General features: G+C 31.1%; 8 protein-coding genes across 13 annotated transcripts; 6 read left to right on the top strand and 2 right to left on the bottom strand.

The window, feature by feature from the left end:
- The first annotated feature begins 8,861 nt into the window (after window positions 1–8,861).
- LOC114412018 (protein JINGUBANG-like) lies at window positions 8,862–10,081 on the top strand. Its single transcript, XM_028375781.1, has one exon. The coding sequence runs from the start codon at window positions 8,862–8,864 to the stop codon at window positions 9,885–9,887; it is 1,026 nt and encodes a 341-aa protein (XP_028231582.1). The 3' UTR covers window positions 9,888–10,081.
- An 8,014-nt stretch (window positions 10,082–18,095) lies between these two features.
- Window positions 18,096–20,655, top strand: LOC114412017 (protein MHF2 homolog). Its single transcript, XM_028375780.1, has 6 exons — window positions 18,096–18,347; window positions 18,450–18,498; window positions 18,585–18,625; window positions 19,944–19,983; window positions 20,132–20,185; window positions 20,290–20,655. The coding sequence occupies exons 1-6, from the start codon at window positions 18,324–18,326 to the stop codon at window positions 20,391–20,393; spliced, it is 312 nt and encodes a 103-aa protein (XP_028231581.1). The 5' UTR covers window positions 18,096–18,323; the 3' UTR covers window positions 20,394–20,655.
- A 694-nt stretch (window positions 20,656–21,349) lies between these two features.
- Window positions 21,350–23,916, top strand: LOC114412016 (protein-L-isoaspartate O-methyltransferase 1-like). The gene is made up of 4 exons (XM_028375779.1): window positions 21,350–21,579; window positions 22,056–22,332; window positions 22,813–22,977; window positions 23,441–23,916. Exons 1-4 carry the CDS (start codon window positions 21,574–21,576, stop codon window positions 23,686–23,688), a joined length of 696 nt encoding a protein of 231 aa, XP_028231580.1. The 5' UTR covers window positions 21,350–21,573; the 3' UTR covers window positions 23,689–23,916.
- Window positions 23,917–25,998: 2,082 nt separating this feature from the next.
- On the bottom strand, window positions 25,999–28,646 carry LOC114412015 (28 kDa ribonucleoprotein, chloroplastic-like). The gene is made up of 4 exons (XM_028375777.1): window positions 28,074–28,646; window positions 27,890–27,991; window positions 26,430–26,720; window positions 25,999–26,322 (listed from the first exon to the last, which is right to left on the bottom strand). The coding sequence occupies exons 1-4, from the start codon at window positions 28,512–28,514 to the stop codon at window positions 26,257–26,259; spliced, it is 900 nt and encodes a 299-aa protein (XP_028231578.1). The 5' UTR covers window positions 28,515–28,646; the 3' UTR covers window positions 25,999–26,256.
- Window positions 28,647–33,427: 4,781 nt separating this feature from the next.
- Window positions 33,428–37,131, top strand: LOC114412014 (proline transporter 1-like). Of its 2 annotated transcripts, XM_028375776.1 has the most exons (9): window positions 33,563–33,698; window positions 33,781–33,826; window positions 33,898–34,122; window positions 34,198–34,292; window positions 34,535–34,721; window positions 34,839–34,963; window positions 36,001–36,216; window positions 36,367–36,597; window positions 36,726–37,131. In XM_028375776.1, the coding sequence occupies exons 3-9, from the start codon at window positions 33,921–33,923 to the stop codon at window positions 36,873–36,875; spliced, it is 1,206 nt and encodes a 401-aa protein (XP_028231577.1). In that variant the 5' UTR covers window positions 33,563–33,698; window positions 33,781–33,826; window positions 33,898–33,920; the 3' UTR covers window positions 36,876–37,131. The 2 variants fall into 2 exon arrangements, with proteins under 2 accessions (XP_028231576.1, XP_028231577.1); XM_028375775.1 differs by lacking the exon at window positions 33,781–33,826 and having other exon boundaries at window positions 33,428–33,698.
- A 3,628-nt stretch (window positions 37,132–40,759) lies between these two features.
- Window positions 40,760–44,184, top strand: LOC114412012 (proline transporter 2-like). The gene is made up of 8 exons (XM_028375774.1): window positions 40,760–40,911; window positions 41,188–41,412; window positions 41,523–41,617; window positions 42,041–42,227; window positions 42,332–42,459; window positions 43,200–43,415; window positions 43,584–43,814; window positions 43,943–44,184. The coding sequence occupies exons 1-8, from the start codon at window positions 40,791–40,793 to the stop codon at window positions 44,090–44,092; spliced, it is 1,353 nt and encodes a 450-aa protein (XP_028231575.1). The 5' UTR covers window positions 40,760–40,790; the 3' UTR covers window positions 44,093–44,184.
- Window positions 44,185–47,227: 3,043 nt separating this feature from the next.
- Window positions 47,228–51,104, bottom strand: LOC114412011 (cytochrome P450 71A9). Its single transcript, XM_028375773.1, has 2 exons — window positions 50,019–51,104; window positions 47,228–48,025 (listed from the first exon to the last, which is right to left on the bottom strand). The coding sequence occupies exons 1-2, from the start codon at window positions 50,904–50,906 to the stop codon at window positions 47,414–47,416; spliced, it is 1,500 nt and encodes a 499-aa protein (XP_028231574.1). The 5' UTR covers window positions 50,907–51,104; the 3' UTR covers window positions 47,228–47,413.
- A 7,048-nt stretch (window positions 51,105–58,152) lies between these two features.
- On the top strand, window positions 58,153–63,835 carry LOC114412010 (serine/threonine-protein kinase AFC2-like). Of its 5 annotated transcripts, XR_003666571.1 has the most exons (12): window positions 58,153–58,333; window positions 59,052–59,244; window positions 59,602–59,782; window positions 59,882–59,930; window positions 60,020–60,134; window positions 60,312–60,403; window positions 60,668–60,818; window positions 60,950–61,014; window positions 61,108–61,205; window positions 61,296–61,398; window positions 61,498–61,916; window positions 62,838–63,835. XR_003666571.1 is itself a non-coding variant. In XM_028375769.1 (11 exons), exons 1-11 carry the CDS (start codon window positions 58,235–58,237, stop codon window positions 61,642–61,644), a joined length of 1,293 nt encoding a protein of 430 aa, XP_028231570.1. In that variant the 5' UTR covers window positions 58,153–58,234; the 3' UTR covers window positions 61,645–62,034. The 5 variants fall into 5 exon arrangements, 4 of the variants coding, with proteins under 4 accessions (XP_028231570.1, XP_028231571.1, XP_028231572.1 ...); XM_028375769.1 differs by lacking the exon at window positions 62,838–63,835 and having other exon boundaries at window positions 61,498–62,034; XM_028375770.1 differs by lacking the exons at window positions 59,052–59,244; window positions 62,838–63,835 and having other exon boundaries at window positions 58,162–58,333; window positions 61,498–62,034.
- The last annotated feature ends 7,487 nt before the right edge of the window (window positions 63,836–71,322 follow it).

Below are 71,322 nucleotides of genomic sequence, written 5' to 3'. Positions count from 1 at the left end.
ATCACAAAAAGAATGTCATATGCGTGTAACGTTGTATTTGTTTTTGTTAGTATAATCTTTATTTAATTAATAAAAACAAATTATTATTATAAGTTTTAATTCATTAAAAATATGATGCATCATATTAACATTCAATAGATTAAGGCAAAAATACATATCATGGTGTAATATATTTTTAGTATAATACATTATATTTTCATCACACTATTAATGAATTATACTAAAAATATAAAATTGTAAGAGATTTTTAAAAGAATTTAATAAAAAATTCCCAAGGAATCGAGACAACTATGATCTCTGGTGTGGATTTCCTTAAATAGTTAACAAAATAAAGCTATCAATAATTGGATTCAAAATGCATTTGTGTCCATCGTTGATTGTTTTCGCTAAGATTCAACCGGCAATTCTGCTTTGGAAGCTAGCGACAAATAATGGAGACAAAACAATACAAATTAAAAATCTATTGAAGTTTCCTACCAAGGAAAAATTAAATAAAATCAATTCAAGTTAAAGTTTTCGTACATGCATGTAACTTTCCATATGCAGAATTCTGACGTTTTTGCAGAGATTTCAATAACCATTTTCCATTATTAAGGTCATGTGATAAGTAAATACTCAAGAAACTGAAAATAATGAGATACTAGTATCTCAGTTGTATTGATTGCAACGATAAATAATAGTGCTACCAGTATTAATTTTTTTAAAACATCGCTAAAGTAAATTAATGCACTTAAATACACATTCATTAAAAAAAAAAACAGAGACATTGCGATAAATGAAAGTAAAAGTCTAAAAGAAAAGAAATATAGTAAAATAAAATCAGTAATTTTTTCAAGCAATTAAAATCATTGATGATATACTACCAATTAACATACTTGTATTAAAATAACCAATATCGTTAGGATATTGATTAAAAAATTCAAATGAAAATGACTTTTATTGGGATATACAAAATTATATTTTTTTTTAAGTTTTCTTATAATTTTTATAAAAAAATTTAATTCTTTAATCAATGTCTTAAAAAGTATTGGTTAACAAAATCCTTAGTATAATTATGTTATAAAAGGCTAACATTTATTACACATTTGTTCATGAGCTTGATTTTGGAATTTAAGAATATGGAAAAGAAAAATTCACAAATACACACATGTATTTAGAAGAGCTCTCTAAATTAAAAATAAAATTCAATACACTATAATGTAAATCAAAATTATTAATTGTGAATTTGTGGTAGGTGATATTAAAAAAAAAATAGAATTCTTAAAAATTATAAATAATCTATCGACTTTGTTGATGATTAATGTCTGATACAAAATTTGGTTGACCAATTTTGGAGGGGTTTAATCTTTTTCCTATATTTTTTTCATCCAAAAATTTATTTAAAGGGACAGAGTTTATATTCACTTGAATCAGCTACTTGTTGGCAAAGAAAAAAATGTAATATGATAATACTGGATTAGATTTTTATAACTTCTCTTTTCTAATTTCTCTCCGAACAAAAGAAATACTTATAATATCTCTACTAAATCTTTTCCTCCCAAAATTTTCTTTCATAAATCTCTCTCCCAAATCATTTGAACAAATTAACTCAGTGCTAGTGTCTCTCAGGGCTAGACGAGGCCTGTCTCTGAGGTCTTTTCTATTAAGTTGTGTCTCGGGTGGGACAAATGACATGTTTTCAATTATTTGAAGGTCTAGATAGTTGTCCATTCAGGTGGGACAAATGATTGTTAAAACTGTTAAGGTGGATTTGGAGCTGGAATATGCTGGAATTTCCTATTAGATTTTTTTGTTATTGCTCTGGTTTATATGTATCTATTCTTTTGCATTCCTAAGTGAAGAAAGTGTAGCTATTTATTCTTTAATAAATACATTTTGCTTACATATAAAATAAAATAAATCTCAGGTCTTTTAAGTCCGTTAGAGTAATTTTAGTGTCAGATCTGATATAAATTTTTTAATAAAGGGGATCAAAGATTTTCAAGGTGGCGGAGAATAAATTATTCTACAAGAATCCTGAAATCTCTGGCATACCTGAAAAAAAAAATAAAAAAATTTGAAAATAAAAATAAAAAATTAATAGGAAGGAGAGAAGGTAGTTGAAGGAAAAAAAAAACCAGAGAAGAGAAAGAAAAAAAATGAACTTACTTGAAGGTGGCCGTGAACTGTCGTGGCGGAGGACCGCGAAGGGGGAAGGGGGAGGAAGAGGCCGTGAACGCGTGAGAGGAAGGAGAAGAAAGAAGATGGAAGGCAGTGGGAGTGGCAGGAAAGAAAAAGAAAATAAAAGGAAAGAAGATGAAAGGGAGAAGAAAGGTCACGAAGGATAAGAAAAGGAAGGAAGCATCAAGTTGGGGAAAAGAAAAAAAGAACTACAAGAAAGTGTTGGGAGAAACGTGAACCTTGGAGAAAAAAAAGAGAAATTTTTTTTAAATATTAAGATGTGAGATTCATGTATGACTTATTAAAATTTATCTAAAATATATATACCACTAAAGAAACAAATAATAAAATTATATGATATTATAAGATCCACCAAACATTGATTTAAAATCTCCCATTAAAATCTTTATGCGATTATGATGAGGACTTGATCCAAAGTTGATTCTGGTGTCCGTGGGCGGTGGATCCTCTTTTACATGGGTGCTCACTGTTCAGTGCTAATGACCTCTTTCTCACATTTTCAGTTCAGCGACTTACTTCTTCACTTGCCAGGATTTTTTCTAAGATTTTTTGGTTTATCTTGGCTCTAACCTTTCGAGCCATCTAGTATTGAAGTTAGGTTTATTTATTTAGTTGAAAAATTCTAGAGAGCTGCTACATTTTAGTATAAACATCACCTAAAAGTAACATTAAAGTTAACAAATTTATCAAAAACATTAATTTTAGTTTTAAAGATTTTATTGAAAGTAACTTTAAAGATAACGCTGCAAAAAAAAACTTTAAAGATAAGAATGGGGAGAATTTTAAGACCCGTTTGTTTCTTATTTTTAAAAATTATTTTCTATTTAAAAAAATTAAAAACTTATTTGACATGAGTGGATATGGAAATATTTTAAATAATAATATCATGTTGAATTTCTAAAATAAGAAATATGAGCATCTTTAAATTATTTTGATTTTTCCTTTTAGTTTTCTAAGGCTACAAGAGGAAAATTGTTAAGGAAAATTTTAAGTTTAAGGGAGACAAAAAGAACGTTGAAGAAAATTGTTAAGAAAATTTTTAAACTAAATAATAGTTCTCAAATTTTAATTTTTAACCTTATTATTAAATAATATTGTGTAATATATATAGTTGACCTTACTAGGTGAGATAAGACTTTATTATTGTTTTTCTTTCACTTTTCTATTACTTATATTTTCCTTTACATTCTCATGTCTTATTTCTTTACACTTAATATTTAAAAACTAAAAATAAAATGAAACACAGCATAACTACAATTGGACAAGGGATGAGGAATTTGAACCCGATTGGCTCCCTACCTTTTAATGAAAAGTCAGGTTAACTCTTGAGCTATTTCTTTCTCTAGTCGTCATTTTGCTTTTTCATTTGTTGAAGGCCATGCCTATGCGCGTGGGGCAGGCTAGCTGACACAGACGGTCACATATAAACATTAATTTTAAAATGATTTGGTTTATACTTTAATGTTTTATTATAAAATAAATGAAAATAAAATTTACTACAAAATTTTATATCTATTCAAAGTTACTCAAACTTGTTTTAATTAAAATTAATTCTAAATTTTTCTTATACATAACATTAAATAATATAAAAATAAATTTAAAATTAATCTTAAATTCAGAATTAATCCTCAATTGCCAAATCAAGCACACACGGATAAGGATTACCGAAAACGATCTACCGAACAAACAACATATAATCAGAGAAGTAATTTATCGTGAAAGCTGAGAGGGAGAAAAAAAAATTGGATCGTGTTTATATAATTAAGATCAACACGTAAAGTTATGGAACTTTTTGTATAATTATGTAATATTTAAATGAATTTTAATCATAAACTATTTACATAATATTTAAAATTTAATAATACTAACGTAAATAAATTCTGGCCCCTCTCTCTCCATGTATATGCCTAATTTCTCAAGTGTGCAAATTTAAGATTTAATTAAACAAATACCTGAAACATAAGCTACTTGAGATAACTTAAAGAAAAATAAGTTTATATGTTTATTTTAGTAATCAAATGAACTTAAGCTCTTATATAATTTATCATTATTATATACATATGACATCAAACTCATTATTTGTCATTGTCATAGTGTTCCTCGACTTTAAAAATTATTTGAATCATATCAATGTTAGAATGTTTTGCAGAATCTTTTTTTTAATTATATGACTTAATTTAAGCTAAATTTAAATATATATGATTAGTTTTAAATAAAAAAATTAATTTGTATAATATTTCATAGTTATGCAAGTGATAGACGTATATATTTAAATTATTCTTGTAAAAATAGAAAAATAAATTTTTAAAAAAGTTATAAAGAAAAATACTTTTTACTTTAAAATAATATCATTAATAAAGTATTTAATTGTGAAAAAAAGGATTTTAAAGAATACATTTCTGATAAATTTTATTTCATTTTATTTTATTTTTTGAAATAAAATTAAAATTTTGAGTTTAAATAATAAATCATCAAATTTTTACCATTTTCTTATAATACATAATTTAAAAATTATTATGGTACTTTCAAAGAATATAAGTTAATTATTAGAAATAAATTCAAATGTAAAAATTATTAAATATATTCTTTTACATTATTTAATCTTATTAAACACTTTCAATTAAATAAGTTAATTTTTAATTTTTTAACTCCTAACTTAATAACTTGTAATTTATAAAATTTTAGCTAACTTATAAAATTTTAACTAATTTATCAACTAATTTTAGTACACATAACCTAATTATACCCTAAAACCATCCGTTTGCCTACTATATTCAAACTAGCTAGAAGTCTTGATGAGTTGCTTCACTCTTCCCAAAATATATATATAATCTCTTCATGGTTTTTCTTAACCGTCCTTCATTGGATGACTCCTTCAATTCTCTTTCCTATTGTCTTTCTTCATATGATTGTTGTTTCTCTTTGTGCCAATTAAGTTCCCACACGATGGTTGCGCTCCATGGTGAAATTATAGAGGTGAGTGAAAGCTAGCATGGATCTCCAATCTCTCACTTTCACTTTTTAATTAAGGGGAGGAAGAAACATGCAGAGAAATTAAAAAATTTATAAATTGGCACATGCATGAGAAGGAACAATTAATTATATATTTGTCAATTTCTAATTGAGCGGGTAGCTTGATAATGGAGACACAAAAAGCTGCACTCAAGCTATGCCTGTTCCACCAAGTATGAAATATCATACATATATAAAACATCAATTGTTTCAATTATACACCAACTCATAACATTCGACAAAACGAAAAACTTGACAGCTTTTTTCTTCCCAACCATAAGATGAAAAGAAGAGAGCTTTCAAAACTCTCAAACACGTACAATATTGCCTAAGAACTCTGCTTACTGAACAGTACTGGTTCCCTACAGATGTGGTCAGCACTTAAGTCAGCGCACTAGTTTATATCTCAATGGCCTTTTTGTTCACTCAGCAAAAAAAAAGGCACCGAAGGATCGTATCGATCCCCCCTATTGTCCCTCCATTGGAATCAACGATATACATGCGTTTTGCCCTATATTTCGAATTATTAAAATCAACCTAAGTGGTGTTACATATGCACATAATCATTAATTAAGAAAGTGTCAGTTTGATTTTGATCCCAATATAAAATATGCATAAGCTTGTGCTACATTCCATGAACCCAAAAGAATATAATTTTCAATGCAGCCCCATTGGAGTGAAGTTTTGTCCAAGAAAAGGAGTAGTGCGACAGATGACACGTCTCATAGCTATGCTAGACCGGACCTTATAGCAATGATACGATTCTATGCAGGCACTTAAGCACAAACAAATGCAGCCCTATAGTATACACTGATGATCCCCATTGTTTAATGTTTTCATGACATTTCCATTTACATGTTCTGTTATATTCTAGGGCCACATAATATTATATTCCTCTTTGGTGGGATTCTACTCTATATTGCATCAAACTCATGTTTCTTGCTTAGGTATCTCAATAATGTCTCCCAACAAAAGAAGTATAATTTATTGAAAACGAACAAAGTTTTATATAAAATATAAAACAAAAAATTTAATCTATATGTTATAAATATTATTATAAAATTTAATTATAATATAATTTATATTTCCAAAAAAAATTAACTAGGTTTTTATTAGTCTCTAAATTATTTAAAATTTAATTTTTACTCTCTAAAATTTCATTAAACAAATAAAAATAATAAAATTTAAATTTTTATTTAAGGACTAAAAATCAATTTTTTAAAAAAGTTTAGAAATCTTAATCGATCAAACTTTTGTTCAAGATTAAAAATTTTAATGAACAAAAAATTTGAACCCTTAATCAGTTTTTTTTTTGTCCAGGAACTAGTACAATTCAAATTTTGAAATTTTAGGAATTAAAACTTACTTAACCCAAAATAAATAATCAAAATTTATGTAAGAAACAAAAGAAAAGGAGTCAATTGTAATATTTTATAGTATAAATGTTACCAAATGATACTATTTTATTAATATCCGCAACATTTTCTGAACATGTTAAATAAAATGTTATCAAATGATATTTTTAGTTGCAAATTCACTAAAGGTTTGTCAATTCTTGCTTCTTTCAATGTTGGAAATTGTTCCCAACTTAACTTTCACAATTATATGTTACCTTTTCTTCACCTTTGACATGCTGGTTGGTAATTGCTTCCTTCTTTTACCGTTAGGGGTAGTTCTTGACTTACCTTTCACACATACTTCTTTCTCTTCACCTCGAAAATGCATGTTCATGTCTCTTCCCCTTTAATCAATTAGGGGTTTAATCAAGTGTTTCTTTTTTATATATATAAAAAAAAAAACTAATGATGGAAGGACTAAAAGCAAAAAAGAAAAATAACATTTGACTCTCACAGAAAAAACGCATTCTGAAAGGACTAACAGCTGAAGTTGTGTTCACTCTTACGGTGCACAAACTAACTAACATCTTGTGATACTAAATTAAAATATAAAAAAACCCAAAATGTGAAGAAAGATATTCTTCATGGGAAAAAATGAGAAAGATAACAAGAATTTATGGTAGATGACGTGAAAATCCTTACACCAAAAATATGTCAAACTTAAACTGTTTAAAAAAAGGGAAGAAATTAAAAAAAGTAAGTGTGATGTCTTTTTTTTATAAAAAAAATTAAAATAATACAAGAATATATATCGTGAGACTTTTATCTAATTTGTATTGATGCAGTGAAAAGGACTCAAAATTCTTAAACATACAACTTTTAACTTAATTAGAAGATTTACGCATGTAAGAAAATGCTATAGAAAGGATATTTGACTTTGGTATATGATCATACTGAAGAATACAAAATAAGGAAAACCTCAAAAAAAAAAAAAATCCTCATAAGAAACAAATAGAATATAGCTGAGTATCATGTGTAGAGTCCACTATTTGGAATAATGTGATTTCAGCGAAAACGAACGTTGCATAAAAGAAATATCACAATAAAAAAGGCTTCACAAGCGAGGAGACAATGAGCATAAGTACGTGAGAAAGAGAAAGATTTGGAAATAGTAAACAATGAAAAAGGTTAAATTAAAGTGGATCAATAATAAAGTTACAATTGCTTCAATTTTTTAAAAACGTAAAATAGTATACAAAGAGAACTAATTATCACACTTTAAAAAAGAAAAGAATTTAACTCACTATCATGTGTGTGTCTCCATTGTTTGAAGTAATAGACGGCCTAGCCAGCTAGATCGAATAAGCATCCATAGAGCTATCCTAATGTATGTATTAGCATTTCTACTCCTTTTTCACGCCCACATATACAACATTTTTCGAATTTTATTACTGAATTATATGCATAATTTTCACACACACAAAAAAGGAATTATATGCATAAATTTAATCTATAATCAATCAACTACCAATAACACATCGAAGCTATAATTATAGCTACCAGCTAATTAGTTTAATATATATATTAATAATATGTTATAAGTAACAATATTTTTTTGAACCTAGTCATCCTTACACTGAGAATAAAAAATTAATCTCTCAAAATATAGATTCATTTAAAAAATTATTTTTTAATAAAATTATTTATCAATTATATCATATCATGTTGATAATAAAAATATTTTCATATATTATTGTTGAATCAATTATGTATTCTATTTTGTTATAATAGTAATGATTTTTTTAGTTCATTATCATGCTTATTGAGTAACATAATATATAATTAAATAATAATTTAATTTATGATTCTACCATACCGTCAACACAAGAGAGTGAATCCAAAGTATCTCCCATCCAAAACACATATTTAAATTTATTTAAGAGGATAAAAAAACATTTTTTGTATAATTTTCTTCAACTGTAAGCAAATTAATGAAATTTTTGAACCTCAAAATCTTACTTAAAAAAAAGAAATTTTTATGTGTTTTTGTTGTTTTTCTTTAATTAAAATTAAAGTTTTAAAGGTAACTGCATAAAATATTTATCCATCTCTTTATGAATATTATTATTAGTATTATTATTATGCAGAAGCAACACGTTGACCAATCTGATTCTTTGGGTCCAACAAATCTCGGGTGGACCCCACCAAGCTACTCCTTTGAGCATTCTCCATCTGCCAAGTGTTAACCCTTTTACGTATGCCACGTGGCTCTCCAACAGAAAATCCCAACAACTACTTATGTTCCCGCTTCAGCAACTCCCTTTTGCCACAATGAACGATTCCACAAACTACTGCGTGGCTTCCCTCAAAACCGTAACAGCCCACATCACCTGCCTGGCTGTCCACCGTAACCTCCTCTACGCCGCATCCCTCAACCTCATCAACGTCTTCGACCTGATTTCCCATTACTCCCACATCGACGCCTTCAACCAAAGTTCCACCTCAGGCTTCGTAAAGTCCATCACCTTCACCAATTCAAAAGTCTTCACCGCCCACCAAGACCGCAAGATTCGCGTCTGGCTCATCACTCCCTCAAAACGACACCGTCTCCTCTCCTCCCTCCCCACCGTAACCGACCGTCTGCGCCGCTGCATAGTACCCCGAAACTACGTTACCGTTCGCCGCCACAAGACGAGGCTTTGGATTCAGCATTGCGACACCGTTTCGGGTTTGGCGGTTAACCAGAGGTTTATGTATTCGGTTTCGTGGGATAGAAGCTTTAAGGTGTGGGACTTGTTGAGTTACCGGTGTTTGGAGTCCGTTAAGGCGCATGAGGACGCTATTAATGCCGTTGCCGTTAACGGCGACGGCACCGTTTACACGGCGTCCGCGGACGGGAGCATTAAGATTTGGAGGAGGGAAGGCGAGGCGAAACGGCACAAGTTGGTGAGCACCACAGGGAGGCGGAAGTCAACGGTCAACGCGCTTGCGTTGGACGGCGGTGGTGGCGCGGGGTTGTTTTCCGGCGGTTGCGACGGCGAGATCTGCCGGTGGGAGTGTGGGAAGAACGGCGTGGTGAAGATGGAGACGCTGAGGGGTCATGGTGGGGCCATACTGTGTCTAATCCACGTGGCGGGTTTGTTGGCGAGTGCGTCAGCAGATCTAACGGTTAGGATCTGGCGACGGGAGAGAGAGAGTAGTGGTGATGGTGGGTATTGTTGCAGGGCTGTGTTGGAAGGGCACGAGAAACCGGTGAAGTCGTTGGTGGCATTTTCGGACGGTGAGGGAGACTCAAACGGCGTCGTTACGCTCTTCAGTGGAAGCCTTGACGGGGAGATTAGGGTGTGGAGGGTGTAATTGTATTGGTTTCAATCTGCGTTCTGCATGCCAAGTTCACTGTTTAAAATTTTAAAACGTACGCTGGCTAGGTTAATTAAAACTGACACTAATATATAGGGTGAAATGCAGATCATAACATATAGTACATATATGCTTTTCTGGTTTGTGTAAGAGCATATAATTGGATCTCCAAACCAGATTCCTAAAGTTCATTCTGTGTTAATTAAGGTTTGTCACTGATAATTTTCCTTTCAAAACTAAAAGCCTTGTGAACTTCACAGGAACTGTACTGGTAAATTAATCACACAAGAATAAATGATTAATTAATGCGAAATAATTTTCTTTATGTTTTGTTATTACGCAAGACCTTGTTGTATGCATGTACACTCTAACAGTGTAAATTAATAAGTGGATTCAAAGGAAATTGAGTTTAAGCTAGACTTGTTAAAAAAACTTACCTATTCTCAACCTTAGCATGACTGGTAGTGCAGGTATATTAAGATCATTGAGAATCAGCCTAAGAGCAAGTTTAACGTACGTCCGCGGTTGCTTTTTACTTTTTGCCATTAAGCAGCCATTGCAAAACTTGGTTGCAGGACAATAATACTGTTATAAGAAGAAAAAAGTGAGTTTGAGTACAGGAAATTCATCTAAAAAAAATGAAGTCCAGAATTTGAAGAATAGGCAGCATAAACAATTACAATTAATTAATGCAACCAATAAGCAATCAGGATATATTACCCCAAAAAATCGTGTATATATATATATATATATATATTGAACAAATATATATAAAAACAACCATCTTCAGCCACCATATGAGCCTTCGTGATCCACCATCTAAACGAAAGCCAACATGAAATCACCACAACCCTGTCACCCACCATAACGTTTAAAGGTTACAGTCTGAAAATTAAGCTACACAATCTGAAGGACTAAAATATTTTATTCTGTAAAAGATAGTCGTCATAATTAACCTCAGAATATTTTTCGTACTATTTAATAATTCTCTTACTGTTAAATATGAGTGCGTGTGTCTTTACCACTTTTTCAAATAAGTTATGCATCACAAATCATGCGTACATTAAAATTATAATATATCTAAAGTGATTAAAAAAAGAAAAGAAAAGGAGCTTTGTTCAAACTTGGTGCAGTGCGCAACAAATTAGCATGTCCGCAGTGATCCCTTGAGGGAACAACTTGCAACTCACGCATCAGACCTGATCCATTTTTAATATATATATATATATATACACACACACACACTTCCAAACCTCCTTGGGAATCAAAAGCTTTTGCTTTAATTTGTTTTCAGCTTAACGATACCAGATGTTGCGCGCCACTGGCTCTGAATTGAGAAGCTCTTACTCCATGTAGATTTTGTAAATTTTCTTGAAAAAATAATTAGTGTCTGTCATGAATTTGAATTGAGACAAAATTTAATTACATACAATTTTATGATTAAGTGTTGTTTATACTGTTCTCCTATTGAAATAGGAGTTTCACTTTAATAATTTAAAGTAAATTTTCATACAAACCTTTTATTTTGTAGATTACTAAGATGAAACTTTAATTTTAATTGACTAGCACCTATAATATAAAATTGTATATAAGATTTATCCATTGAATTGAGAAAGCTAATTTATACATATGCTTTTTCTTTAATTTAAAATAGTTTGAAAATATTTTTATTTATAATTTTTAAACTTTATATCCAAATTCAGTATGTATTTAGAATAAATTATTCTGAAAACAATTTCATCTATTGATTTTACATATAATCAATTGTTTATAGAAATTGATTATATGAAATCAGTTCTGTATTTAAGTATGTTATATTAAAAATAATTTTTTATCTAAAAAAGGTGATTTTAAAACAGTCTACTTACTTTGGATATTAATTGTTTAAAACAACCGTTTTGTTCATGGTAAGATTAAAAAAATGAATTTATTTATAATATTTAAATTTAAATTTATATTAATCAATTATTAAAGATAAAACAATAAAAAAATAATTTATTAAATTTTAAGAGTTTAATTTTTCTACACGATTTAATGTGAGAATTTTTTTACTATTAGTTAATCAGAAATAATTATAAAAACTATTTTAAAAGTAATTATATAAAAATTAAAAAACAATTATATATAATATTTTGTGATTAGATAATAAAATAAAACACTATTACTGTCAATATGTTCTAAGTATATTTTATCTTATAATCATGAGTTCATAACTTCTAATATTTGATTCATAAAACAATATTTGTGTTTATTAAGATTATATCCTTAAATTATAACCTAAGGTCACATTGGGATGATTTTTAATTTTGAGTTTCAAAAATTTTAAAATAACAACCAATTTTTAGTTTTAATTTTGAAAAATTTTTAAAACCAATTCTTTAATTTTGAAAATTTTTAAAACCAATTCTTAAAATATGGTTAATTTTAGTCTTTTCACCAATTTTTAGTTTTTAGATAAACTCATTTTAAAAGTTTTATAATGTATTAAAATTAGTTTAAAAGTGTCATAAAAAATTAGTTTAAAAATGCTTTTATTTGGTGATGACAGTGACAATAACATGGCGATGGTAATGCAAGTGTAGATGATTGTGGTGATGGTAGTGGTGTCAATAATGATGGTAGTAGTGGTGATAATCAATAAAAGTGGCGACAATAATAATGATGATGGTGACAATGGTATAGATGTCGATAGTGACAACAATAATAATAATGATGGTGACCTGTAACAATAACAATTGTGGTGATGATAATGGAGTTGTTGGTGATAATGGGATGATAGAGGTGGTATTGGTGGTGCTAGTTTGTTAAGGGTGATAATGATGGTAATAGAGAAAAGTGTCTTAACTAAAACCAAATTCACAAAACTTATTCTTTTTTCTATTTTGTAAATGAATGTAAAAGTGTTTTAAAAATGAATTAAAAATCATTTAAACTTTATTTTTGTCATACACATTTTATTTTGAAAATTACATTTTAAAATTAAAAACAAAAAACTCACAATCATCTCAAATAAATTCTAAATCATCTCAAATAAATTCTAAATTATCAAATAGATAGTGCCAACTTTTTTGTATAAAATCATATATGAATTCTTTTTAAATGAACAAATTAATTGGTTCGAAAATGTATTACAATTACATGAAACTATTTGAGGTTTGGGCTTATGCATTAATCCTTTAAGTAGAACTTTCCTTATGCCATTAACAGTACTCAATAGTATTTGGTGTGTCCATTCCGTCATAGAAAATAAAGTAACTCATTACATTTGTTAATAAGAAATTTGATAAGTAGTATTATATATCATATAACATACATAATAAAGCAAATAATAAATTATAGATATATTAAAATGTTCATTAATAATTTTTACCAAAAATTAAAATGATTTATTTTATCAATGACCTTACAAGAACAAAAACCTAAAAACAGAGCCCAATCCAAACATGCTAAAGTAACCGTACACTTTGTTGGGAAGAAAATACTAGCACATTGAGTATTAGAGATAGATGAGAGACAAAAAAACAAAATGAATATTATTTATCACACACTATCTCAATTACACTAATACAGCAAGTTGCTTTTTATATGCAACACACAGACACAACAACCCATATGCACATAGGTAACTAACTACCTCACAAGAGAACAAACTAACTCTAATAACATAAAATAACTGTCATTTGAATTATCTCACAATATTCCTCTTTAATTCAAATGATCTAATGAAACAACTCCTAACATTTCCCTTAGTTCTTTGAATCGTTCTATCTTCGAGGGTTTTGTAAAAACATCTGCAACTTTTAACTCTATGTTATAGTACACCAACTTCAATTTTCCTTTGCTTACTTGGTCCCTCAGGAAGTGAAACTTAGTCTCTATGTGCTAGCATCTTCCATGTGCAATTGGATTCTTTGCCAAGCTTATAGAAAACTTGTTATCAACATACAACTGCACCAGTTTCTTATACTCAACCTTCAACTCTTCAAGCAATGATTCCAACCATAAAATCTGACAGGTTGCTTGTGAAGAAGTTATATATTCTGTCTCACATAAAGAAAAAACAACTACATCTTGCTTCTTTGAACGCCAAGAGATTGGTGCATTCAAAAATTGAAATAGGTAACCTTGTGTACTCTTTCTTTCCCCTTTATCTCCACACCAATCTGAATCTGAGAAAGCTTTAATCATTGCTGCACATTACCCATTCCATTTTTGGAAATAGCAGACCAAAACTCTATCTTCCCTTTAAATACCTTTGAATACGCTTGGCAGCAACCATGTGTGAAACTCTTGGATCACTCATGAATCTGCTAACCAAACATACTCCAAAACTAATGTCAGGTCTGTTATTGCACAAAAATCTAAGCGATCCTACTATCTGCTTGAACAAAGTTCCATCTACTGCTTTCTCATCTTCTCTTTTTATCAGTTTCAGTTTTGCTTCCACTAGTGTCACTGCTTCATTGCAATTCTCCACTTGAAATCTTCTGAACACTTCTTGGGTATACCTTTTCTGGTGAAGGAAAATATCTATCTTGGTATAAACACACTCTAGACCAAGGAAATAATTGAGAACTTCTAAGTCAGTCATCTCAAATTCAAACTTCATTCTCCCCTTGAATTCCTCAATTTCCAAGTGATCACTACCTGTAACGAGGAGATTATCCACATATAGACAGACCAAAGTTAAATCTACATTATTCTTTGCTTTCACATATACTTCAAATTCCACTGAACACTTTGAAAATCCCTACTGATATAGGAAAACATTTATTCTTTAATTCCAAGCCCAATGTGCTTGTTTCAAGCCATACAAAGCTTTTCTCAGCTTATACACTTTGTGTTCTCTTCATATCACCTCAAAACCTGGGGATTGCAACACATAAACCTCTTCCTCCAATGGGCCAGTGAGGAAAGCAAATTTCGCATCTAATTGGAACAAGGGCCAACCTTTAGAACTAGCAATAGCAATTACCAGTCGGATGGTTTCCATTCTTGCAACTGGTGCATATACTTCAGTGTAGTCCTCTCCAGCCCTTTGAAGAAAGCCTCTAGCCACCATCCTTGCCTTGTACTTTTCAATTGAGACATCTGGTTTCAGTTTCAACTTAAACACCCATTTTACATCAATTGGCTGCTTTGAGGTTGGAGGATCTACAAGTTCCCATGTTTGATTCCTTTCTATGGCATTAATTTCTTCATTCATAGCCTCTCTCCAATGCTTTTGCTCAATGGCTTGTTCCCAATTCAATGGTTTAGAATCTACCAGGAAATAAAAATGAACTAGCTCACCTCAACATAAATAACATCATCAGAAAACACTTCGTGACTGATGGAAGTCTCTCCCTTTGAGATCTTTTGACTTGCTGTTGTATTGTGTTATTTGTGCAATCTGGTTTAGCTTGCTCAGTTCCTTCAAATAGGAAAAGAACACCAGAATCTGATTTCTCTCCAAACTCCACGATGTTGTCTCATCCACAATTACATCCCTACTAATGAAAACCCTTTTTCTGACTTGGATTATACAGCTTGTATGCTCCAGTTGGATGATATCCAACTAACATTAATGCTTCACTCTTATCATCTAACTTTTTTCTTTTCTCATCAGGAATGTGCCTATAACACAGGGAACCAAAAATACTTAGATGATTGACACTTGGTTTGCATTTAGTCCAAGCTTCCTCAGGAGTCACAATCTTCATTCTTCTTGTAAGACATCTGTTTAGCGCATATACATTAGTGGATATTGCCTCTCCCTAGTAGCAATGAGGCAATCCTATTCCTTTCAACATACATCTTGCCATATCAAGCAAAGTTTTGTTTCTCCTCTCTACTAACCCATTGTGTTGAGGAGTATATGGGGTTGTCACTTCATGTTCAATGTCTTTTATCTTACAAAACTCATGAAAACTCCTTAGAATTATATTCTCCCCCTCCATCAGTCCTTAGAATCTTTAATTCATGACCACTTTGTCTTTCAACCAGTGCACAAAAATTCACAAATACTGAAAACACTTCACTCTTTTCATTAAGCAAGTACAACCACACCTTTCTAGTTAATTCATCAACAAAGGTTGTGAAATACCTGTTTCCCCCCAATGATGGAGTCTTAATTGGACCACACACCTATGAATGAACCACTCCCAACGGTTGTTTTGCTCTCTGAGGTGCATACGACTTAAAAGCTTTCCTTGGTTGCTTGCTCACAAGGCACCCTTCACAAAGGTTGTGAAATACCTGTTTCCCCCCAATGATGGAGTCTTAATTGGACCACACACCTATGAATGAACCACTCCCAACGGTTGTTTTGCTCTCTGAGGTGCATACGACTTAAAAGCTTTCCTTGGTTGCTTGCTCACAAGGCACCCTTCACAAACCTTCTTTGGTGGTTTAGACTTTTGAAATTCAAATGGCCAAATAGCAGTGCCACAACCACTTTTCTTCTTCAGCATTTGTGGTTGAGAAGCATTGAACCTCAACTGCACTTAAATTCACTCTGAAGGTTCTGTTCTTGGACAAGGGAGCCTTCAACAACAATTTATGTTTATAATCAAATATCTCAATGTGATTTTGCTTCATCTCCTTTGAGAATCCCTTTTCAAGCAATTGTCCAAGACTTGGTAAATTTGTCTTCATCGTAGGCACATACAGTATGAAAACTTGATCATAACTTGATCAAGGGAGCCTTCATAAATGCAGACTTTCCATCCTTTCTTCTGATCATAACCTTTCCAATTCCTTTTGCTAAAATGATTCTATTATCAACAAATCTCACCTTATTCTTGACATTTGCATCAAAATCAATTAACCAGTCCCTACGTCCAATCATATGATTTGAACAACCAGTGTTAAGATACCAAGATGAAGAGTTATCATTTTCAGAGTTTCGGGTTACCATTAACAACACTTGATCTGAATCTGACCCTTCATATTGAGCAAGGTTCGCTTCATCATTTTGTTTTCCCTTTCCTCCTTTCTCACTCCAGTATTCATTTGCAAAGTGCCCCCACTTATTGTAGTTATAACGTTGAACCTTTCTCTTATCAAACTTTTTCTTTCCTCCTTTATTTTGAGCTTGCCCCGCACTTCTTCTATTTGAAGATTCACCTTGATCAAGATCAGTGTGATACTGATCTTGACCATTTGATGATATGCCAACTCCTCCACTTCTTCCCCATTTCCATTTACCTTTTCCTTTCTTCTTCCAGCCACCTGCAGCTATATTCTTGTGACTAGTTTGAGCCTGCAAAGCTTATTCTTAAGCCTTTTCACCTTTTCGCCTCTCATTGACTCGTTGTTCATGTGCTTCAAGGGAATTCTGCAACTCCTCCACCTTCATTGAATCGAGATCCTTGGATTCCTTGATTGCCACAACAATGTGATCAAAATGTAGAGTCAAGGTTCTCAGCACCTTGTCAATAATTTGTTGATTTGTTAACTCTCCTTTGCAGGCCTTCATTGCATTGACAAGCGTTTGGATTCTGTTGAAATAATCAGCAATGTATTCTTGGTTAGTCATAGACAGTAATTCATATTGCCTTCGAAGAGCTTGGAGCTTTACCTTCTTTGTCTTGTCAGCACCTCTGTAAACTTTGTTCAAGATATCCCAGGCTTATTTTGATGATTTGGCTTTGGAAATTTTTCGGCAGAATCAACACATTGATGAAGCAAGAAGATTGCTTTACAATCCATCTTCTTGAATTCTTTGTATTCTTCCTTTTGATCCTCTGTTGCACTTCTTCCTAGTTCTTGAAATCCATTCTTGACGACGTCTTCCACATCTTGGAAGTTGAAGATCACGTTCATCTTCACACACTAGTCATCAAAATTCTTACCATCAAACACAGGTTGATATCCTGGAACATAATCACTTGAAGCCACCATGGTTCGCAGTCACCAAAGCTTCAGAGTATCGCACAGAAAATTGGTCTTCACCTATTCTCACACAAGTCCCTAGTCAATAACTCTAGATATCACTTTGTTGGAAAGAAGACACTCACACATTGAGTATTAGAAATAAATGAGACAAAAAATAGAATGAATATTATTGATCACACACTATCTCAATTACACTAATACAACAAATTAATTTTTATATGCAACACACACAACAACCCATATGCACATTGGTAATTAACTACCTCACAACAAATTGAAAGAATATAAACCAACTTCCCTACACTTTCTCTGCTATTTTTCTGACTTTCTCTCTGTTTCTCTTTTATTTTTTATTTTTTGTTGTTTCAGGAAAAATTCTCCAACTTCCCTACTATTATATATTTTATTTTGTAACATAACAGTTGGAGTAGCATTTTATTTCGCACCCAACTTCTCCTTTTATTATATTTCCCTCCAAACGAGTGTGACCGAACTGTGTGGTGGCGAAGGTTGTGGCGGTGATCGGCGACGAAGCACATAAAGTATTGCTGTATCATGGAAGAAGTCACCTTCGAGTGTGTACAGTCCTAAAACCCTTTCCTCCCTCTTTTCTCTTTACACCACAATTTTTATTTTCTAAATACCTACCTGACTACTTCTTCGTTCAAATTGGGTTCACAGGATCTGATTCATTCCATTTTGAAGCGCTTTTGGACACTGCAAGCCCTTGGTCTCACACTTTCCCTCTCTTGCCCTCCTAATTCTTCCTTCGCCTACCACTAACCTTTTTTTTTTTTTTTCCGTTCCCATTTTCAGAGCGCGAAAATGTTGAAGCTAACGACCCTCCGGACTCCGAGGTTCTTTGCAAATTCCTCTCATTTCATTTCTAACCCTTTTCTATTTTTCGTTGATTGAACTTTTATGTCTTTTGTCTGTGTTTGTTTCTTGACAATGATATAATTTCTGAATTCCAGTTGTTAAATTGTGGGAGTGTGGAACATTTGAATTGTTTTTGCGCTGTTATTTCCAACAATTACTTCACTTCACTTGTCACTGGTGCTTGTCAATCTTTGCAATTGGAACAGGATAAGGCAGAAAACAAAAAAGATATAGATCTGCTCATGAATTAGGATTCTTTTCTGCTTACAGCATTGGATTTAAATTTAATACCACGTTTCTCAAGCTTTTTTGGAAGTAGAAACCTTGCCATTTACATTTCTATCTATGTTTTTGTCCTTGTTCTTATTGGCACAAGTGTGAAGTGACATAAGGTCATTTTGTAGTTTGGTTAATCCCATGCTTATTGCCCTTATTAACATATGGTTCTGGCCTAGCATCAAATTGCTCCCCTGCTTGCATTTTTATAAATTTGTTTTTTCTTCATGAGTGATCCAATTATTAGCAATGCAAAATTGTGAACATTTCCTTCCTTCTATCTTATCGTATGCTGTGTTCATTTGTTGTTTTGTAAGTCTTGCTTGGGAGGTCTTTCAATTTCAATCACATTATGAGCTTCGAGGTCCTTACATATCATCTTTCAGTCTCACTCTATTCATTTGGTGCATAGGAATATGCATTTCACATAATCTTATTCAATTGTTACTTTTGGGTTTTGACCAAATCCTTGAAGAACCTTCAACTTGAAACTCTGAACATATAAATCTGAATGACCTCAAAAATTCCATGTAGACCATGTGCTATGTTATTAAGAAATTTTTGTGGTCTCAAAGCATTTAGAGTTAATTGTAGTACTTTTTTATTAATGCAAGGGAGCTTTGTGTTGGTTTTTGTAATAGATGAGAGATCTGTGTAGCAAACATGAAATACATGGAGTGCATAATTTTTTACAATATATGATATTCGTATATAATCCTTTGTTCTCCAAATGTTTGGTAAGGGAATTGGCCCTGATTGTTTCCCTTTCAATTTCTTATATTCAATATTTAAGTTTTGCTACATTTGTCAGTTTAAGATGGCTATCAATCTCTTTCAAGCAAATAACTTGTTTTTCGAAGTAAATTTTGTAATATATAACTGGGTGCCATCAATGGCAAAAGCATCTTAAGTACGACCTGCATCCTCTAATTTTTATCTATTCTCTTCAAATGCATAATATCTCATGCTTAATTGTTGCATTGTGTGCCAATAACCTGCGAGTGGGTTTTACTGCCACAGGTAGGAGTTGGAACATCCAAGAAGAATCGGTCAACTTCTGGTATTTATGCCATGTTTCCATTATTTCATTCTATTGATAAATTTCTTTTTTGATGGAGGTTAGGTGATCAAGTCATGCTATAGTTGTGTTGGAATTGCAAATTGAACATTTGCATGTTTTACTCATTTCTCCATCTTTTCTGATCCAGCTAATGCCAATGCTCTGAAGCTTACTTCTGAACTTCTCCGGATTTTTATCACAGGTTCATACATCTTAAAAGAGAAACACATTTGGGATTCTTTGGTCATGACTATAACTTTGCATATAATCTTTATAATCTCGACAACAACTTTTCTGTTGATGCAGAGGCTGTTCAACGTGCTGCTACTATTGCAGAAGCAGAGGGTGCTAGTCAAATAGAACCTACTCATTTGGAGATTATTCTCCCTCAGTTACTTTTAGATTTTTAAAGCATTTGAAATACTTAAATGTAGCTTCTACTTCTCCCTATCATCAATGTAGTAGAAAGGTCATTAAGATTTGTTGGTCCGAAGCTATACCATCGAAAGAGAAAAGGGCTGGGATGAAAACTGTGGAGTACCTTTACTCGTTTCTTTCTATTGCTTTCTAACTTGTACGGCTCGATTAATGAAGCTACAGCAGTTAAGAATTTAAGATTTTCTCATGCTCATCTATGACGATGATAATACTCAAATGATTTTTAGGATCAAATACCTGGTCACAGTGCAAGTTAGCGGTTCTATATTCAATTAGACATAAATAACTACAGTGTTCTTTATTTTTTTGGTTGTGGAGCAGGGAATTGACCATTATGTGATGAAGGAAACAATTATATATTCGTTCATTTACATTTTGAACCAACACCCATCATCAAGTCATCCACGATATTCTTGAGCACACTAAACCACAGTGTCTAGAAGAGAAGGACTTCTAGATTGCAAATATGGATTCAGCGTATATTAACAGTCACCGAGTCAGCCAGTAACAAAACAAGAACCCATAGTTTCTTACAGTTGATATATTACTGACTCAATTCATATATTAACTCAATTCTAGATTGCTGTAAATTACTAACTCCACCTCCTCCCCTCTATTCTGTGATGTAGAGATTACTAACTTATTATTTCCTGCATCCATTTAATCCCAATTAGCCCCATCTTATCTAAGGGTTAATATTTCTTATTTTAATAAAAAAAAAGACCAAAAAGCCATAGTATGAACTAAAAATTAATGTAAATAATTAAAGAAATAGTCCTATACTCGACGGACGAATAAAAAAAGAAATGAGAAATTATGACCAACAGAAATGTATTACAACAAAATGCACCTAAACACAAGAAGAGAAAGGTTGAGTGAGAAAGCCCAAAATCTCAATAAGCCCAGGGACCCGATTCAACGGGAAGCATACGTGCACGAGTGTAGAGCGAGCGTGTGAAGGAAGTGCGAAAAAGAAAGATGCCATGGTGCCAATTACACGATAGTGCAGCACTCACAACACCCAAAATTGCCTACGTTTAACACACAACAGCATCTTTACCTCTTCCATTTTATACACCAGTATCGCTCTGTATTTGTCTCATCCTCCTAACTGAACCCTAATTTCTTCTGGGAAACTCTATTTTCTCTAATATGGAGGTAACCCCTTTCTCTTTCTTCATTCTTTATCACTGCCACCGATCGCGATCTATAGTTGTTCACCGACGGAAACACCTCCCTTATCTCTTGCTCCCTCATTATTAAAATTTAGTAACTAAATAGATAGGGAAATTATGAACTTGTTTTCATCATTCAATTACATTACTTGAGGAGATGCACTTTTAGTGGTGTGTATACTTATTCTATTCTATTTGAGCCTTCTCATAAATGGTAGTAATTCTCTTCTAGGAATTTGAACATCGTCTTCTGTACTTGTAACTCACAGTGGGTATCGCACTCTCTTTATGCGTTGATCATAAAATTAGTCTTTGTTTCTCTATGCTTGCTTACCATAGTGGATGAAGTTTCGATAAAAGGAAGAATGGAACGTTACTTGCTTGTGTTTTCTTATATTGTCCTCTTGTTATCTCTAACAAGTCTAACTAAATACTATATTTTTTGCAAAAAAAATACAGCAATACTGGTCTGGGAGTGCCATCAATGAAAACAAAGGAATGGTAGATAATTTGCATCGTTATGGAGTAATCACATCTAGAAAGGTAGCTGAAGTAATGGAAACCATTGATAGAGCTTTGTTTGTACCCAGCGGCGGCGGACTCCAACCTTATGTGGACAGTCCTATGCCGATTGGCTACAATGCCACCATCTCTGCGCCGCATATGCATGCCACCTGCCTTCAGTTGCTTGAGAAGAATTTGCAACCTGGAATGCGTGTTCTTGACGTTGGCTCCGGTATAGTTCATGAACTATTTTCTATAATTATTGCCAGAGCCAATGAGCTATCTATAATTACTTTTTCTTTTCTAATTTATTCTAATGTATTAAAGAGAAACCCAAAAAGTTTATTAATTAGGAATGAATTTCATTCCACTACTATTGTGTTTGTTTACTTTGTTATTTACGAGTCATAGATATACTAAATAAAATGTTGATAGCAGCTGCAGTAATTAGGGTGTGCAGAAAAGAATGGATGGTTCATTTCCTTCCTCAATGGAGTTATAGAAGAATGACGTGAAGATTTATAATGTAAAACCTTGTCTGTGACAATTAGGTTTCTCCTGTAGATTTGCATAATCCCAATTCAACCCAGAAATGTTTTACGTTCCATGATGTGCTACTATATAGATTTAACTGGAGTGGAATTTCAATGCATTTTTTCTCTGAATTCTCTGCATTTGATGCACAATGTTCATACTTTGGACCCCTTTGCAGGAACGGGATACCTGACAGCATGCTTTGCCTTGATGGTTGGACCCCAAGGCCGTGCTATTGGCGTGGAACATATTCCTGAGTTGGTTTCTTTTTCAATCGAGAATATTCAAAAAAGTGCTGCAGCTCAACCATTGAAAGATGGTTCCCTTTCTGTGCATGCTGGTGGTATGTTTCTATGTTGATCTGAAACTTTTAAACTCTTTAAATTTTTTGCACAACAAAAATACAATTCCATTTGATATAATTGACTGTGACTGTTTAATCTATAGTCCATTTGTCGGATGAGTGTCAAAGGCTTAATGGGAGGTGAGGGATTGGATAATTTTAATTTTTACAGTCCTTCTGTTAAACAGAAAACCATAACTCAGATGGTCAGGATTTGAGATTTGTTTGAAGTGATTGAGTCAACTTAATCTGAAACTAGAGTTGATCCATAAGCATTTTATATGATGGCCATCCATGATTTTGTGGATTGTGAGTGTCCATATTCACTTTCTTGAACTCTTCCCTCTGCTCTGCTGTGATAACTGCATAGCTATATTAATGTTTCTTGAGAAGTAAAATAATTTGCTATGTCAAGTTGGTGGATCAAATATTTCAAATGTTTGAGTAATTGTTGTGTTGACAGATGGAAGGCAAGGTTGGCCTGAGTTTGCTCCTTATGATGCCATTCACGTTGGAGCAGCGGCACCCGAAATCCCCCAACCACTTATTGACCAGTTGAAGCCGGGTGGTAGGATGGTTATTCCTGTTGGAAACATATTTCAAGATTTAAAGGTCGTGGATAAGAACTCCGATGGTTCTATCAGTATCCGGACTGAGACTTCTGTTCGATATGTTCCTCTCACTAGCAAAGAAGCTCAACTGCGAGGTTAGTGAAGTGGATGACTGGGAAGGCTGTGGTTGTCTATACCACGTGCTGTAAGAATTTGTATAGTTCAAGTTGCTGTGCTTTTCTTACCCTAAAACAAATGATTCATGAATCATATTGATCATACAGATAAATACTAATAATTACACCATAAACATTGTCGTCCGCTGTATGAAATCTGAATCTATCATTTTATGTTGATGGATAATTTGAAATTTTTACTTCGATGATAATTTAGACAACTTTAAAAGGTTGGTTTGTGATTATTTTAAATAAACAATAGAGTTAAATAAGAAAATTAAAATTATGATTATTGGTTTAAATCTTTCATGAAAAAATATTTTTTACGGACTTTCTTAGGATAAAAGATAAAACAACGACAAGTTATAACTTTGAGTTAAGGGTGATCATTTAGGAAGATTGTTATTGGATTGAGATTATTATAAAAAATAATAGAGAAAATAGATTATGCATGAATGTAAAACAGTTTTAATGTCATATTAATCTAAAACAGTTTTACATTATTATCTAATTACAAATCATCATATGTAACTAGAGTGTTGATTTTCGTAATAATTATTTTTAATCTTATATTACAATGATTTTTTATTGGTCAGCTACATAAACAAATTTATTCTAAGGTACATTAATTGTTGAACTTTATTTTATATTTCGTAAAACCTAACATTGTCTAAAGTTCTCCTAATATTTTGTAACAATTTTCAATCCTTTTTAGAGAAACGGTACTTTTCACAAAAAAATATACCCAAAAAAACGGTACTTAGACATTACAATAGATTATCCGTGCATATATTACGTGAGTACGTGAGCTTGATTTACGATAAATTGATTTAAGCGCTTATTTAATCACTTGCTAAGATGGTTATTGTTATGAGATACACATTAAAGCAATAATTTCTAGGTCAACCATACACAAGAGTCTATAGAAAATCTGATCTTCTCCAACCAATTTTTTGTGCAATCAATATCCAGCAAAATTTATCACAAATACCCAGAAAAAATTCATGTTAATAAGAAAAAAATTTATAAATATATTACAAGAATAAGAGATAAAAAAACAACAGAAAAAAAGAAAAAGATAATTATGATTTACTTATTCGTGAAAACATTTTATCCACCAGATATAATAAAGAATTGAGAATTCTAATTTGTTTAAATCCAAATAATATAAATAGTATGCATAGAAACACAATATTTTATAATCAAAATAAAGTCAAAAATGATTTTCCACTTTTGACTAAAAAAAGAAAATATTTTGAGAAAGATAAAAAAAATTAATGAATTTCAAAATCAGTTGTTGCATGGTAATTAAATTGAGAGAGAATATAATGAACGGTCCAGATTTTAACGCCAGAAAACAATATGCTGCAGAGGCAAAAGAGAATCCTGATCCCTTAAGCAAAGGGAGATATGTATTGACAAAATCTACACTCATCTCAGATAAGTAGCCGATTTCTTTTCTTTTACAGTAAAAGTGCAAGCTTACAAATAAGAAAGCTAATAGATGACATGACAAAAGATCAAGTCAGTCTAAAAAAATACCCGGGTCAATTTTATTTGTGTATTTATTTGAGATTTTTTAGTAAGGAGCTAATCAGTAAAATATTCTTTCACCTTTATTTTTTAAATTTAAATAGAAGCCAAAAAACAATATAAATTAATAAATTATGTATGAAACTCACTGAGAAAATAAATTATTAAGGTAAAGATGAACCAAAACTTAAAAAACTCGTGTCATTAATTGAAAGAGTGGCATATGAAATTCTCATGTAGAGGTTTATGTGGATTTTGAAGATTTTGCAGAAAGTATAATTTTAGAACGAACACGTATCATTGGCTTGCCCTTCTATAGTAGGAGATAATGGAATGAGATCATGTGATACAGTTCAATAGGTAATATCATCCCAAATTACTTGTCGACTCCAATACTACTATACCAGGTGACGTTAATAATAATAGTTTTTATAAGAAAAATATGTTTTTAATCCCCACACTTTCAGTTAAACGTTACGTGATCAAAGTCCATCTACTTTCATATTGATGAATTTAGTCTTGAAACTACAAAAAAAAAAAAAAACATGAGGATTTAATATCTCCTAACTTCAAAAAATGAGTACTTATAGAGAAGAGACTTAATCGACAGATTTTTAAACCGAATTCATCAATATGAAAATATAAGGACCTAGACCATATTTGACTGAAGTTATAAAGACTAAAAACACATTTTTCCCCCTATTTTCATTTGAACTTACGTGGCATTTAAGTAGCCAGATAATGTACCAGAAGATTTAAGCTAAGAGACAATATCTACATTTTCGTACAACAATAGCAAACAAAATGGTTAAAAAAATCAATAGAGTTTCTTTAAAATCCCTATAAAAGGAATTGTAACTTTAATCATTTTCATCTGGACACAAAATTAATAACATTACAACATGCAAATCTAATCTGGAACCAGCTGCCAAAGAAGATAAAAAAAAAACGCCACTGTATACTTAGCCATTAAAAGGAAACTCAATCAGCCGGACATGGAAGATCACTCAAGTTACCACTCAAAAAGAGCTGCGGCTAGGCCTATCCTGTGCAACATTCACTCTGATAGCCCTCCCGTCCAAACTCTGCAATATCAGAACCACCATATCAGAATTTCATCCCAAAGAATTAACCACACAAGTAGTCCTTGTAATGTTACCGAGGATCAAGTAATAAAGAACTTCTGTGTTACCTGACCATCAAGGGCAGCAATTGCATCATTCATATCAGTCTCACTAGACATTGTGACAAAGCCAAAACCACGTGATCGACCAGTCTCTCTGTCATAGACCACCCGAGCATCCTCAACCTTACCATGTTCACTGAAAATTTGCTCCAGCCGAGCATCGTCAACTTCCCATGGCAAGTTGCCAACATAGACTCTTAAACCAGAACTAAAGGAACGTGGTGGGCGTGGTGGGCGTTCAGGCTGTGCTCCTTTTGGAGCAGCCTTATTAACAGTCAACACTCTTCCATTTAGTTCCTGTCACAGAAAAGATGGATAAGATCGAAACCACAATAAAAGCAATTAGAGAAGAAAATTAATATGAATGGTTATTCCAGTAACGGACATGTCACACATAAGAAACATTTCAACTGGGAAAAACAGGTAAGTCAAAACATCTTTGTATGTGCAGAAAAGTTCCTATACTCATACAAAAGTCTGATGAAAGCAAAATTAAATTTTAAATATTTAGTTTTATTTTTTTCAGAAAAATAAAAGTCTATAATTACAAACAATAATATTCCAAATATAATCGCATGGAGGTTCCAATTTTAAGATGTATGTAGACACATAAGTATGAAGATATTCAGATGTCATAAGGTAAAAACTATCAATTACAAGTTTCAGTCTAAACATTTTTACTAATTCCTTGCCACCATTTAAATCTCAAAGAAATTTATTATCAAAGAGAGCAAAGCATCATTAGAACAATGAACAAGAAAGGCATAGCATTTACACCAGCCAGCATGTTTAGTGAGCCTCATAGTCTTAGTCATAGACCTTGAAGATAATCAAAGAGAAGCAAATATAATAATAATACTTTCCCCTTGTCTACAAAGTCTATCATCATAGTTTGTCCCTAAGTTTTCTTTCAGTTGGAGGAGAAAATGGAGGGGAAGAAGGGGAGTTAGAAATGCACATCAATTTAGGATCGATAATTTGACAACCCTGGACACATTCATTTACACTTTTACACAGGGATTTTAACGTTGAGAATTAGAATTGTTCTTGAGCTACTTTGGGCCTGGCCATGTGGTCCAAGGTCTACAGTAATTACTTAACTACCTTTCCTGCCATCTACCACTATATAAAGCATTTCATACTTAGCTGTTTTTCAAACCTAGAGTATCCTCCGGCCAAGAGTCAGAAATTAATCTCTAGGTATTGAAATCCATTTGATATTCTATACACACACATTCCTCGACCACATACTTAAGGAGCACGACAATCTGTCAATCATGTCACAAAATTATCCAAACACCAGAGTAATAACAACTTTGTTCCATTCCACAATTCCACTAAGTCACCATTAAACATTCAAATCCAAACACAGTTTTCCACTTGAACATTAGACCATAACGAGGACCATTCTCACCGAAGTCACACAATACAAAATATATGAACTAACAACAACAACAACAACTTACGTAACCACTGAACATCTCGACAGCCTTCTTAAGCTCTTCAAGTGTACTCATGGTAACAAATCCAAACCCACGACTCCGGTCAGTGGCCCTATTATAAATAACCTGAAACAACAGCCCACATTATTTAAAACCAAAGATCGAAACCTCAAACAAAACACCGTTATAACTAAGGAGACGCACTCACCTCAGCAACCTCAACGGTGCCAGCCTGCCCGAAGAGCGACGCCAAATTCTCGCTGTCGATGTCGAAAGGCAAGTTCCCAACGAAGATCTTATCTTCCTCAGCTTTTTCAGCGAAACCCCCTTCTTCGTGGCCACCTTCTTCAGTTCCCCACGCGGTGTCGCCTTGGTTCTCCCACGAGGTTTCTTCTTCCTCTTCTTCTTTGGCCCAATCCGATGTCTGAGCCACGAATGTGAGGAGAGAAGAGTGGCGCGTTGTTTTGGTGGTGAGGGGAAAGAGCGAAGAGTTGGAGCATGGAAGATGGAGGTTGAGGGGCTTGGTGGGAATTGAGAGAGAAAGGGTATTGTTTTTGGCGTAGAAGAGGGAAGGGAGGGATAGAAGGCACGATTCCGCCATTGTGAGGGACTTGAATGCAGCCACGGTTGTGAGAGACATCATAGACATGGATAGAGTTTTTTAGGAGGACATCACAGTTTCACAACACAACGCGGAGATTGACATGAGGATAAGGGGTATAATTGAACATAACAAACAAGTGGAGGGTTTTGGTACAACCAAAACAAACATACCAGATATTTTTTTAGGTCAAACACAAGACAAAGTTTACTATGTTTTATTGTGCTGCTTCTCCTTGGGCTTTTTGTTTCAGCGTGGGCTTCGTTACCCAGGATGTTGCTATTATCCAAATTGCTCTTCAAGCTTCACACTCTCACAACTCTATGAAAGCAAGTTTTCTTTGTATAGTTTGTACAAACTATACAACGGAAAGTTTTTTTGGTGTTGTGGGGGGATCTACTTTCTCTTTACTCATTTAGTGTCAAACGCATTTTGAACTTAATTAGTGAGTTTTGGTTTTTAATTTCAGTTATTTGGAATAATTTGATTAGTGAAACAACTTGATAATTATAGATGAGGTGAGAATATGTAAGAAATCAAACTAGGATAAAAACAGTGGTCTCCTGTATATACACAACTCGAGGTTCAACAACAAAATAAAAACATAAAATCATCAACCAGTCTTCTCCCTTCAATGTGTGCATCTTGCTGAAGTGTCCACTTGTGTTTGCCTTAACATTTGCTTTACATCCACATAAGCGTCGGTGCCAAGGACCATTTTCTATAGATCTAGCATGGCTTAAATATCATGAGTTATCCACTCAAAAAAAAGTATACAATATATAGGAGATAGATGCAAATATCCTTACACGATAGTTATGTTAATGGTATGTGTTGGAATATAAGTATGAAATGAAATCTTATATCGGATAAAAATTAAAAAGTTCAGTACCATATGAGTGAGGATAAGATTTATAAACCTAAACCTTAAGATTTTGGGTTAATATGCAGTGTCAGATTCACTTATATGATTGTTCATGATCCATAGGTGTAAATCTCTTTGGTATTTATCCTCCCTTAAACGTACAACAATTGGTATTAGAGTCTGATTCAACTTGATGACTAGCTTGAACGATTATGATGGAGGTGGTAGATCCTTGGTCTAGGGATCCCTTGTATCAAAAATCTTCCTGACGGTGGGTTCAGACGGTGTGTCTTATGGGTGGAGCGATGGTACAAGTATCTAGAGCATGTGTGTTCTAGTAGCCACCATGAAAATATTCATGAATGAAAATTATTTTCGTTGGAAAGGGAGACTATCATGTGAAAAAGACTCACGCTGGAAGAGGAGATTGTTAGAGTACAAGTATGAGGCATGAAGTCTCACATTGTGTAGGAATGAGAAAGTTGAACACTATATAAGTGTAAAAAATACCCGTAAACTTGAGCTGTCAGATTTTAATTGTTGAAATACAAATACAAGTGTGAGGTGAAGCACATGTGCACACACACACAACGAGAAACTTGGCATCTATCAGGCCATCTTTAATAATCCTTCTTGGAAGGAGATTTGAGCTTAAGATTTAATCTTATTAATTAAAATCTACGATAATTTCTATTTTTATCATGAACGATAATTTAATTATTAATAAATTTTGTATTTCTATTATAATTTTTTTGAAATTAAAAACATATAATTATTTATTTTTCATTATTTTAAAATATTTTATAAATAAATATTAAAAAGTGGGTTCCTTGTAGGGTTTAAAAAATGATTTAAAATATAATATAAGATCTTTTATTGAAGTAAAAAAATTTAAAAATCTTAAAAGAGATATGACATCGCAGGGTCCATTAAAAAAATAATTAAGAATCCAAAATGAGATTTTTTATTAGAGATGCCCCTTCAATATGAACATGATTGAAGAATTCATATGTTAACCACCAATATTTTAAGGCTTTAGGTACATTCCTTATCTACTTCTAAAATGTAAAAACATTTTTTTTAGAGTAAATTTATTTTTAAAGTAAATAACTAAATAAGACCATTATGTATTTGAAATTAAACGAAAACGCCTTTCTTTATTTGTAAAACATTATTTTATAAAGTCTTATTTATTAAAATTATATTCAAGTAATTAAAGAAGGTTGATCGAGTGTATATAATAAATAAAGTCTTGTGTTTCATATGTCGTAAAAATATTTTTAATATGATGGCCTATTATAGCCTTATTTTCTTATGATAATTTATATTTTTATTTAATACCGTCTACCCAACGGGAGTTACGGGACTATGCAATTGGAATTTTCCCATGTCGGATAACTTTAAGCGTAGTTGACGTGGATCGACAATGATTTTTTTATTCTCAGAAAAAATATAAATTATATTAAATTTAAAATAATACAAGCTGGACATATCTCGCAGAGAAAATCAAAAGCGTATAATTTTTCTATTCTTAATCCTGTGGAAAACTACTAAACTAATAATTTTTCAAATCTCTTCAAATCTTTTCAATGATTCTGAAAGTGGGTTTGGTCGTAGTAAGTAGTAGCCTTAGTTGTATAATCTAGTCTCGAATAAAAATAATTTAGGCTCATTTATTAAAAGTTTTATGTGATTCATTTTTTTTGCCCTAAACGAATTCTAATTAGAAAAGAAATACCGCATGTAATCTATGTGTTTCTATTAGTAAAATTTTCTATGATAAATCATACTAGTATCAGTTCATTTTTTTAAAAAAATTTTAACTGAACTACTGAAGCCATACCACTCGACCTTGTATTGGTTTTTTATAGTGATGCATATCTCATTGTGAAAGCTTTTTTTTTTTTGGGTGGAAATCTCGTAGACAAAGCATGAAGTCCAGTCAATATGTGAACTTTTAGTTTTGGACGTGATCTGAAATTTGACTAACATGATTTGGTTATAAAGTTATTTATAAAAGCAATTACAGATAAAAAATGATGATTAATATTTTTTAATTCTTAAATAAGTTTTCATTTCAGTATTTTTTTTTAAGAAAAGACAATTGTGGAATTTCATTCCTAATGAAAGAGAAAATATAACGACTTACATGTAATCTTGACCAAGTAGTTAGACTCTAAGTGTCATGATTTGTTTGTCATCTTATAAAATTTTATCAAATTTTAAAAAAAAATCCTACAATTATTTATTAAAACTTGAAAATCTGAAAATCCACATGAATTATTGTATAAAGCATCTACAATTCCTTTTGCATCCCTCTCTATATCCATATTTTGAAAGTTCTGGTCTTTTAGCCACATGATAGTGCATGCAATAAATTCCAAGCCTCAGCTTCAGCAGGCTCTGGGGAACCAAACATGAAGGCTGTTTTAGCAAATTTCAAAGTGTCCCTATTCGTTCCTAATAATACCAAACTGATTTTGCTCTTTGAACAATGCAGAGAATAGACTTGATATGTTATGATTAGACTTGATATGTTTTAGCAAAATAATGTGAAATTCATATGTTATGATTAGACTTGATATTTTGTTTCTCACCTCATCGTTTACCAATTTTAAATAATAAATTAAAAATAACCTATTTTTGAAATATTTAAATCTATTATATATTAACAAAACAACCACTAATAAAAAAAATAAACATATCAAAACAAACTCAATAAAACCCAATTACACTCGTTAAAGTATCAGAACTCCAAAGATACTCCTTAATATGAGCTGGATAGAAAGACTCACCTTCCCTTTTAATCGCATTAATGTCTTAGTTTATATTTTTCAAATTTAGAGTCTCATTTTTTTCTGCTTTTCACTTTTTCAAACTCCACCCACTGAGTTCCCAACCAACCACATTTAAAATTTGTGAAACTAGACGCTTAATTATGTCACACGGCAGAAACATGTCCAAAAACAAATGATGAGTTTGTTTAAACTTAAAAAATAATTTTTGAATAAGTATATTTTACATAAGTGTTATTTCAAGAAGTATATGGGATTTATTTCTTAAAATAAGTGAAAAAAATATTTTTTTAAGTAGAAATAGTTTAGATAAATATGTTAAACATCATAAAACCACTTATTTTATTAAAATAAATACTTATTTCGATAAATAAATTTAAATAAACTGATCCAAAATCTTTATTTGGGCTTTGTGCTTACGGGCTTCGATAATGCAAATGATAAAATGGGCTTGATAGGGTCCAATGTTTTAATATAGAGTTGGTGCATGCCACGAGTCCTGTTGATATCTTTGCTGAATCGTTGCTGGTTTGTTGAGACGTGCGTTGCTGGTTTAGTATATGTAATACTATATCAGTATGACTTTATGTGACATCTATATAAAAAGAATAGATTAATTAAGTTAATGTTATTTATCTCCATCAAAATAAATGTTACGTACCAAAAATAGTTATTTCAAATTTTATAGTAAAGAAAAATAAATACAAGGACTAAAATCCTGACAAGATTTTAAATTTGAAAATGATAAAACAAAGAAAAATGTTATAGGAACCAAAATAAAAATTAATTTATTTTATAGAGAGGAAAAACATATTAAAGCCTAAGAGAAAAATTATAATATTTTTTTATTATATTTATATTATAGAAGTAGCTTATTTTAATATATTTTTATTATATTAATATAAAAATAAATTAATTTCTATAATATAAATTTAAGTTTTTATTATTAAATATAAAAATATATCTTTTTTTTATTCGTATAATTCAAAAGTAGAGATTTACAATAATTAATATATCTTATTTAATCACTGAGTTAGACTCTTGACAAAAATATATTTTATTATTAAAGTTTCTTTCTTTGTAACAAGCGATTTTATCATTATTTAACACCAATTTTTTCATATTGTTTTATTCTGAATTTGTTATTTATTTTCGTATTGGTAAGAATTTATGCATATCTTAATAAATAAAAGGTCCAGTCTAGGTCAGTGCGTCCTGTTTTCAAAGGAATGGGTCTCTGATTTGACAAAATAAAATAAAATTTGTAGAAAAATCTGTTCATAGCTAGCATTATACAATCATTTCCTTTCCTTCAACTGTCAAGTTGACCAATTGTCTTATTTATCCAATTATTTGAATCTGAATATTCCACTTCTACAGAATTTAGCCCACGCTATGATCATTTAAAGAGCAAAGACTTGTTCTTTCCCATAGATCTAGGATTCGCCATGGATGTAGAAGGAAGAGCGAGCAAGGGCAAGTCTCTCACTTTGAACCTCGAGCAAGGTCAACAAGAAAAGGGTACCCAAAATGATGATTATGGTCTCGCTTCTGCTCATGCTATTGACCAAGGTAATTCACTAATACACCATCTATACTATGCTAAATTCTGTTTAACTCTTTATTAATATTTACTTATTGTTATATGATTCAGCCATGAACTATTACTTTTTTTTGCGAGGGAAGTCTTCAATTACCAGGTTTCCAATTGAGAATTGAGATTTTGTTTTTTTTTTTTTTTCATGATGAAATTGATCAATACCATCTGCAGATTCGTGGCAACAAGTGGGGCTGATGCTGGTGACAAGCTTCAATTGCGGGTGGATATTAAGTTTTTCTAATTTGGTCATGTGGCCACTGGGTTGGACATGGGGTATCATATGCCTTATTGTTGTGGGATTCTACACTGCCTATGCAAACTGGCTCTTGGCAGCATTTCATTTCATCGATGACCGTAGATTCATTAGATACAGAGATCTCATGGGATATGTTTACGGTGAAATTTTCATTCTTTGCATGATATCCAAACTTTGAATTAAATTTTAACTGAAGTATTCCTTAATTTCACAAGGCAAGAGTATGTACCACCTCACCTGGGTCTTCCAGTTTTTGACCCTTCTTCTTGGAAATATGGGTTTCATCCTCCTCGGAGGCAAGGCACTTAAGGTAAAGTTTATGCTATAAATTAAGTTTATTAAGAGTGGACAAATGATGTAAAAGATTTTCACTATCGTCCAATTCCGATAGTGGATTATCGAGAAAAAAAAAACTGTTAAGATTATTGTAATAATTATTTTAGAAGTTATTATTATATTTAAAATAATTCATAAAAATGACAATTCATAAAAATTAAATTCGTCAACTAAATGAGTTTTATTTGAGAGAAAGTGGTTATTTATTTACTGCAGGCAATAAACTCAGAATTTAGTGATTCTCCCTTGAGGCTCCAATACTACATAGTCATCACAGGAGCTGCTTATTTCTTGTATTCCTTCTTCATTCCAACAATATCTGCGATGAGAAATTGGTTGGGAGCTTCAGCGGTGCTCACTTTCACATATATTATATTACTTCTAATTGTTTTAGTTAAAGATGGTAATTAAGCATTAGGCTTTCGCTTTCTAAGTATATTGTTCTCTTCAATTAAATTGCCCTCAAACCATAATAACTAGGGTTAAATTGTTTGCCCCAACTATTATTTGTGGTTGGAAGGAAAATCAAGGTCGAATAGGGATTATGATTTAAGTGGAAGTGAAGTGAGCAAGGTTTTCAATGCTTTTGGTGCCATCTCCGCGATCATCGTTGCCAACACTAGTGGCTTACTCCCCGAGATTCAGGTCATATCTCTAATTTTGTTTTCCTTAAACAAATTAATTGTTTTAGCACAGGACTAAGGCTTCTCGTGAACAATAATATCCTATTGACTGTGGTTAACTAGTGACTTAAGTATTTGTTTAAACAATTAAAAATAAAAAATATTTATTTTAAAAATCATTGGGCAACGTAAACAAGTTATGAACAGATATTATGTATCTGTCAAAATATATTTTTTCTTTTAATTCCATATTCAATACCCTAAAGACACGAATTAATATTTACATATCCTATTTTATTATAATACTCTCTCTGGACTATATATATATATGAAAAAAATAATCTTATATGTTGAACTTAAATAGAAATAAATATAACTAATATTATTATATTTAAATTTATTATTTTTAAAATATTTTTTTATTTAATTTTATTTTTATTTTTAATGATTTTTTATAAATGATATAAAGTTTTCATGAAGATCATTTTAAAAGTAATTTTATTTTTTATTTGAGATTAATAAAATTAAATAATATTAACTATTTTTTTAATCAATATGAAATTAATTATTTTTAGTTATATATGAGTGATAATTTTATTTCCGGTTAAAATGTGATTTGTTATTTATGAGTGGATTGCTATATACGTTAATTTGTGTTATCAGCGTTGACTTCCGTACCTTAACATTTACGAATTTGGGCTGACCTAATAATATTTGGGTTTGAGAGATCATTATACAGATTAAATTTAAGCCCAATAAATGCATTAGATAAAATATTTTAAATTGCTTGAACAACAATTATTAAGATATTTTTTGTTTTGTTTTGTTTTTAACGTAACAAAATGTTTTACTATTATTTTCTTAATCACTATCCAATAATATCTAGCTCGATTGATTGATTGGATAAGACACGTGATTTGTTATAAACCTCACTACAGATACTAAAAAATCACTATCCAAGTAAATGTATAGAATAGAAAATTCGGATTTGTTATTTGTATGTCTACATATTATAAATAATTTGAGTATGTGAAGTTGTCTTTTGCAATATGAATGTAGTCCACTCTACGTAAGCCAGCGGTGAAGAACATGAGGAAGGCCCTGTATTTACAATATACAGTGGGAGTTCTGTTTTATTATGGCGTTACCGTAATGGGATATTGGGCTTATGGAACAATGGTGTCGGCATATCTTCCAGAAAACTTGAGTGGTCCTAAATGGATTAATGTCCTCATTAATGCCATCGTCTTTTTGCAGTCCATAGTCTCCCAACATGTATGTAAGATATTTTACATGTGTTTTATGTCTTCATTAAAAGAATATGCAGTTTTTAGATGGTTAATTATATTGACTTTGAGTACGATGAGAAAAAATATATATAACAAATTGAAGGGTGTCCTTTTGTTTTTCTTTTAACAATTGCAGATGTTTGTAGCACCAATTCATGAGGCATTGGACACTAAATTCCTAGAAATTGACAAGGCCATGCATTCAGGGGAGAACTTGAAACGCTTATTTCTCCTACGTGCGTTTTTCTTTACAGGGAACACATTCGTTGCTGCAGCATTTCCTTTTATGGGTGACTTTGTAAACTTTCTTGGCTCATTTTCACTCGTTCCTCTGACCTTCATGTTCCCCAGCATGGTCTTCATCAAGGTTATTTTATAATTACACTACAGAAAATGAAGCTTTAATGATGAAATAATTAACCCAATTAGAGTTTGTCAAATTTGGACACATATATCATTATTATATTATTTGACTTAATTTTGCTTCAATGTTAGGTTAAGGGAAGAACAGCTAGAATAGAGAAGAAGGCGTGGCACTGGTTCAACATCGTTTTTTCTTTTCTGCTCACAATAGCAACCACAATTTCAGCAATTCGGTTGATAGTCAACAACATCCAAAAGTATCATTTCTTTGCAGATGCATGATTGCTGATCTCATTCAGCTGTATGGCTTAATTTCGGTTTAAATTAGGCCAACAGTTGTATAATATAATAAATATGAAATATATTGGATGAGCTTGAATAGTTAAAAATATAAAAAAGCTCAATAAATAAAGTTATTATATCATTGGCTCAATGGTCATTTATTTTTATTTTTTTTTCATTTTGGTACCGTATTGCAAACGATGACGTGATAGTGGTAATAGAAAATGTTAGATTAGTGTCACACATTGGCATTTAATGTGTAATTTTTTTAAAAGTTGGTATTTTTAATTTCTTTTTTTCTTAAAAATAACCTTGGAGGTTGGTTGGTATTGGACCGTTGGGGTTAATTGGGTTACAAGGGGAATTCTTCTTCAACATATTGAAAAATCAGGGTCCTGAAGTTTTTGTGGTTCTACCCTAATTCTGAAATTAGAGAGCCATGGAATCAAGTGCGTTTGCGTGTAGGTCTAAGATGATTTCTTCGAGAGGCATGAGTTCGCAAGCTACGTCCATGAGTGGTGCAATTGGGTGCCTCATTGCGACTGTAGAGATTTTGTGGTTTCTAGAAGCACTGGAACAATAAACAACATAGGGAGGAGGTTTCGGGGTCGCAAACATTTCATGGTATAAGTTGTTTGAGTTTTGAATATTTTGTTGAAAATAGATATGGAATCCAATCTAATTAAGGAATCATTTTTCATGTTAGAAAAGGGTTGGAAACACCAATTGTGATTTTTTTTTTCATCTGTATTTTGAGGAGATTGTTGATAAAAAAAAAAAAAAAAGACATGTCTATTTTGAGAGAAAGAAGATGGACGTTGAATCTGCACTAAAATATGATTCAAATTCATTCTTATTATCTTTTGTTGATGTAAGGGATTAATATAGTTCTGTATAATTAATTGATGTTTTTAATTTGCCTAGGAGAAGGACCATTTTGAACATTTTACAAATATAAAATTACTTTGAACATTTTTTGAGTGGAATATGTGAACCCAATTTTGTGTTTTTCACTCAATAAGAAAAACAATGAGAGACTAATTTGAACCTATTAAAAAGGTTGGGGACCAATTAGAACCTTCTGTAAAATATGAGGGACCAATTTGAACGTTTTTAGTTGAGCTTTCTAAATTTTTGAGCCATAAAACTTTGAAACGATATCATTTCAAAGTCATTGTCATGTAGGAAGTCAAAAATGCCATTTGATGGCAAATCAACACTTTTCATTAAGCCCGTTAATGGAGGTCACAAAATAGTGACAGTAGGAACCAATTTAAACCGTTTTAAAACTAAATGGGCATGAATTTTTTTTATTGGATAGTGACACCTGTTTTTATCAAGTAATATCGATTGACATTAATTGCTATAATTTATTAAGACACACTTTAAATAATTTTCATAATTTTTTTAATTGATCTAACAATATTAGTTTTAACATTCTGTTAAAGTATAATAAAATTACAAAATTTCATTTCACTATTTAATCTTAATGTATGATAAGATATTTAAAATATAACTAAATATATAATATTAGATTATCTATTTTTATGTCAAACATAGATTATAATAATTATTCAAATTATGAATTTTAAAAAAATAACTATTCAAATTATGATTTATGTTTTTTTCAAAAAAAATTAATTAAATATCATCGATGAAAGTTACAGAAATCATTCTTTAGATTTTTTATATTCTTAGAAATATTTAATTATTTAAATTGACTATCTTTAATCGAGTGAAATATATATTTCTCAGCTAAATAATTATAATTTCTTAATCGAATTAATATATGATACACATATATATAATACTACTTTTGTTTTATTTTAAAAATATTAAGCTGAAAAAATTCTAATTGATTATATAAAAAATATTTTTTCATATCATAGAGGAAGTATAAAATAAAATAAAATAATTGTTTAAGCCCTTTTGAATTTATAGTGAAAATTACATTTATCAATTGTTTTAAACATGACTATCACTCTTCATCAAATTCATCAGGTATTTTTTTTGCTAAATTTTTTCTTATTTTGACCTTTAAAAACATTATCAAACCTTTCAAGATTTTCACAAAAGTTAATTTTTGAGCCTTCAGAAAATTAAATTCCTGTTACAAACTTTTTATGTTTTTCCTCTAGTACTACATCCTTGACTTGTACCATTTTTTTTGCACTTTACATTCAAATAAGATGGAGCTAAACATGGGAGATATTGTTAATTACATGTAATTGCAAATTTAACAAAAAAAAAATATTCAAATGAAATTGTTAAATAAAAATATTTTAAGTAAAATATAAATTAATTCATATAAGAATTATTATTACGAAATAATTAAACAAATAACCAACTTATTTATTATCAAAATAATCTTTAATCACAAGGAAATTATTTTTACTATTATAAGTGACGTATAGTATTAATATCTTTATAGAGAATTTATTATTATTATTATTAAAAACACATAACAATTAATGGTATAAGGGATAGTAATATAAATTGTATTGATCCACCTTTATGAAAAGGTTAATTTACAATATATACTTTAAAGATATAAAATGTATACTTTTTAAGGATATGTAATGTATCATAAGTATTATATATTTGTAATTTTTTAATAAAATGTTTTATATAATAAAATATTTATTTTTACTCATATTATATTAAAGTTGGAGACATAATCATAAGTATCTCATTCATCTTTTCAATATAATATTAATTTTTGTTTTTCATCAATATTTCTAATAAATATCATTTTAGTTTTTAAATTTAATATTAATATTATTCATTTTCATCTAGTTAGTTTTGTATAATTACTACTTCCTTTTATTTATTTTAATTTTTTTAATATGTGTAAAACAATCTATTTTGGGACAAAAGGAGGTATATGAGGTTTTTTTATTTGGCTTCCAATTAATCCCCTTCAATCAAGTTAGCTCATTTTAGGTAAAGTAATATTTCCGATTGCAATTCCATATTCAAGTCAGGAATCAACCCCCAAATCTTGATCAAGAGACTCAAATGTTGAATCAGCTCTGTCAACAACTCTTGGTTAAAAATTCACTTTGTATTAAATAACTTACTAATTAATACTTTATGATTTATAAAACAAATAAAAATAATCTTATTTTAAAAAAGTAATATTTATAAATATAATAAATGAATGTATAATAATCAATTAATAATCAAAGTAGTCCAACTTAATTGATTCAACATGATATGTGAATTTTATAAACCTTTAATATTGTCCTCAATTTCTAGTAATAAAAAATTAATAAACACATGAATTCAAGTACTCATTAAAGATGTCATTAAAATTTATTATCCTTCCCACAATAAATAACAAAAAATTTGCATTTAAAAGTCACTTTGTATTAAATAACTCATTAATTGATATGATATATAAAATAAACAAAAATAAATTAACTAAAAATCAATTGTCTAGAATACCCTTATCATGTGCATGAAAAAATGTGTCAAAATTTACTTTCTTTAGATTAAAAAGAATAATCGAAAAGGTAATAATTTTTTGCTTTCTTGATATGTTTATTAAAGTGTTTTATTTTTATTTTTTTAAAAAAGCAGTTCTGCTTTTTTTACGAACTAATCCCATCTGTTTTTTAAAATAACTTTTTTTAGAATTACTTTTTAAAGTTAAAAAAATCCATTATGGCACATGGCCATATGCTAGCAGCATTTTGACGCAATTCCGTATTTCCTTGCGTGAATTTTTTTTATGCATATCCCATCATTCTTTTCTAATATTTCTTTTTTTTTATTTTTTACTTTACCAAAACTACTTAATGATCCCAAACTCATCCTAGTTTTGTTCTCTTCTCCCTCGTTTCCTTTTCTGCGGTACCAAACACACCGTAAAAGTGCAAACACTTTTTCTTTTTCAGACATCTAGGATTCGTCATGCATGTAGAAGGGAGAGGGAGCAAGGGCAAGTCTCTCACTATGAACCTCGAACAAGGTCAAGAAAAGGGCACCCAAAATGATGGTTATGGTCGCGCTTCTGCTCATACCACTGACCGCGGTAATACACCAATACTTCATCTATATATACTATGCTAAATTCTGTTTTGACCATTCTTTGGGGGTGTTTAAATTTATCAAACTGTCTAGTCTCTACATATATGATTCGTCTACTAACCCATTAAGATCGCCCTAGTGATGAAAGATTTGGAGTAGATGCATAAAAATTTAAATTTGAGATTCTGTCCCCGTCATTGTAAAAAAAAATAAAAAATGATTCGTCCACTTGACTTTGAGAGATTCTCCTTTTCATGATGAAATTGATTAAAATTTGCAGATTCATGGCATCAAGTGGGGTTGATGCTGGTGACAAGCTTCAATTGCGGGTGGATATTAAGTTTTTCTAATTTGGTCATGTGGCCACTGGGTTGGACATGGGGTATCATATGCCTTATTGTTGTGGGATTCTACACTGCCTATGCAAACTGGCTCTTGGCAGCATTTCACTTCATCGATGACCGCAGATTCATTAGATACAGAGATCTCATGGGATATGTTTACGGTGAATTTTTAATTCTTTGCATGATACTTTCCTTTGCGTGACATTATAACTTTTTAATTACATTTTAACTGAAGGAGGCTATTAACTGAAGCATTCCTTAATTTCACAAGGCAAGGGTATGTACCAACTCACATGGGTTTTCCAGTTTTTGACCCTTCTTCTTGGAAATATGGGCTTGATCCTCCTGGGAGGCAAGGCACTTAAGGTAAAGTTTAATTTATATTATAAATAGTTTATTTAGAACAGACAAATAATGAAAGGTCGTTGCACTTGGTTTAGGAAAGGAGGAGAAATAGGAGAAATTTTTTGTAAATATTAGGTGAGATTCACATCTTTTATATTTTACTTTACTTTAATTTTTTGTTTTTGTTTTTATCATCAAAACCAAAACACAATGTATAAGATAAAATTATTTAGCTTATTAGTTTTAAGTTTTTTTAATTGGCTTATTAACTAGTTTTATCAAACATAATCAACTTGGTTCATGTTTATAACAATTACTTAAAAATCATATTTACAGTGTTTTTTTAATTAATTGGCCGTGTGTAACAATATGTAAATTGAAAATTAAACTCTATGTATCAACTTGTGTTGAGTTTATTAGAGAGAAAGTGGTTATTTATTGCAGGCAATAAACTCAGAATTTAGTGATTCTCCCTTGAGGCTCCAATACTACATAGTCATCACAGGAGCTGCTTACTTTTTTTATTCATTCTTTTTCCCAACAATATCTGCGATGAAAAATTGGTTGGGAGCTTCTGCGGTGGTCACTTTTACATATATTATATTTCTTCTTATTGTTTTAATCAAAGATGGTAATTAAGCATCTGCTTTCAAAATACTACTACATTAGTTCTCACCAAACTTGTCCTCAAATCATAATAATAACTAGCGTTAAATTATATATTGTGGTTGGAAGGGAGATCAAATTCGAATAGGGATTACGATATTGGCGAAAGTGAAGTCATGAACAAAGTGTTCAATGCTTTTGGTGCAATTTCCGCCATCATTGTTTGCAATACCAGCGGCTTGCTCCCCGAGATACAGGTTATATTTCTATTCTTCTTTTTCTTACACAAATTAATTGCGTTGGCCGTGGCCTCAATGCCTCTTACATAAATAGGGAAGAAAAATTATTGTTTTTTTCTCTCAAGAAAACATAATAAATTAAGTAGCCAAGTTTGTCAAAAATGGATAATTAATGTCATTTAACCCGTGGAACGTTACATAAATAGAAAATTCCTTTTAATTTTATTCATTCAAATATTTTTTTTTCACTTTTAATCTTTATAAGTTTGTGTTTTAGAAATTAAAATTAAAAAAATATAAACTTATAAAGATTAAAATGACAAAAAAACCTTACCAAGATCAAACATAAAAAAAAAACACAAATTTACTTGACTAAATTGAAGGCATAGAATAATTTTTTCTATTGTCAGTTGACTTACATTTTTTTATTGGCAAAATATATATATATATATATATATATATATATATATATATATATATATAATTATTACACTATTTTTATAGGGCATAGAATAATTTTTTCTATTGTTAGTGTTGACTTCCGTACATTTAACATTTCCAAATTTGGGCTGAGCTAATATTTTGGTTTGGAATATATATATTATCTTGAATATTTTAAAATAAATATTAAGTATTTTTTGTCTTTAACATCATAAATACTTTTAATTTTGTTTTCTTAATCCGAATACATGTATAGAATTTTGTTATTATATATAATTTGATAATGAGTAAAGTAGTCGTTTGCAATGTGAATGTAGTCCACTCTACGTAAGCCAGCAATGAAGAACATGAGGAAGGCCCTGTATTTACAATATACAGTGGGAGTTCTGTTCTATTATGGTGTTACCGTAATGGGATATTGGGCTTATGGATCAATGGTGTCCGCATACCTTCCTGAAAACTTAAGTGGTCCCAAATGGATTGACGTCCTCATTAATGCCATCGTCTTTTTGCAGTCCATAGTCACCCAACATGTAAGATATGTTAGCATATATAGGTGCATTATGTCATCGTAGTTAATGATGTTACATTTGAATATTCAGTAAAAGAATATGCAGTTTTAGATGTTACTAATTGATAAGGAAAAATAAAATATATAACAAATTGAAGGGTGTCCTTTTGTTTTTCTCTTAAAATTGCAGATGTTTGTAGCACCAATTCATGAGGCATTGGACACTAAGTTCCTAGAAATTGACAAGGCCATGCATTCAGGGGAGAACTTGAAACGCTTATTTCTCCTACGTGCGCTTTTCTTTACAGGGAACACATTCGTTGCTGCAGCATTTCCTTTTATGGGTGACTTTGTAAACTTTCTTGGCTCATTTTCACTCGTTCCTCTGACCTTCATGTTCCCCAGCATGGTCTTCATCAAGGTTATTTTATAATTACACTACAGAAAACGAAGCTTTAATGACGAAATAATTAACCCAATTAGAGTTTGTCAAATTTGGACACATATATCATTATTATATTATTTGACTTAATTTTGCTTCAATGTTAGGTTAAGGGAAGAACAGCTAGAATAGAGAAGAAGGCGTGGCACTGGTTCAACATCGTTTTTTCTTTTCTGCTCACAATAGCAACCACAATTTCAGCAATTCGGTTGATAGTCAACAACATCCAAAAGTATCATTTCTTTGCAGATGCATGATTGCTGATCTCATTCAGCTGTATGGCTTAATTTCGGTTTAAATTAGGCCAACAGCTATATAATATAATAAAATGTTAAGTCTTTGCAATTTAGTTCTTTTCTATTTTTAGTTCTTGTAATTTTTTATTTTTGTGCATTTTTAATACCTAACATTACAAAACATTTTATTATTGCCTTACGTACATAAAAGGCTAACTGTCTAGCAGAGAGTGAGTGACATTTCTGGATTAGCAATGCTAAATGGTACGAAGTATTTCTGCACGTAAAATTTGACGAAACAATTGTTTTAATTCATTTGGTTCAAATGTTAATTAAAGAATATAAGCGAGTGATTTATAATGAGCAGAAATCATGGACAAGTAATTATATATAGTAATTCGTGTCACCGAGCATATTTTCCTTTCTAGATTGGCAAGTTGAGTGCATGTAACAATTTACACGTACGTTGTTGTGATGCGAGATCGGGAGATCAGAGGAAGGATTAATAGCACGATGGTATGTACTACGGTGGCGCATTAGTGGTTAGAGAGATTTCACATGGAGGTGATTTTCATATATAAGGACTCCAACAATGAAGTAAAAAAGTATTAAGTAAATATATGTGCTTCGAGAGTTGCTTACTTATGAGAAGAGAACTCTATATATAAACATCATTGGAGGAAAATCTGTTGGAATCCATTTTCCTAGAAGCACGATGTTATCACATGCTTAAATATTCTTTAAGTCTATTATTTAGTCCGACTTATAATTTTGATAAAGTTTATTTCTTGTCTAGTTTCTCATAACAGTTGTCCCAAGTCAATAAATAATACTTGAATGCAAATGTTAACTTAAGGTGAACACATCCCCATAACCCACATAATTTTTAGTTTTTTTAAATTAATTTTTGTTGAAAAAACTTAAACACAACATTTTGTTATTAAAATTTGCTAAAACTAGTTATATGGACAAAAACGATTAGGTTTATGCATTTTGGTTGGTTAATTGGACAGGTTTCTTCCTCAAAAAACCTCCATTGGGAAGTTTTGGTGTTCGGGAGCGAAGCTCGGGAAGACTTGTAATGGCCAGGAGGCATTCTTCTTCTTTCGTAACCCAGTCGAGTAGGCAACGTTTGGTGCCTTGATCTATCTTCATATGGCATTTTCTATATGATAAACAATTTCTCAATTGTTGAAGCATTTGCTTAATGATTAAGACGAATTAATACCAGGCATATTACGCAAACCCAAATACTTTCCCAAAACAGGAGCATTGCAATTTAGCTTAAATATAAATATAGAATTTTGAATTTTTTTTATACTTAATCAAAAGTGAAAACAAGTGAGTTCCAGAGAAAACCACCCTCTAGAGTCTGTTAATTGGTAAAAAGTGTGGATATTTTATACAGGATTCTAGGTTTAAATCCTATTGTTGTTATTGTTCGCAACATGAATGATTCTAGGATTCTAGGTTCAAATAGTAAGTAGAAATTTGATATTTATATCCTATTTTTCTCTTTTCCATTTTCTTCTGTTACACACAAACAAATTACAGAGTAAGGAAAGAGCGTAATATGATTGATCTCTTATAAAATATTTTTACTTTTTAGGGAAATAATAAATAACCGTATGTTATAAATAAATAGTTTCTATTGTGTGGTGTTATTCAATTATGAAAAGTAACTGCTCAAATACATACAATTAATACATACACACGACATGCATCTAAGTTAAAAGTTAGTTATTAAAATTAAAATTATATATGCATTGTTGTGTTAGATGAATATTAAAGTGCTTTTTTTTTTTCTATTGTGGTTCCCTATGTATAGTTAAGGGTGCAAAAACAGGCGACAAAAGGATGAAAAATAAACCCCTTTGGAACCCCTCTCTCGTAAGGAAAAAAATATCATCATTTTATTTTTACAAACATGTTTATAATATCCATCTATGACATCAATCATCATTTCAATTTTATTTTATTTTTATCTTAGTAGAAATAACTATACAAAAGAGTAATATATAGGAATATAATAATTCCTCTTATAGCATGCATGAAAGCAAAATTTATTAGGCGATCGTTGTCGATAATCCTTGAAGGCCATAACCCATGTAATAAGGTTTCTTACCACATCCAAAAGGAGTAAGATTGCCTTGCATTAACAGAAAATTGCCTCCAAAGAGATCATTCACATGACTCTGGCCATTATTCAATTTCTTCAACGCCTTGCGCCATGAGACTCTGAATCTAGAGAGAAACTTGGTTCTTTTTCTAAGGAATCTCCTCAAGGCTGCAACACGAAGCCTTGGCCTTCTTCTACCTGCTAGAGCCCTAAGCTTAAGCCACGCCCTTGCTTTTTTCACTTCTCTTTGTAATTCTAGTGCTTCTTCGTCCAGTTCTTCTTCATTTCTCAGTCTCTGGTAAGGAAGTTTGCCCAATGAAGCCATCGAGGTAAAACTACTGACCAAATAATCTGTGAGCTGGGATGGATGAGAATGCTTTAATTGTTTGTAATGTTCACGGGAATAGCTGTTGTACTTTTTATGAGGTTCCTTCGATAAGCTAGGCAACTGAAAGCAATTTAGTTCGGTGCAATTAATCAATTAATTGGACTAATTAATGGTGCTGGAGTTTACCGGTGAAGCCAATTTAATCAAGAAAATTAGTTAACTTTTGTGTTATTTTAATTATTTTTTATTTCTTTTTATGTGTTTAAGGTTGTTATATAGAAATCAAGAAATATAATAAATTTTAGTGGTTCTAATAAAATTAGTCATGAAAATTTTTCTTTTAATTTGTTTTTTTTCACTTCACGATAAATGTATGTATGTATAAAATAATTAAATATTAAAAAATAAATAAGAATATAATTAATAAAAGAGTAATTAACGTCACATTTAATTTTACAAATAACAAATAAATAAAAATATTATTTTTTAAAAATCAGACACTTAAAAAGAAACAGAGGAAGTAAAAGATATATTTTTTTAAATTATCTTTTATTGAAACTTCATATCAATTATAAGAAAAAAATTAACCTTATTAAATAAAATGTATTTTAAAAATAATTTCATTAAATAGAAAATATATAATTGAGATTCGTTTATACGAGACAAAAAATAATAATAAATTCTCACTAAAGTTAATGGTCTTCATTGATCTTGGAAGAAGGTGTGCTTTCTTTTAATCTAAAATTTTAATACAAAAAATAATGATAAAAACTAAAGAATTATGGAAAAAATGTAAACATTATTAGTGCATTTTTATTGTAATTTTTAATAACCAAATCATATTTATTATTTTCTATGACATAAACATGACCATTTTTAATTATGGAAAAAAGTACTACTCGCAAAAGGGAGTGGCTTTCAGCCAAAGATGAGCTTTTTTGTGTATGGTTATACCAATTGCTTCTTCCATATCCAAGTCTTGTATTCCAAGTCCAAGAGGCAGTTCCCAGTCAAAACGAAACAGAAGATTTGCAAGTGCTAACTCAACAACTGGCATGGCAAAGTTCACTCCAGGACAACCCCTTCGACCAACCCCAAACGGCAACATCTCAAAGTGTTGTCCTTTAAAATCTATTGGACTAACTAGGAACCTCTCAGGTAAGAACTCATTTGGATTCTCCCAACAACATGGATCCATTGCTATTGATTTTGCATTAACAAGAACCCTTGTTTTGGCTGGGATTTCAAACCCTTTGATCGTGCAATTCTCTGTAATCTCTCTTGGAACAAGTAATGGCGCAGGGGGATGGAGTCTTAATACCTCTTTAACAACTGACTTGATGTACAAGAGCTTTGAGAGATCAATTTCTTCTACCATCTCTTTTCCTGTGACAAGATCTCTTACCTCTTCTTGTGCTCTTTTCATTGCCTTTGGATTCCTAATAAGCTCAGACATTATCCATATTATCGTGGCCGAAGCAGTGTCAGTTCCCGCTACAAAGATGTCCTACACAAAAATATCCAGTAAAAAAAAAAAACCATTTATCTCAAAATAATTACGAGTAACGAGAGTAATCCTTCTATTGCATAAAAATTGTTCTGGCAAAATGTTAGTGTATGGACAAACCAACTGAAAGTGACAAGTAATTAATTCGAATTGTTCAAAAAAGTGCATGGACAAAGCAAGTGAAAGTGACAAGTCGTTGGTGTATGCCATGTGTATGTTATGTCAAAAAGAACAGGAGACTCAAGGTATTTGGCTTCGGTACTATTCATGGGGACGTTGTCTAGTTTTGTTTCCGCAACACTTTTGGCAGCATTGTTGGTTCATAAATGGAAACAAAACTAGGAAAGTTTACACAGATTACGAGCAATCTTTTTGTTATTGACAAATCGATTCAAAATGGAATCAATGAAAAAAAAATTAAAAAAATATTTTTTTGTTTTTTTAAATATATTTCCTAGATTTTCTATTTACAGATCTTGATATGAATGGAGATTATTAGTAAGATTCCAATTTGGATGACAGTGTGGATGTGGCAGCACTTTGGTCTGTGTGGTTACAAAGAAACAACGTGCTGCTTTCTTCGTGGTCTAACTGGAAGATGGCTGTTGGTGTTGTTTTTCATAGCCGATACCAGCAGTTTAGGTAGGGACCTGATAGTGAGTTTTATTTTTGGATAGAACTCTTATATGTTGCTCTGTATTGGGTGGTAAGGAAGAGCCTTATAGTAGGTTTTTCTCATGTAAACAACAGCTGTTGGATAATATAAACTTATTTAGCCCATTAATTAAGTGTTAGGCCTATTAAGTTTGTGATATTATTTTAAAGAAATTTTTAAAAAAGTGTAAAAATAAATAAAAATAATATTTAGTTAAAGTAATATGTAGAATTAAGTAATTAGAAGAAGTATATAGAATTCTCTTATAAAATATGTGATATATCTAAAAACTCTCTCTTGAAGTCTATAAAAGAGGAAGATATTGTCATTTGTAAGTGAAATAAAAAAATGAACCTAAAGAAGTCAAAATAAAAATGTTTCTCAAATAATAAAAACTAATCTTCTTTTTTCCTTAATTTCTCTTAAATACTTCCTCTGATATTCTCCTTTTCAACATTGGGTATCTTTTACCCCATCTATAATATCTTTTATATTTGGCTTGATAAAAAATAATATCCATATTTATGCTCTACTTGGAACCATGGAAGGATAGAAAAATCAAATCCATTGGATGGAATTATTTTCCATGAAGGAAGGAAGCAAGAAAAATAAAGTAAGACTCGACACTTTCTTATCCATCCATTTTAGACTAAGGAGAGTGATAAAGATCTTTGGTCACACCATAAACATGCGCAGAGAGAAAGAAAAAAAAATATCAAATATGCATTTATGATATATGAATATCCGGATATCATTATTCTTAGTCTAAAAGAAAAAAATTGTTCTGTACAGTAAAAATACTAAAGAGTAATTATAGTATACAATTTTTTATTTCAAATATTTCATTAACACAAGTTTTTCTATTTATTTTTCTACCATATCATATCACATATCATATGTATACTTTTATTTCTTTCTCTCATTTTTAAGCATAGTCTAAATTGGACATATTCACGTACCATTTTTTTATTACTAAATTACTTATACGTATTTTTTTATTAGAGATATTTATTTAATTTTATACACATTTTTTTCTATACAATTAAGCATGATAAATGAAAAAAAATTATCTTTTAAATTTACTTATTTTCTTTTCTACCAAATAACCTAAAAAATTATCTCACTCTCTTTTTTCAAGTTTTCTTCTCTTTCCTTTTGCACTTTCTTTCCTAAAGTGGTGTTACTGGTTATAGTGTTTTTTGTTGTTGAATATTAGTGCTCTTATAGGTGCCTCTAGCCCTCTAGGATTACCTGCCTATTATATAGAGATACCTACGACTACTGAAAAAAAGTATGACTTAGTAATTCATAGTTAGAGTTAAAGAATAAAGATGATACCACGAGTACACCCTTGATTTGGTCATCAGTGATGGCAATTGCTTGATTTGGATCCTTCTGAACTCGAAGAAGCACATCGACTACATCTTCATGTTCTGCTCCTGACCTCTCAGAAGAGTTATCAGCAATATGCTCCTTAATCACTTGGTCATAAAAGTTATCCATTTCTCTGAAAATCTTCTCAAGCCTATTTTCAAGGCCACTAAACTTGTTGAGCCACCCCAACCGTGGAAAAAAGTCAACGGGAAAGAATCCTCCCAGCATCGCCTGTGTCTCTTTAAGCATTTCAGAAACCTTATTTGCATCATCTGCCCCGCTCCTGTTCCTTTTACCAAGAGCAATACGACACACAATGTTGTTGGTCAACGAAAGGGTAAGTTCACTCAAGTTAACAGGACCATGAGAAAGAGCTATGGTCTGAAGCAGAAGTTTGACTTCTTCAAACCTCACAGCTTCAAACGATTGAACCCTTTTCGGACTCAGCAGCTCCAAGATCATGATCTTCCTCATTTCCCTCCAGTACTCACCGTACGGTGCAAAACTCACGGTTGAACCGTATCCTAAACGGTTTGCAGCGTATAGCGAAGGCCTGCCAGAGAAAACTGAGTCATGGTTTTTGAAAATCTCTCTGGCCATCTCAGCAGAGGAAACTACCAAGGTGGGTATTGAACCCAGCTGCAAGAACATGAGAGGTCCATGCTTATTTGAAAGGTATTGAAGGGATTGATGTGGCAACGTACCAAGCTGGTGGAGGTTGCCAATGAAGGGTAGTTTCCTTGGTCCTGGAGGTAGTAGTCTTCTCTTTTCTGCAGTAGGCTTTCTCAGCTGTTTAACCAATGACAAAGTGAACAAGAGTGTAAGGAAAACAAAGACTGTGAAAGAGATCATTGCTACTGTATAGGTATTTTGCTATTACCCAAACACGCTTGAATGAAATTCATAGCAACACTTGGTATTATATACATAATATGAAGGTGAAGACTAACTACTGTAGAAATGTTATTAGTCGGCAAATCAAGCAGAAGCTAGTATTGGAAATCTCGGCTGCATGATCTTCTTGTTTTGGTAAATGCAATTGTGTGGCTGGCGGGCGGCGGCTACTGTGTGACAGCAACTCTGTCGGCTTGTAACTATGTTGAATGTTGAAGGGTACATCTTGTACTCTATATTTTAATAATATTTTTCTTCTTCTAAGAAAATAGTTTTGAAATAATTATAATAAATATTATTTAAGTTTTTAAAATTATAAAAAAAAATTTAGTTCATGATATTATTTAGTAACGTTTATTTTAACTTTCAAAATTGTAATAAAATAATCGACCTTTAATAATTTGTAGATTAAATAATATTTTATCATCTACATACTAAATTGACATTTATAATTTTAAAAACTAATTATATATATAATTCAATATAACTCGTTCGTGAGGCATGCATGCACCCCTACATGGAATACTTATTTATTTATGTAGCATGAAAACCTGTATTCTAATTCTAGGTATGTTTCTAGCTAGGAACGGAATCTCTTTCTTTGGGCTCTAAGATTTTTTTTATAGTTTATCAAGATGTCAGGAAAATGTGAATTTAATAGTGAACAGTACATAGAAAAACATAAAAAGGGCAATTGAATTATATTTCTCAATGCTTTTCACATTAATAAAAACTTTGTCAAAACAAGCATGTGTGGGCGGTGATGATATTTGTATATTTCAGATTCGTTTACGAGGGTTGATTGTAAGGTGTAAAGGGATAGGTATTAAAGTGATGTAAGATCTTTGTAAAGTCTTGTATCTTCTTAATTATATGCCATCTTGATGGTATATATCAAGATTCTGAAGGCTAGGGAGGTTTGGTGAAGTAGTGGTTTCTTAAGGGTGAGGGGTATCTTCTTATGGATGTTTGCTCAGTGATCATCATTTTGTGCACTGGGTGATAATTGTTTGTATCATGGCACTCATGTTGTTTTTATCAAATATATATAAATCTCGTATATTATATGAGAATGATTATTTTATATGAAAATAAGAATGATTAATTTCAACTGTTATATTAAAATAAAAAATTAAGATTAAAATATTTTAAATTTAACTTAAAAATTTATCTAACTATAAATTTTTTATAAGATTTACCAAACAAAAAATCTAATATCTTAAAGATTAGTTTATGACATCTTAAAATATCTCAAATATATCATACTACCATTATTATTATATCTATTTTCATCACAATTGTTATCTCAACCACTATCATAATTATTAATCATTGTTACCATCAAGATGATTATTGTCCTCCTTACTGTCGTTACCACCAACAACATTGTGATAGTTGTCATGACCACTATTGTCGTTACTAACATGATCATCGTTGTTGTCATCGTCGCCACTACTGCTGGTAGCAACGACGGTGGTTATAACAACAATCAGAGTGTTAGTGGTTGCGGCGATAATAGTAGTGATGATCTTTACTTAAATTAAATATTTAAGATAATTGATTTTTTTGTTTGACAATTCTTCAAATTAATCATTTTCATTCTAACACGATATAGCCTCTCTGTATATGTTATATTTGACAAGTACATCATTATATAATTTTCAACTGAATAATATTTTCTTACATTTTACGGTTGGATTGAAAGTTTTTATCACATAAATTATATATGCAAAATTTTATATTTATCCAAGACCATATGTAATAATATAAATATTTTAAAATATATTAAAATATAGATTATATGATTACTTTTATTGTTGAATTTTGACAAAATTTGACACACACAAACTCAATAATATATAAATATAATTCAAAGGTCAAATTAATAAAAAAAACATATTATATATCAAGCTTTAAAAATGATATAATAATTATTAAAGTTACACTCATATAATTTATAATTTATATATATATATATATATATATATATATATATATATATATATAATATTCTGCTTATCAATAAAAAGAAAAGCATGTAAGGAGAAAGTCAAAGCATCGCTTCAATTGTTTAATGTAGAATTTTGTTAAAGCAACTGTCACATTTGTCAAATGATACTCATGTTTGATTTAAACTATTTTTTTTTTGTAATCTCCAATGTGTAATATAAATGAAGAAGGAATAAATTAGTTATTGCTTTCAAAATAAAAATAAAAAATATTTTTGAATAATTTTAACTTTAATTCAAACATTTATGCAAATATATTTTTAAAAAAGAGATAGTTTTAAAACACAGTGCAATCTTAGATTAACACAGTTATTTATCTTGATTTATTCTTGTTAACAGATTAAACATGGCTCAGAAAAGAGGATTGAAAGAAAAAAAATTGAATATAATAGATAAAGGCTATTATATTTAAGTACAATAAGGTTTAGATAGCTGATGAAAACAACAAGTTTCTTAAATGATATAACTAATTCATGAGAAATATTAGTGATACTCACTCTCTTTTCATTATTTTTGTTGTGATTGGTTCAAATTTGTTAAATTACTAATTTTGTTGTTTTGGTGGGTGTTACTCTTATTATTTAATTTAACAATTCTCTCATGATTTAAATATGAGATCCACTAAAATTAGTAATTTTAAAAAAATTATCAATCACAAAAAAAAGTGTTGAAAAGGGAGAAAATCTTGTTAATATTTCTCTTAATTTGTAACTAATTTTTTATGTTGCTAATAGCTAGCCCCGACAAGCTAAGTGTTCACAACATTTCAAATTTAGTAATTAAAAACAATACAAATGCATATTAAATTAAAGGAGAGTACAATAGAAAAAATGCCGAAACCACATCAACAGAAAGATGCATAAACAATGACTAGAACAATAAAAAGTCAAAGGGCAAAAGTCCAACCACTAACTCATGCAAGAGCTGAAATTTATGCGCATAATAAAAAGTCAAAGGGCAAAAGTTCAACCACTTGCCAAAAGTTACAATTCAATTCAAAGACAACTACTCTGCTTAATGGAAAATGCTGCATAATATCATTAAAGTAATGATTAATTTTTTTAAAAAAAAAAACCTTCTTTTTATGTAAAAGAAAAAAAGATAACATTAAAAAATCATCAATATAATTTTAACGTGTTTTATATTAAAAGTTCCACGCTAAAAAATAATACATATTTATATTTTTCTCTTTTTTTCTTTATCTAGATGTCTTATAACATGACGTTCTATGAAACATTTTCCTTTTATTTATCATATGTAATCGTGTTGACTGTTGTACGACATGAATAAAATACTTGCTGCATACTTTGTTTTTTTATCGGATGCTGCCTTTAAGACTCATATCACGGATATGGATTACCTGAAGTGGAATAATAGTTGCAGGGGTCTATACCATCCATTATTTTTATAATTACGTTTATTATTTTTTATTTAAATCAAAATATCATATATAAACAGACTTCGCGCTAAATTTTTACATAGATCAAGAGTCCAGTTTTACAAAAAAAAAAAAAAAAGTCTATCACAATTAAATAGAAGAAACTCCAATTTTTTTTAAATTTGATTAAGGTCAAGGTGAAGCTCAAGTCCAACAAAGTCTAAGTGGTGAGACTCGTTAAATAAGACTCATAAAATTTCTGATAAATTTTAATCTATAATGAATAAATGGTGTATTCAAAACATTATGTTAAGAGAATGTATTAAAAGCATTAATTTTCTTTATTCATTTCTTAAAAGGCAATACATGGTCCAATTTTAGAAAAGAAACAAGAAAAGCACTACTCTTGGACACAGGAGTAGCTTTCAGCCAAAAAGATGGTGTATTGATTTTGCATTAACAAGAACCCTTGTTGTTTTGGTTGGGATTTCAAACCCTTTGATTGTGCAACTCTCTGTAGTCTCTCTTGGCATAAGTAATGGCACTGGTGGATGGAGTCTCAGGTCCTCCTTCACAAATGACTTGAGGTACAAGAGTCTCGAAAGGTCAATCTCTTCTACCATCTCTTTTCCCTTAACAACTCCTCTAATTTCTTCTTGTGCTCTTTTCATTGCTTTTGGATTTCTAATCAGCTCAGACATTGTCCAAATAATTGTGGCTGAAGCAGTACTAGTTCCTACTACAAAGATGTCCTACATAGATATCCAGTAATAAAAATAATTATATCAAACTATTGAGTAACTATCACAATTACTGCAACATAAAGAAACAGAGAAGCAAGGAGAAAAAAACAAGAGAAAAAAATGAAGAAACATGTGAAATACTCTTCTGTGCATTATGAGAATGAGAACAAAGTATTTATACAATGATAAGTAAAAACTAGTAAAAACAAAATAACAGCTAATTAGCTAAATAACAGAAAAGTATAACTAATTAACTGAAATGAGAGATATATTGTAACAGCCCCCCTCAAGTTGGACGAAATATATTTTGGAGAGTCAACTTGCAAGTGATATCTTCAAATTGCGGACGGGGAAGAGCCTTAGTGAATATATTTGCAATTTGCTGAGTGGTTTTGACATGAATAAACCTGATAAAACCTGAGGCAACATGCTCACGAACAAAATGAACATCTATGTCTATGTGTTTGGATCGTTGGTGAGAAATAAGATTGGTAGATAAGTAAATGGCTGAGATATTGTCACATAAAACCATAACCATTGGAGGAGGAGGAGGATGAAAGAAACAAAGAAGTTGTCGAAGCCATAATAATTCAGAAGTGATGGAGGCAATAGCTCTATATTCAGCTTCAGCTGAAGATCTAGAAACGGTAAGTTATCTCTTAGATTTCTAGGTGAGAAGAGAATCACCCATGAAAATGCAATAACTCGTAGTTGATCTTCTACTGTCCATGCAGCTGCCCCAATCTGCGTCTACATAAGCACTCAAGTTGAATTTGGATTGTGAAGAAAAGAAAATTCCTTGACCAGGAGTGGCCTTAAGGTAACGAAGTATGTAGTGAGCATCTTGTAGATGAGGCATGCGAGGTTGACTCATGAATTGACTTAATTTATTTACAGCAAAACAAATGTTAGGCCGAGAGATGCTGACATACATGAGTCTGCCAAGCAATCTTTTGTATGCAGAAGGATCTAGAAGAAGTTCTAAATCAGTGGCACCAACTAGATGTCAACAATGCCTTCCTCAATGACACTCTTTCAGAAGAAATATTCATGAACATTCCACAAGGCTACAAACACAGTGTCACCAAGGGACCCAATGCACCATTGGTTTGCAAGTTGAATAGATCTATATATGGACTAAAGCAAGCTTCAAGAACTTGGTTCAATGCTTTCAGTAATACCTTACTCAGAAATGGATTCAAACAATCCAAGTATGATTACTCATTGTTTACTAAAGGAAAATGAGATAATCTCATAGCAATTTTAGTTTATGTTGATGACATTATTCTAGCTAGCCCAAGTCAAGAAATCATCTCCAGAGCTAAGACAATTCTGAAAAAGCATTTCAAACTGAAAAACTTGGGAGATCTAAAAATTTTCCTAGGCCTGGAGCTATCTAGATCAAAAGAAGGCATTTTCATATGTCAACGACATTACACATTATCTATGCTAGAAGATTGTGGAATGCTTGCCTGCAAACCATCTTTGATTCCTATGGAAACAAATAACAAATTGACAGCTAACTCAGGAACTAAGCTTGTTGATCCAGGATCTTGTAGACGACTCATTGGCAGGCTTTTGTACTTAACTATATCTAAACCAGATATATGATACTGTGTGCACAAATTAAGTCAGTTTGTCTCCAACCCGTATACAAACCACATGCATGTTGCAAACATGTTACTTCAGTACCTTAAGCACACTACTGGTCAAGGTATTCTTTTTAGAGCCAACTTAGACACAAAATTACATGCATATGTGGATATAGATTGAGGATCATGTCCTGAAAGTAGAAAATCAACCACTGACTTCTATATCTTCTTAGGAAATTCCTTGGTTTCCTGGAAAGCCAAAAGACAAAAGACAGTAAGCAGGTCCTCAACAGAAGCAGAATACAGGTCCTTGGCTTCTGTCTCTAGTGAAATTACATGGACTCGAAATTTGCTTACTGATTTCAATATCAAAACTCCTTTTGCTACTGTCTATTGTGATAACTAAGTAGAAATTCATATTGCTTCAAACCCTATTTTTCATGAGAGGATCAAACACTTAGAGATTAATCTACATTTTGTCAGGGAAAAGGTTTTTCAAGAGATTCTGAAGCTCATACATGTCAGAAAGTACCACTAACTTGCAAATATTTTCACCAAAGTCTTACCCTGAAATACTCTTCTTAGCATCATTTCTAAGATTGACATTGATAACATCTGCCTCCCATCTTGACGGGGGTATTGGATCAAGACTTCTAACAAAACATTTATCATTCTTTTATTTTTAAATACTTTCCATATATATGTAAGTTTGTTAGGTAGTTATTCTGTTTTCTTTTTTGTTTATTTCCTTTTTTAATTTGTCTTTCTCCTTTTATACATATGTAGTTGATAATTATTAATCACACACTTGTAACCTTCTTGCTGTTGATCAATACAGATTTCAAGATTTTTCGAGTATCTTTTCTTCCTTTTTTCATGTACTTTCTTTTCAAATGATCACAAGATTAATAACTTCAATAACTAGAGATACAATTATGAGATATAGATCTTGTGAAGAAAGATGATTTAGCTTTGTTGATGACATGGCCAGAAGCTTTGAAGTATGCCTCAAAAAGCTTCATAATATTTCTCTTGCTTTTAGTTATGACATATCTTTGAACGATTTAAGGTTATGTTTGTATATTTTTAATATTATGTTTAAATAATTTAAAAGTGATTTTTTAATTGTAATAATTTTTTAATTAATATTTTTTTAATTAATATTTTTTTATTGATTTATTAACTTTAATAAGTTATAAAATGCGAGATGTAAATATGAGAATGGTTACACGCGCGAGTATACCCTTCCCATTCTCATCGAGGGAAAAAAAACTAGTCGACAGCATTTGCAATTATTTATTCCATTCCGCAGCTCCACCAAACCTGACCGAACCATGGTTAAAAGGATGACCCAGATTTAACCATAGTCTACATTAGACAGCACAATCCAGCCCCTCGATCAACATGCTCCAATGCGATCGACACGTGGACGGTAAGATTTCATCCCAACCGTCTCCACGGTCGTTATTATTAGGCTAACATCGAGATTAGGGTTCCTGAAGCTGAGGCACTATCTTCCCAAAAGAATACAAATCTCTTTGAAGTTTTCGTAGTTCTCTGAATCATGGAGATGGAACGCGTCTTCGAATTTCCTCACACTTACATGGATCGTCGCCCGAGAAAGAGAGCGAGATTGGGCTGGGACATCCCTGAAGTTCCCAAGGTAACTTTTTGATCCTAAAATCTCAGATCTAATATTTTTTCTTCTTTTTCTTGCGCTTTTATCTTTTCTGGTGTAGATCTGGTGGAATTTGTGTAGATTGGGTATGTTTGGTCCAGGTAACATGTTTTTTTGCCTCGCAGGGTTGATGTGACGATTTTTTATGTTTTGTTTGATGCATCTGTTAGGTTTTTCCCTTTTAATTTATATTGCGGAACTGTGTACCGGTAAACAAGTTGATTTGGGTTCTTTTATTCCATTTTTTTGTGATTATTCTGTGTTAGATTTCTGTGTTTGTTGACATGAATCACTGATTGTGTTTGCATATGTATCTGGATTTTGTCACAAAATACATGTTATGATTAATATCTTCAGATCTTTCATTTTCGTTTAATAATATTTGATGTTATCATTTGCAAAGAGGGGAACTCTTATGTAAGATCTAGTCTTTGAAACCTTATATTAATTGAATTTGGAGAATGAATTGCCTGTCTATTAATACACTCTAATGTGAATTATGGAAATTTGTTTCAATACTCAACTATTTTCTTATTATGCTCTCAATAATTTATTGTGTGTACTGGATCACCCTTGTTTATTTCATTGTCAGTTTTTTTTGTTATATTCCGAGGTGGTGGTGAGAGCATAGGTTGAGTTAATGACAGTGGGATGAAGTTTTATTTTTTAACTATGAGTGGTACATGAATGAATGGCTGTGTAGGCTCAGGTAGGATTGTTTTGTGGACAAGATGTTGGGACTATTTCAAGCTTTGCTCCTTCAAGGGGTCCCTCAGAACATACCACTAGTTCTCTATTTGTTAAGCCAGTTGCTCGAAATGGTTCTCCCCCTTGGCGAGATGATGACAAAGATGGGCATTACATGTTTACGCTTGGAGAAAATTTAACTTCTCGCTGTAATTACACTTTTACCATCATTAAGAAATTTACATTCATATATTTCATCATGGTCAAATCCTAGTTGATATTTGTAGAGCTGTAATCATTGGCATGCAAAACTCAGAATTCTGATTCACATGCATCCTCACACCCTTAACTTTTAAATGTGGGCTTAATTTTATGTCATTTTAATACCTTAACTAATCAATCCTGTTACTGTTTCAATTGAAAATCAATTGTAAGATTCTTGTTTTCTTAATTATTATTTTATGTTGTAAGGTGAAAAACATTTTGGGAATCATATGTTTAAATGGACAGTAGAATTCACTGTGTTGGCTAGGCTTGCATTGTTGATACTTATATCATGTTTGCAGATAAGATCCATACCAAAATGGGTGAAGGAACTTTTGGGCAGGTCTTAGAATGCTGGGATAGAGAAAGGAAGGAAATGGTTGCCGTAAAAATTGTCCGTGGTATAAAGAAGTATCGAGAAGCAGCCATGATAGAAATTGAGGTGTTGCAACAGCTTGGTAAACATGATAAAGGAGGCAATCGGTAAGTAGATTTAACTTAAATTTGTCACGTATGCTAGTACATACTACAATGAAAATCCTTGATTCCATTGCATTGGTTAAATGGGCTTATTCCTTGCAGTTGTGTGCAAATACGGAACTGGTTTGACTATCGTAATCATATCTGTATTGTAAGTATTTAATTTGTGATGGAATCATTTCCCCAATTTACAAATAATTTGGGGGTTAAGACAACGGTGAATTTAAATGGTTTTAACAGGTGTTTGAGAAACTTGGACCAAGCTTATACGATTTTCTTCGGAAAAACAATTATCGCTCATTTCCCATTGATCTTGTCCGTGAGATTGGCAAACAACTATTGGAATGTATAGCATGTGTGTAGTATTTACTTGAACTAGCTTCTTTTTGAGCTATTTCTTCCATACATTTCACTTTGGATTATCATTAACTAATAATGGCAATACATGTTGTAGATCTAATATACTGTCAGACTCTGTTGTTTTTGTCTCTGTGGGTTAGCTTTCTAATAGTATCTTTTTATGAATTTGCAGTCATGCATGATTTGCGCATGATTCATACTGACCTGAAGCCTGAAAACATACTACTAGTTTCACCCGAGTATGTCAAAGTTCCTGACTACAAGGTGCTTTTCTTTTTGCCCACCTGTGATTATTTATTGTTTTGGACTTGTTGCACTATGCGTAATACTAAGAGCAGTTCCTGGTTGATAGGGGTGTTAGTAGGAAGTATTCGTGATGGTTATTTTTAATGACAATTATGTTCTTTCTTTTTATGGGAAAAATAGTAGTCGTACCTGGATGAATAAAAATGAAACTGAGTATGGAAGTACCCTTTTCTATCTTTAGCATTGATTGATCAATCATTGACATCCATTTTATTTTTACAGAGTTCATCTAGATCATCATGTTCCTATTTCAAGAGAGTTCCCAAATCAAGTGCTATAAAGGTTATTGATTTTGGCAGCACCACTTATGAGCGAGAAGATCAGAACTACATTGTATCAACTCGTCATTATAGGGCTCCTGAAGTTATCCTTGGTATATACACATACTGTACATGCTGTGGAAAGAATGCCTGCCTGCCTTAACTGTGTTTTGCATGTTGACACTTGACAATCATGAGACTTGCTATATGTGTGCTAAAGTTGATTTTGGCAATGGTGTTTTAGGACTTGGCTGGAGCTATCCATGTGATATATGGAGTGTGGGATGTATATTGGTTGAATTATGCACAGTATGTTTGGCTCTTTCAAAACCTTTATACAAAGCACATTTATCCATCTCATATCATAGATTGTATTCTATAATTCATGAATTTGTATTACAGGGTGAAGCTTTGTTTCAGACTCATGAAAATTTAGAGCATCTTGCAATGATGGAAAGGGTACTTGGTTCATTACCACAGACCATGATGAAGAGAGTCGAGTAAGTGGCTTACCATGCTAACTTGATTTCAATTGATTGATCCTTAAAATATGATAAATGACTATGTATTATGTTTGTGCAAATGTTTAGCCGACATGCTGAGAAGTATGTTAGAAGGGGTAGATTAGACTGGCCTGAGGGTGCAACCTCGAGGGAGAGTATCAAAGCTGTAATGAAGCTTCCTAGGCTTCAGGTTGGTTTGATTATTTGCTTTCTGATTTTAACTATATAAAGCAATTTGAATGGTTTATATTGACTTTAGTCGACATTTTCCCCTCCCAAATATATGTAGAACCTTGTAATGCAGCATGTAGATCATTCAGCTGGCGATCTCATACATCTCTTGCAGGGGTTACTTAGATATGACCCCTCTGAAAGACTTACAGCCAAGGAAGCTCTTAGACATTCCTTCTTTATGAGAGAACACTTTAGAAGATGATTCACTTTCTTAACTGCTGCATCATTGACCTTCCTAAGGATTTGAAGATGTGGGCAAATGAACTCACCTGTGTGATGGCTAGTTTTTCTGCAGCTGTCCTCTCCCCAATGCTATGCTGAAAAATCCTTATGTAGGAATTTTTGAATGGATCTGGATTCGATGTACAGAAGAAAAAAAAAATGCTAATGTTATGGTGAAAATTGTAGATTTTACGGGCATGATTCATATGGCATCCTGAGCTTTGTGTGCACGAGTATAAGTCTCCATTCGAGGTTTGAAACGTTCTTTCTATCCGCGTCTCTTCTTGACTTTGGAACGCGAGCTTTGCCCCTTTTTGAAGGGGGTTTAATGATTTTAGTGTTTTATATAATAAAAAATAATATTTTTCTATGTTCATTTTTTAAAATAGTTAATTTAAATGAATTGATATAGAACATGGATTCATGACTTAAGTGATCAGTTTGTCTCATCGAGTGACTGATTGGTTGGAAGTCGAATAAATAACTTTTGGTTGCACAATATGCAGTCAATTTTTTGAATTGAACATAATGGATTGGAATGATATACCAAATCTGTTAGTTGAAGGGGTAGATTCCCGTCTTTTAAACCGTGGTCAAGATAGAGGGATTGCGGAAGCAACACCTGAGATTGTCATATGAGAAAATGGGCCATACTATTGGCAACCCTGTCTTGCTATTTAAATTCCCGAACCCAGTGAAATAACCATCCTATCCCCCACCCTTTACCCTACTCTCCTCCTTAAAAGTTAAGACATACCTACCCAACAGAACCTCCAAACCCTTCACTCCCTCTGTACCTCTCCAACAGGATTTACCTCCATTTTTAGTCACTGGATCCACTCATTTGCCCCCTTTTCATCTCCCTCTAGACAATCTTCATTTTCCTATTAGAAGTTCTGGCAAGTGACTCGAACTCTTTCAATTTTCTTTTGCGTTTATGTAGATATGACAAAAACTGGTTTTGTTGTGTTCTTACGCACAATGAAAATAAGTTTTTGCTATGAACCTAAAAATAGGTATACAACAGAAACTACTTTTCGTTGTTTACCTGTACTAAGTAGTTTTCTTACCTAAAAATAGATCCACAGCGAAAACTAGTTTACGCCGTGTATTTGTTTTAAATCAATGGTTTGTTTTTGAATTGTTGATTAAGTTAATATTTTTTCAATACAGTGTACCGCACACACATGATATATTAGACACGATTGACAAGTCACGGGAAGCTTCTATTCATAGCAGAGATATGGCAGCGACGCAAGAGCGGGAAGCTTCCATGATGAGGCAATGTATTTAGCAGACCTCAGCTGTTGCTATAATGGGGGAGGCATCGCAGCAATATGATGCGATAATAGCACAAAACCAATCATAACTAATAAGAAAAGAATATCAAATCTTTGGCATTGCATTTGGTGAATATGGGAGAAAGTTGAGACTAATTTAGTTCGCAGGTGGACAGTGTTGACAAAATAAGTTATAGTCTGACCTCGGGCTGCAAAATAGAGAGGTCTTTTAAACCTTTTTTGCCTCTTAGCAACTGGTCAACTTCATGAGTATCAACAAGATAAGGTCCTTAATAATTTTGTGCTGCAAAATGGAGATTGGGATTTTCAAAGCTTTGATAATTGTCTTCTCATTCTAGTTTGCAACCAAATCCATGGAGATTGGGATTTTCAAAGCTTTGATAATTGTCTTCTCATTCTAGTTTGCAACCAAATCCAAGCTATGGTGCTTTCCTCTCTGTTACTTGATGAAGATCGTTTGGCTTGGAGATGATCAAATGATGGGATCCCAACTATATATGATCGAGAAATTGCTCGTTCAACTCTTACCAACTATAAAGAAGGAGCAATTTCTCGATCATATATACCTGGAGTGGTCCCAATGATGAAATTGTTGCTTTGGAAAATTGCTAAAATCTCCCAATGATGAATCGTGCCCTATATGCTAATGTACTGTGGAAGAACTTCAATTCGTGCTATAATATATGGCATGCTGGCCAAAGAAGTGTGAACCTCACTCCTTGAGAATAATTCAGATGCTGACATTTTCGTGAATCTTATGGACCTTTGGTTACAATCAAATTTATTGAAGGATAGTCAGTGGAGTTTAATTTTGGGATTAACATCTCCAGCATGAAGTTTGTTGAACATTTGCACGTAGTCCAATAACGGGTAACACGACAGACCCAACAACACTCACTAATATAGATTTTAATATCATTTTAGATGTAACTTTGAGTTTAATTCAATTTTACAAAATCGACTTGTAAGATATAAGTTGTTCCTATTTCTATACATTATATGACAGCAAAAAAATGCAACTACATTTGGTAATTCCACACCTTCACCCGGAAAGGCTAAATTACGTGTGAAAGAACAAGCTGCTCTTATCATGTTGCGGGTACTTGCTAATCCTCATGATGTGGTGGTGCACTCCAATTGATTCAATTTGGATAGATATATATCTCGGTCTCTCCTATACATGGCCATTTTAAGCTAAATTTGATGGGGCAGTTCTTGGATAACATGATTTGGCTGCTTGTGGTAGAGTTTTAAGAGAACAAAATGGCACTTTCGTTTTGCCTATAAATTGGGATCTTGTTCTGTCCTTAATGCCAGTTTGTGGGTAATCCTAATAGGAGTTAGAGTGGCTAGGTCCTGTGGGTTTTGTTTGTAACATTCAATCCGATTCTTATGGAGTTACACCATTTGAAAGCTGCATGTGATAATCTCCACCCTTCATACGCCTTGGTGCAAAAAATCCTTCAAGAATGCAGATGGTACCTATCCAATTTGTCCATACTTCAAGGGAAGCTAATAAGACCTCCAATGGCTTAGCGGAATAGGGATTATCTATGCATGCTATAGATTTAGGACTTTTGATGTAGCCCCATGCGTAATTCATTTTTCTTTGTTAGCTTACTTAGCCGCTGTAACATTCCTTCCTGGATTTTAGTTGGGCTTTTGCCCCTCCTACACAAAAAAAAAAAAAAAAAGAAGTATACGAAAATAATTTAAGAAAAGATAAATGCAAATCATTTCCACCACTAGCAACTCTATAGTTGCATCCACGCGCAACTGTTTTGAATTTTTCTATGTAAATTGCAGGACTTTATTTATTAAAATATGTTCATTTAAAAAGAGAAAATAGGTTATATATCAATAATGTAAAATTTTATACCGTCATTTAATTAAATTATTATTTATATAATTTTTAAAATAATTATTATAAAAGTTAATAAACTTATTATACATAACAATAATAGTAACTTATAGTTGAATATTTGTATAAAACTGTTTTATATTATAATTACAATTCTTTTTTTCTTTTATTGATAACATAAATAAAATCACATTTTAAGAATCAGTATATTTTACAAGTACGAAATCTAGGGTTTTTTTTTGGGTTGAAAGTACGGATTCTAGTTATTATAAATAAATTCCTTTTGTTTTAAGAAGTTAAATAAAATAGTCCAAGCATATACCTTTAAGATACAGTAACTTTTTTTTTTATCGCGATGTGTACTTATATGAATAAAGAAGCATCTTACAAAGACTTAAATTTGTAGTTTGGGTAGTGAAAAAAATCACGAACTATTGAACTGGAATTCCAAACTAAAACTTGAGATGTGCAATAATCACATGATTTTAAAGGACTTATCTGTGTGAGGCACAAATTCCCAAGATATAACAGGTTGTTTATTACTTCAACAGTTAATTTAATTATTAAAAACATTGATATCTGACTTTCAAAGTAAGTTTATATATCAGTGGGGTTTCAGCTTTATTTTTAGTTATTTTGAATTTTTATATTTGAAAAAATGGATTGATATCTACTCATGATAATTAGATTTATATTTAATGACCATCTGTAAAAAATTATTTACAATCGATGAAATTTTTACCCATCAAATAAATTTGGACGGGATATGAGTGATATTTAACTATAGTACTATCTTTGTTCTTATTATATGACCTAAAAAATTTCTCTTTCGTCCTAAATATTGTACAATTAATGTTGAAAATTCTACTTATTTAAGCATTGAAGTCTATACAAGTGCCACAACCTCTGTGCCACTATACTCATTCATGATCAAAGTAGCAATCTATCAAATAAAACATCCGTATTCAAGTGAGTTTGAAGATTTGGAATTGGTCATAAAATAAGTGAGTTCCATTCTTGTAGGAATTGAAATTTAATATTGATTATATTTAATAAAATTCAATGCATGGATATTATCTAGGTCCCTATGTTATCTATCTGAAATGGTAAGTACATAGCATGATTTTAAAAATCAATATGATTGATACAAGTCGTCTGGGCTATCCACTACTTTGACAAAATGCGGAAGAATTTTTTTGTTTTTGTTCTTATTTTGTAGGTGAAGGAAAAGAAAAACGAAAAAATAATACCGACTAGAATCTAGAGAAAGAGACTCCAATGGCATGTGCCATCAACAGCATAATTTGTTGTTTGTTCTTATGACATATCCATGTGCGTTTTTTTTATAATAAATTTGGAGAGAGACAAGTGTCACGTGTTAATAAATCTATTATTTAAAATTAAATTAAATAATTACCATCATATTTAATATTTTCTCAGTCCTAAAATAAGTAGTTTTAGAAATAGATAAAAAGAATAATAATGTTCCAAAACTAATCTTAACTAAAATGACCATTATTAGAAATATTAATAAAAAAATAATTAATATTACACTGAAAGTTAACATGACATTTATTTTAGAGTAAATTATTTTTCTTTAAATATAACACTTATTTTGAAAAGAAAAAAATATATATATTACTTTTACTCATTTTTTGATATTTTTATATATCCACTTAAAAACACAAAAATGTTCTTGATAAAAATTAATTTTTCTTTTTTTTTCTTCTTATATTTTATTTTGCATTTTTATCTTTTTTTCTTCATATTAATAATTATATTTCTCACTTTTAAAGTTTTTATTTCTCTTCTCCCTTCTCCTTCTATGTGCTTAATTTAAATTTGTGAGGAATTTTTTTTTCTTATATATATATATATATATATATATATATATATATATATATATATATATATATATATATATATATATATATATATATATATATATATATATACTCTAAGAGAGTTATTTCTTATCCTTACCATTCATGTTCTTAAGATTTGATAGTTATAATAAATAAATATCTTAATAATTAGATCTCAAAAAAATGAATGATAAGAATATGAAGTTACTCTTGAAGTAAGTGAATCTCTCCTATCTTTTTTATTGAGTGTAGATACGTCCAAGTCACATTGGACTATACCAAATAATTAAATCCTTAAGATTTTGATATTAACAAAGTATAAATTTTATGAATTAATCTTTCATATTTAAGATACAAGTTCATATTCATCTTAATGAGATACAAATAGAAAAACATGAACAAAAAGACTCTGAACGATAGACAAAGTATTAGTCATTGGACAATACTATTTCTGCGTCCAGCCTTGAGAAGACAAGTGTTTTAACACTTGGCTCGCAATACAAAAGCATTGAACAGTTACTCGATAATCAAGGACCGAAAGCAATCACAAGAAAGTAACATTCATATGCTCAATAAGAAACTCGTGCCATAGCACACAAAAGGAAAGATTTAAATTGTCTTGTCTTGACATTCTTAATTCATTTTATCTTATGTTGTTAATGTTTCCTTTGATTCATATGATGAAAGTTAACTCTGACACTAGGCGACACTGGTAAATTGTATTTCTCTAAAGATATGTTGCAGAAAGTGTTTGTGATCCCCATTTTCTCTCTTTGCACAATAGCGACCTCGTGTTAAGCGCCAAAGCTATTATACAATGGCTAGTTGGGATCTCTCAACGGATTGAAGTTTTGAAGTCTATATAAAGCTTGAAGATATTCATGTTAAGGTTGTCGAATCACAAGAGAATATTCAAAGACAAAACGAACAAGTGTTGTAACGTTGTCAGTTCATTTGACAGAAGAAACTTGAGCAAATTGAGTGAATCTTAACTTTGTTAAGTTAGCAAGTTTCATTGTATTCAAGCTTATTGTATAAACACTCTATGAGTGATTAGAATACATTTTGTTTCAAACATGTATTATTTCTGAAAGTCAAGAGTGACTTAGTAACAAAAAATACTTGGGTCTTAATCTCAGTGGGAGATTAAGTGTGGTGTTAGGAGTGACCTAGAGAGTACTCATTGTAGTCAGAAGTGGCATAGAGAATACTTGGTTGTAATAAAAAAATTGATTAGTGAAACCCTTCAAGTCTTGAGAGAGAACTGGATGTAGCCCAAAAGTTGGGGTGAACCAATATAAAATATTTGTATTTTCATTATTACTTTTATATAACTAGATCTTTTCTTTAAGTCACTTATACACTATCATTATCAAGTTTGGTGAACTTATTGTCTAAGCACTAAGTTTTTATCCTTCATACTATTTAACCCTTCTTCTAATGTGTTTCAGGTACTTCATCTCTCTCTCTCTCTACACACACACGCACACGCACCCACACACACTCACACACAAAACTATCTCATTTAAAGTAAAATGTTACTCTTAAAAGGGAGTTTCTATTGGCCCCTATTAACATTCAAAGATTTCAAATATACCCTTCCTCACTTTGTATAGCAAAAACACATTTTCACTATATTAGTGGGGTGCGAGAAACATTGTGCAACGGAAATGTGATTCCATTGTACAATGCACAATGGAATCACACTTTTGTTGTAAATTTTTTCGCACTCCCACTAGTATAACGAAAGTGTGTTTTCACTATGCATTCGGGGTTGCAAAAAATGTTGCACAATGAAATCACGATTCTGTTGTGCAAATGAGGGTTAAAAAAATGTACAACAAATATATGATTTCATTGTACACTGTGCAATGAAATTGCAACAAAACGAAATTGTGATTTCATTGGGTTGCTTGAAAAAAAAAATGGAATCATGATTCCATTGTACAAATTGCATAACAAAATTATGATTCTGTTGTGTTAACAAACACAAAAAAAATATCGTGCATAAAAGAGAGCTTCGTGAGGGAAGGTGGGAAGATAGGGAGAAAGAGAAAAGGAATGAATGAATGAAGAAAGGAAAAGAGGAAAAGAAGGAAGAAAGGATAGGTGCTAATAAAGACATTTTGGTCTATGCCATGTGTCGCTAGGGGCCAATAAAAATTTGGAGAGCCCAGTATCAACTCTCATCTTAAAATTTGTTTTAAACTTTCCTTACCTACATATTGTTGTAGTTGTTTACAAAGGAAGAGAGATTATTTTCCTCTGTCCATCTTCAAAGTTCCAACCATGTCAAATTGTCAATACACAAATGTTATAAAATTTTTTAAGAAATTATTTCTTGAGAAAATGGATTATACATTATTTTTATAATTTTATTTAATCACAATCCATACATATAATAATTTTATTAATTATTATGATAATTACTTTAAAAATTATATGAATAATAATTTATGATTAAATGTATATAACTATATCATGAGTGTGTGAACATTAAAATTTTATTTCTTTCTTTTTTCTACTTACTTGGAATCCAGAAGAAGTGTGAATATATACATATATATATAGTAAATCTTCTAACCGTTCCAATACTGATAAAGTTTCTGACAAGAGCCACACCTTTGTCAACAACTTCCGAAGTTAAGCCTTGTACTAATAACATTAAGTTCGAATTTAATAAAACAATAAAATGAAAAAAGTGAACAACTACTGCGATAGTTACGTGTACGGTACACAGAAGTCCACCAAATTTGAAATTAGCTTGCCTGAGATTCGATTTAATAATTCATTACTTAAATATGGTTTATGAACTAAATGAAATTTAATATAATTGAAATTTATGATAAATAAATATTTTTAAATATAAATTATATTTTAAATTTAAGGCAGGCAATTTAAATTGAAACATAATGTTATTTTAATTATTGATAATTTTTAAAAACATTATTGAAATTCAATTTAGTAATAGAGATAAAAAGGTAAATTAAAAGGATAGCAATAAAATAACTATGAATATAAATAAAACAAGGAATGATTAAGTTGAAATTGTTGTAGCACATGTTCTAATACAGATCCAACGGATACAAATAAAACAAAAATAAAAGGAAGAGTCATGATTGTTTCACAAAAGTAATTTTTAAATTCCTATAGATAAAAAAAATTGACTAACACTACAATAATTTTTAAATTTAGTTCATCTAAATTGGAAAAATATATTGAATTTGATACAATGTATTAATTAAGATTTAAAATTTGAATCAAAATAAATTTGAAATTAAAGTTAATAATTATAATGTAACTTTTTAAATACATTTATTTGATAAAAATTGATTATTTTGCTATATATTATTCTATTTATTAATTTAATGGGTCAATATGTTAAATTCCTATTGATATATGATATTTTATACTATTATAACATATAAATTAAAGTCATTAAACAATTAATAAAAAAAGTTTAAATAATTTTTTGTCCTTGAAAGATAGGGTATTTTTTTAGTCATTTAAAGTTTTTTGTTTTTGTGTTAGTCTTTGTAAAATTAGATATTTTGGTTTATCCCTACTATCAAGTAATTAACTTTGTTAATTGATGTCATAATGACATTCGTAATCTATTAACTAAATAAGTCATCAAAGGTCATATGTATTTTCATTGTTTGATAAATTATGTTTTTAAATTCTCATATATTTAAAATAATTGATAATGTCTGAAAAATTAATAAGAATTTTAAAATACAATTTGTAAAAAATAATTACACTTAACAATCTTGTTAGACTCCTTAATAATAATATGACAATTTAATGGGCTGCCTACCACGTTATATCATCATATTAGTGAATAGCAAAAACCATTTTTTTTAAGGTCTTGCCAATCAATATTCTTAAAACATTTATTAAAAAATTAAAAAGAAAAAATATTTATTGAAAAGTTATAGAAAAATATAAGAAATGTCATAGACAAAATAATTTTACGTATCCCACTAAATATCTTTCTAAAACTCCTTCTAATTTTTAATTAATATTCAAAAAATACTAATTAACATTTGTTTTTCGAATCAAAACAAAAATCAGCAAACAATTTTTGTTTTTCTATTATTTTTTTTTCTTTCTACTCACTTCGAATCCATGAGTTGTGAAAAAATTTTCATTTAAAAAAAAATCTTCCTTTATCAATCTCTTCAAAGTTCAAATCATGCGACATTTTCTGACTTTGAGCCACCCACACTGTTGTCACTAAAGTCCAAATATAAGCCTTGTACGAATTACATTAAGATGGAATTTTAGATAGTGTTTGATTTAATTACATTTAAAAAGCTAAAAGTTTCAAAACTTAATGTGAATTTTGATGTTACCTCCGTCACTGTCGAACGTTGTTGGTAAACGAATGGCTCTCAAGCAACCAATGGCCCTATGAGCAAATGAAAGAAGTGTTATTTATTTGACAAAAGATGGAAAATAAATCTTCATCTTCTTATAAGATAGAAATATTATTAATAACATATTTAGTTAATTAATACATGTATTTATTACTAAATAAATTATATAAGTTCTGTTACATGTATAAGTTTCAGTCATTATTTAAAATGTTTCATATAGATTTTATAGAACAATAAAAATTAATTTGTAAA

This window comes from Glycine soja, chromosome 5 (assembly GCF_004193775.1).
Source record: "Glycine soja cultivar W05 chromosome 5, ASM419377v2, whole genome shotgun sequence".
In the NCBI taxonomy this organism is placed as follows: Eukaryota; Viridiplantae; Streptophyta; class Magnoliopsida; order Fabales; family Fabaceae; genus Glycine; species Glycine soja.
Note: the sequence above shows the minus strand (reverse complement) of the source record. Positions and strands in the feature narration are given on the sequence as shown.

Coding starts and splice junctions, on each gene's coding strand:
- LOC114412018 (XM_028375781.1), top strand. CDS start 8,862: ATGAACGATTCCACAAACTACTGCGTGGCTTCCCTCAAAACCGTAACA.
- LOC114412017 (XM_028375780.1), top strand. CDS start 18,324: ATGGAAGAAGTCACCTTCGAGTGT. Junction 18,348..18,449: donor AAGAAGTCACCTTCGAGTGT/GTACAGTCCTAA, acceptor TTGGGTTCACAG/GATCTGATTCATTCCATTTT. Junction 18,499..18,584: donor TTGGACACTGCAAGCCCTTG/GTCTCACACTTT, acceptor TCCCATTTTCAG/AGCGCGAAAATGTTGAAGCT.
- LOC114412012 (XM_028375774.1), top strand. CDS start 40,791: ATGCATGTAGAAGGGAGAGGGAGCAAGGGCAAGTCTCTCACTATGAAC. Junction 42,228..42,331: donor TATTGTTTTAATCAAAGATG/GTAATTAAGCAT, acceptor TGTGGTTGGAAG/GGAGATCAAATTCGAATAGG. Junction 43,815..43,942: donor CCAGCATGGTCTTCATCAAG/GTTATTTTATAA, acceptor CTTCAATGTTAG/GTTAAGGGAAGAACAGCTAG.
- LOC114412014 (XM_028375775.1), top strand. CDS start 33,575: ATGGATGTAGAAGGAAGAGCGAGCAAGGGCAAGTCTCTCACTTTGAAC. Junction 34,964..36,000: donor GCTTACTCCCCGAGATTCAG/GTCATATCTCTA, acceptor ATATGAATGTAG/TCCACTCTACGTAAGCCAGC. Junction 36,598..36,725: donor CCAGCATGGTCTTCATCAAG/GTTATTTTATAA, acceptor CTTCAATGTTAG/GTTAAGGGAAGAACAGCTAG.
- LOC114412011 (XM_028375773.1), bottom strand. CDS start 50,906: ATGATCTCTTTCACAGTCTTTGTTTTCCTTACACTCTTGTTCACTTTG. Junction 48,026..50,018: donor AAATCAAGGGTGTACTCGTG/GTATCATCTTTA, acceptor ATTTTTGTGTAG/GACATCTTTGTAGCGGGAAC.
- LOC114412010 (XM_028375769.1), top strand. CDS start 58,235: ATGGAGATGGAACGCGTCTTCGAATTTCCTCACACTTACATGGATCGT. Junction 58,334..59,051: donor ACATCCCTGAAGTTCCCAAG/GTAACTTTTTGA, acceptor ATGGCTGTGTAG/GCTCAGGTAGGATTGTTTTG. Junction 59,931..60,019: donor ATCGTAATCATATCTGTATT/GTAAGTATTTAA, acceptor TGGTTTTAACAG/GTGTTTGAGAAACTTGGACC.
- LOC114412015 (XM_028375777.1), bottom strand. CDS start 28,514: ATGTCTATGATGTCTCTCACAACCGTGGCTGCATTCAAGTCCCTCACA. Junction 26,721..27,889: donor TCGAGATGTTCAGTGGTTAC/GTAAGTTGTTGT, acceptor TTTCTGTGACAG/GAACTAAATGGAAGAGTGTT. Junction 26,323..26,429: donor TTGCTGCCCTTGATGGTCAG/GTAACACAGAAG, acceptor CTGATATTGCAG/AGTTTGGACGGGAGGGCTAT.
- LOC114412016 (XM_028375779.1), top strand. Junction 22,333..22,812: donor TGTTCTTGACGTTGGCTCCG/GTATAGTTCATG, acceptor ACCCCTTTGCAG/GAACGGGATACCTGACAGCA. Junction 22,978..23,440: donor CCTTTCTGTGCATGCTGGTG/GTATGTTTCTAT, acceptor TTGTGTTGACAG/ATGGAAGGCAAGGTTGGCCT.